The following is a 67,668-nucleotide window of genomic DNA, read 5'->3' as shown; positions in this document are numbered from 1 at the left end:
TGTACTTTGCTTCTCTGTGACTGCAACTTGACTTCTCCTTTCTTACATTAATTTATGGCTAAACGGCACAGACACTTGTGGGCAGTTTAAATTTGAGTAAGGAACAGTTCTTATAATTTAACAACGGAACAACCTCGCGAATCCGAAGGAAATTCATCTGTTTTTTATCTCCCTTAAAATTCCCTTAACTTTCTATGATAGTAGTTGACGCATTTATATAAAACAAAAGTCACCAACGATATAAATTAAATACCAAAAAAGGGGTAGAAATCTGGCAGCTTTTCTTAATATTAAATGAGTTGCCAGTTTGTGTCGTTGACTACTTGTTTTTCCCCAGTAATGACAGACACACAGACACAGGCAGATAGAGACTAACAGACAAACTGACAGGCAGAGCGCGACAGACACACAAACTGACAAACAGAAACAAAGATAGACACATTGACAAACAGGCAGTCAGGCACACAGGAAGATAGACTCCGACAGACAGAGAATAGCAGATATAGACAGATAGATATCCCAGCATGTATAGAACAGGTTCACATATACGGAGACAGTAACGTCGATAGATACGTAATATAATTACTACATTGAATATAAATTACATTAAATAGCCAAATAATCACACACACACACACACACAAGACGTGCCCCGAAGGCGCTCCCGGTTTTAGCAGCCAATCGAGTCTGTTTGGCCCTGCCACTACCCCTGCTATACCCCAACGCCCTACCAGCCTTACTACACCGGGATCTATTCAGCAAAACATTCTAGTTTATATGTCTTATTTGTGTCACTTATGTTACTTGTATATTATTTGTAATTCGTAACCCATTCCCCAAATATGTAACTGTATATTTTCAGCCTTCTGGCTGCCAAGCTCTTTCAATAAACCCTTGATGTTTGTGTTTACAGAGTCCCTTGAGGAAGTCACACTCCCCAAATTAGGCATGTACGCTATCATTTACCTACAGACTGTATTCTAAACCATGTACAGAGTGACAGTTTCCATTCACTTGTGTTATTGTTTATTAATGAATGTATCATGTGGTTGGCTGTGATGTTTTCTGTACACTTCTTTCAGTCAGTCTTAAGCCATAGTCGATCAGTCACTCAGTCAGTTAGTTAATGAGGTTGGAATTAGGTTAGTATCAGTTGTCTGGTAGTTATTTAGTCATTCAGAATTGGTGTCCACAGACCTGCTGAACCAGCGAAAATATTGTATTGTAAACTCTAAGTACTTTATTTTTATTATTATTATTATTATTATTAATAGTACCCGCAGCAGTAGTAGTAGTAGTAAATCCTTCCTTGTACTCACCTACTTCCCCCACTCACTGTTGGTAAGTACTGTACTGCACAGTTCCAGAATGTATCTGAACCTGCGCCGGTGTTGGTCAAATCTGGCCTTAAAATCACACTCGGTGCTGCCACAACACTCTGGCAGGTTATTCGACAGGACTTTACAAATCTCTCTCCCAAAAAATTCCTCTGATAATTTTTTTGCGCTTGTTTTCTTTAACTTGAGGCTGTGACCTATAGTGGAGCGGGCATCTGCTTACAGGAGAATCATCGCTAACAACAGGTTACAGGAGAATCATCATTAACATCAGGTTACAGTAGAATCATCGCTATCAACAACAGGTTAATATAATCATCGCTAACAATAACAAGTTACAGTAGAATCATCGCTAACAACAGGTTACAAGAGAATCATCATTAACAACAGGTTACAGAATAATCATCGCTAACAACAGGTTACCGGAGAAGCATCAATTTTCCCACTAATCTGTTCAAGGAAAGTGGTAAGTGTGATGGTGGTTAACATGCATTATTAATCATTCGATTATTTGTCCTACTTATTACAATAGTTTAATAACAAGTTTTGTGTCCGTAAAAACAATAAGTAATACTTTTATTTATGTACTGTAGTGAAGATTAATAATACATAGGGGACTCTAATGAATAATAGGGAATACTAAACAGACAACTTTTCCCGCGCTGTGGATCTGGGTTAATTTCCCCCCTCAGGGTTCAAGACGCTCCTATAGCATCCTGGTGTAGAGGCGAGAATCCTCCGTCTGCTCAGCCACGCGTAACAGAAAGCAGTCTTAGTTTTCGTTTCTTTTATATGCTGTTATATAGCAAGAGGGATGGTAGGAGTTTGAGGAAATAACATGTTACAAAACGTGAGAAGTTTTTACGATTGACAAGTGGATTTGTAAGGAGGCTGACTAAAATATCTTGTGTGTTATCGACGCGTGATGATCAGTTGTTACACCAGAAGGCTGACGGTGAGAGAAATTGGTTGTAATAATAAGTTTTCTTCAAGTTGAATGTTAACCTGTTAACCCTAATTGTTTACTCACTTGGTCATTCACTTATCCACACACACCGTGGGTGGCAGGTGTTGTGGGTGTAGAGAAAGTACGGCCTGAACTTCGCCGACCACTATAGCAGTAAAGTAAGCTGTAAAACCTATGCTGACCACACTAGAGAAAATAAAAGTGTGCGTTTGTATAATTAAATATTTTTGATAAAGTTCACAAAAATATATAACTAACACAGACCATGATATTTATCAAAGTATTTTTCTATTCCAATTACAAACTCGTATTATAGTCTGCGACACACTAAGAATTATCATATTTCTACTGTAAAAAGACTACAGATGATTCTACAGATAATACTTGTGGTGGGGGGGGGGATCTTCAGATTTTCTACAGATTCTGCAGTAAATCTAGAGATATTTCAATTTTCCAAACAGCAACACTGTGGGAGTGATAAATGCTTGCAAAGTAATGGGATGATCCATAAACGGGAGAGGGGGGTGGGGGGGTGGGGAGAAGTGTGATATACCAAGACAAGAACCAAGGCCTTTGTCCATGTTGGCGCCTAAAACCACGAGGCCCTCAGTTTCGAGGTAATAAGATGGTGCAGGAAATTTATCAGAACCCTGATAACTCAGACACTGATTGTATTTTGTAATTTAGGAATAAGGTATATAATCATAAAGCATGAAGTCAAAATACCTAAAAAAAAATGTGTTTTGGGGTCAGAATAGACACTGTGATTTGTATGAATTGGCAACGTAGGCCTAGGTTCCTCCTGCGCCCTGATGTCCCCATCTCGCATCACACTACCTGTTTTGATGCAGAGTCACGGACCTCAGCCGAGCTGACTCAGCCCTCAGTTATGGACGCGTTGACGGTCGGAATTTTTTTCGTAAGCTGGCAGGTCAATGGGTAAAGAAAACGCTTAAATTCAATATGGTAATGATATTTTGTTTATTAAATTGGGCCAAAAAGTTTCAAAAATAAGGGTTAAAGTTGCTAAAAAGTCACATGACTGCAAAAAGCGCTGTGATTGGTTGTGACGTCACTGGTTGAGGCGAGCCACAGAGCGTTTAATTGGACAACAAAGTATTGGAGACGACACGGTCTCACCATTCAATTCCGAAAATGTAAGAACCGTAACTTTATCAAGTGTCAGACACCCGAGGTCTATGAAACACTCAGTACTGTTGGATTTGACAGGGTTGTCCTTGTGCCTCCTCCTGCTAACGCAGTGGAATGTTGCCACATCCTAGTTAAACAGTTCCCCCTATACAGTGAAGTCGAAGATGCTCGTAACCTTAATCCAAGTATACTCAGTATACGTCGACACTACCGAAGGAAGACCCCACAAGCAGCTGTCATAGTTAAATGGAAGGGGAGGGAGTGCCCAACCACTGTTGATGCCCACCCAGTCCTCCCCTCAATGTATGCTGAAATCTATCACCCAGAACCTGCTTTTGTGTCATCTGCTCCCATTGGGGTCACACCTTCACCGCCTGCTGCCGACGTGATCGTCCCATATGTCGCTCCTGTTCACGTAACCATCACTCCTCCGTCTGTGCCCAAAAAAATCAAAGACCACCTTAATGGGGGTGGTGTGAGCTATGTTGTTGACCCCAGGTGTTGTAATTGTGGTGGCTGGCACAATGCTGACTCATGACAATGCCCCAAACATGCGTGTGTCCCGGGAGAAAAGCCTCCCCGAAGGCTGCGTCAATCTCAACCTCTCCCCCAGCCTACCGAGCCACATCCCTCTGCGTCCCCTCTGTCTCCAGCAACGCCTTCTTCAACAACACCTGCCCCTGCCTGGCCTCACCTGGCTGCAACACAGCAGTCCCAGCCATCTCCTAACTCAACTACTACTAGGCCTCCTCCCGGTCTCTACTCTGACGCTGTCAGGCCTTGTGCTCCCACCGGTGCCCCCCACAACCCCCCTCTGGTGACAAGACACAGATCACATCCCTCTTACACGAATTTACCAACCGTATTGAAAGACTCTTTGATACACTCTGTACCACAATCTCCAACCTACACAGACTACCCCTGCCTCCAGCTGCTACCCAGTTATCCCCTCTTCTAGTCTGACACAACCTGGTAGCCCCCGTGTGCCCCTCATGCTCACGGCCTACTCCACCGCCGCCTGGCACCACTGCTGGCGTCCACACTGAGCCTGCCCGCTGCCCTCATCCACCCACCGCGCGCTCATGAACCCTAGGACACCACCCCCGGCTCCCCGTCCCCCACCGGCATGCCAGCACCTGGGGCCCATCCACTCCAGTTCTCCATATCAATTGACCACCATGCAGACATGCTAGTGGACTATGTATCTATGCCAAGAAGGCCATTCCCTACCAACCTTTCGACGTCCCCCTTGAAGCCAACACTACCGACGTACACGCCATCACAATCACACTAAAAGGTATGTCCCCCAATATTGTCATAAATAGATAAATTGTACTGGAAATTTCCCCCCCACACACTCATCATTCTGTCACTTTATGTAACTTGCTGACAAAACCCATGACCCTTCAGGCTTTTACACCCTTAATGCACGAGTCATCAAGGCAAGCATGAACTCCGCATGCTCCCCAGATGGGCACTGTAAATGCTTCTGTGCTTCACCTTGCACAGGATGTAAGGGGGTGCCCAATAAACTAGCCCCCTCGGGGGCATTCTAAAAAAAATAAAATCTCTGTACTTGTAGTTGTCCAACCTTGGCTGATCGGCTCTGTAAATAAATATTGTTAAAGATAATTAATTGTGCTTTACTGTGCAACACAGTAATGCTATTTTGAATATATAACTATAATTAAGCACATAAACTAATTTAATGGACATTAGCTGCCCCTACAACAAATTTCATAGTATAAACATTACAAACAATATTGGTATTATTTTGGTTTTGGTCATCTAGGGAACCTTAAGATTCTAACTATGGGATTAAGTACTTTAAATAATAAGACATTATCTCTACAGGATGTCTGTCGCAAATATTTTTTTCGATCGCTTAAGAAAATACAGGTAGCTTAACATACATCAGTAAGGGGGGGAGGGGTAATAACTCAAAACTAGTGATTTCTGATAGAAATGAAGGTCAAAATCGTTCATAACACACTGCAAACCATCAGAAAAAACAGTCTGCATGTCTAAGCACAGGAATGACCAAAACTTAAAATTTACCGAATGTAACCGATCTCGAATCTAAACATCCAAATATTTATGGTAGTTAAAGTAAAATTTTCCCATTAATTAATATAAACGATGATATATCCCAGTGGTTCATTAGTGAATCATCAAAACAATAACAGCACTATGTTGTCATGTTTACCTAGCACCAGGCATTCTCAAAACAAAGTCCAGACAATGTCATTACTTCTAAATTTCTAAATTTACTTGTACACATCAGTCTAGTCCAAAAGAACATAATGGAGGAAACTGCAATGGGCCTATTGGCCCATACTGGGCAGTCTCATTTACACCCAACCCCTATCGCTCATTGTATATCCATCCAACCCATGTTTGAAGCTGCTCTTTACAGCACACTTCTTCACTTACGAAATGTCCACGACTTAGACCATAAAAAGACACCCTTAAGACTTACCTGAATGTGGCATTTGGGGTTTGAAGAGGCCATCCTTTCTACTACCTCCGACAGCAGCGGGGAGTTTGAAGGTAGTGACGTCATTGCAAATGACGGCCCAATTTCTAGAGAAATAAACTTATCTCGACAATTAAAGCAGGACTTTAAACTTTTATTACAAATTATATATTTCGTATCATTCTACGAATGTGCCAGAGTGTATTTCTTGTGTTTACCCAGAACCGTCAACTCGTCCACTCTTAAGGAATAGTTGGTGTTAAATCAAAGTAAGTCTATTTTATTTCTAAAGCTCCTACTGTTTGTATAGTAAACATTTAAACCTACCCTTCCCTGGTCCTGTTTTACCCCTAGTCCTGAGTAACCAATTTTACTCCCCAGGACCTTGTTTTTTTACTCCCACCTACCCCGACCTCTCTCTACTGGCGAAACCCCCCTTTTGGAGTGACAATTTCACGTTCCAGAGATGCAGACAACGTCTTTACCACTGTGTGAGACAAGTGTACTCCATCACGATTGTACATAGAATGGTTACCAGTTATCGATGAACGCCCAACCATTGCTTGCACAATGTTTTTCCAGTCAGCAATTTATAGCAATTGCCCTGGACAGCCATTCACCACCAACTCCTCTTCCAGGCAAGACACCACATACTAACAGGATCCCCTCCCCTATCTCTAACCTTCCTTAGTGCCTCCCTATACCTCTTGAAAAGTTCCTCACTCCTAACCACTCCTATGGCAATACCTCCTACACTAAGACACACTACTGGCTTGGTACCCTCCCCTGACAAAACCCTTTCTATCCTCTCAGCTACATGCCCTATCACAGCCCTAACACACCCTAGTCCTACATTTTCTATCTCTTGCACAAAAAGTCCTATCTAAGAACCTCACCTGGCTGTCCCCAACTACCACGACCTTACCACTGGGCAGGGTCTAAACAACTGCTCTTTTCTCTCCTGGCACCACACCGTCCTTCCTCTTCTCTTCCTCCAACACTTGGAAGGGGTTACTGCACTCCACACCCTCGTCAACTTTCCCGAGTCTGACCCTAGTCCCCTTGGAGACGACCACTCTCCACACCTGCTCCTTCTGACCCTCCTTCGCAGGACACCTACCTGAAGGAGTTCAGTTCCGAGAGCTTCGTTCTCCCCCTTTAAAACGTCTATCTCCTCAACAGCTCCAGCTGACTTAACAAAGCGGCCAGGGGGTTGTCTTTCCTCACACACCACCCCTCTTCTCCCACAACACAACGATCCACGGCGGCCATTTCCTATGGTCACTAAAACGAGCACTTAGGGGCACATCCTTCTCCAAGCTAGATCAGGTACAGTATACCTAATGCAGTCAGTTTTCCTTGCAACAAGGTGATTGCAGTTCATTCTTAATGGTTTTTAGTCTTGAGTGATCTTTAGCCATAACAGTTTGTGACCATAAGGCTCAAAAAGTCTTAGTATTGATTCAACATTTGGGAATGCCATCTGAATTTTATCTTTGATTATGACTTAATATAGGTCTTGGTGTTTAAAGTTAATTTTATTTATTTTTTAAAATTTTCAACTTGGAGAGGCCCCTCACCTGTGAGGCCAAAGCTATAGCTTTTCTAGCTTATACTTAAATCCAGCACCGCTCACATACCATTTTTTTTCAGGTGAGAATCATTACAGATTAACAAACATGGCATAGAAATTACCAATAGAGGAAAAAGTTAGTTTAGTATTCATGTATGGAATGACATGATCAGTGCTGGCAGGGGTGCTGAAGCCTATTCAAAAGTTTAAGTTTGGCAGTGTTAATTCCTCTGCCATCTTTCTTGATTTGTTTTCATTCCTATGGTGTGCAACTTATGAGACACCCAGTTCAGAACAACATAAAAAAAGGTATCAATCTTACCATTACTATTCCTACTTTTCTTTTACTCTCCTTGAATATTTTGCTCTTCAGTAAAAAAAGATCCTAGAATTTGAAAGGTGCAATGAAGGGGTTAGATAAAATGGCACATAACATTTATTAATAAAAAACTCAATTTTTTATTAAAATTACCAACACAATTTGATTTTACAAAATCTAATAAACAATTTATTATATCACAAAATCACATCAACTTAAGACTGAGATTCATATCGTTGTTAAACTTGAAATAAAACAGAGTTAGGAACTACATGTTATGACATGCTAAATACTCATTAAATCTAATATTCTGAATACTGCATTAGAGTAATTTGTAAGAAATACCTGATAACAAAGAAAAAAATCACACTAAAATTGAATATAAATTTATTATCAAGTGATATTCTTGCCTTTAACTGTCTATTATACACGCTTTTGACAACATGAATGCTATACTATAAAGAAATTATAAAGATTGTGAAATTATTGACAAATCTCGCAAAATAAGCTGCAATAAAAAATAATACATCAACAGGAATATTAAGTAAAAATAAAAAAGGATCTTTTGTAGCCGAGCACTGCTGTACTCACCCCCAACACTGCCTTACTATCAAAATCAAATTCAGTGATTTCTTCAGAACCTTTTTTTCCAATCTTTATTCGCTGAAAGTACATGATAATATGAACACTAACCATTTGACAACTATTAACTTATATCTTACCCATAACATTCATAGTATACAGAACATCAGCTACATTAAAAAGATTTTCATACATGTGGGAAATTCTTTTTGGGAATATCTACCCTTACTCTTGAAAAATACAATATGCCCTGGCCAATTCTCCACCACAACTGCAAATTCTAGACACAGTTGTAATAAAGTATGTGATGTGATCCACAAAATGGAAAGCCAATCTTAAAATTGAGTTAAAAGCACAAGCAAAAACAAGTAAAATAAAGCAAACCATCTCGATTTTTTTTTTACTTCTTTAGAGCTGCAATATGGCTGTTAAAGATCAAGGCTTATGACTTTTTTTTTTAGATCAGGTCACATATTATTTTGTTGTTACCATTACAAAGTAAGTTATTGATGGTGAAAATATAAACATTGTATTCTGGCATTTCCTTATGTAGAGTAAGGGTCCCTAACTGATGAAGAGTTACTAGTACATCTTGTACAAAATACTCAAAATTTTCTTTGCATATAATGAACAAAAATAAGTCTACAACTAAAGCATTATTAACATTAATACCGAGTTCCTAAAATGCATAAAAGCTAAACCACTAAGAGATACACAATGTCTATATATATTAATACAAGTATATCGCCTGGGACCAGCATCTTACTAATACAGTACTGTACTGAGTTGAGTCCTGATGTGAATATATTTCAGTACTCTAACCATGTCTAAATGCCATAAAGTTACTACAGAAATCTGAATCATAAAAAAATACCCTCTCTCCTTAATTCAACGAAGAACTTATTTTACAAGCATGGACTTTTGATTATCTTACCCTTCCCGTACCTTTGGCGACTTATTCCTACTGAAAAACTGCCCAGGAGTGCTCAGTGCTGCTCCTGACCACCTAAGGTTGTTCCCGAATGCCCAATGATGAATAGGAGTGCTTGCAGTCCCTCTTACCTCCCTCACTTTACCCGTGTCCCCCAAATATCCTTATGTGATGCCTCCTTTAGGTTCCCCTGTGTTCCATCATGTTTCTCACTCTTCCAATACAGTACTTTTCTTAGTGGAGCTTCATAATTACTTCCTCTTTTTCCTTCTCTTGATCTCTATTCTATGTTCCTCATCATCCTTCCATATTTTTGTATCTGCTCGTTTTCTTTTCAACTGCTGCAATTTCCTTTCAAAACATTAAATAATAAAAAATAGTTCAAGTGTTTTCTTTGCATAGTTTTAGTCATCAATGAAATCACATCTATGATGAAAGTATAAAACAAAGCAATCACTGAATAACCAACCAATTTTTGAAATCCACAGTGAACCTTGATGTACCCAGAAGTCTTACAATACACTTGTCATCTGCCTTGATAAAATGGTTGTAATCATTATCATTAACTAAACAGTTAAAAAAGATCTACAATATCAGATCTATCCACCTTACTTAAAGAATTTAGTCTGGTGGGCCCGTCCTAATAGACTCTAATCCTCTGGTCAGGTTGGGGCCTATTAGGACTGGAGGCTATTTGACTTGTAACCAGAAGTAAGGGGGCAGCAGGGGGCTCCAAGGTACTTTTCAACAGGACTCTGATACCTTAGCAAAGTTCATTCATCATGTCTGACATCCTCCCAAAACCTTATCCTTTAATTCTACTTATACAGTGGGGGTATGCTATAACGAACGGATCCTACTACGAATATTCCTATAACGAACGGTTTTACCTATAAAATTGAGAATGCTATAACGAACGAAACTCCTACAACGAACATTTAAAAAAAAAAAAAAATTGTTTTTTTTTACTAATTTATTGTTTTTTTATTACAAGTATTAATGATACTCTTTATTTCAGGGGTTTAGATGCATATTTATGCACTTTTTTACAATTTTTACAATTTTATATTATATTTTTCAGTGTTAAGTGGTTGTATTTGGGGGCCTGGAACGGATTAATCCTATAACGAACAAGGTTCTAGAACCAATTAGATTCGTTATAGCATACCCCACTGTACCATTTTTCTACAAGAATTTACAATGGCTCCTTCTGAACAAATGAATAAACTGTACAGTACTATGCATCACAAAAGAACTTTGCTATTATGGAACTTACTTTCTTACCGTTTATTCCTGACTGTTCTCGATACAAAAGGTGATATTCTTTCTTTGGATCAATTATGTGTTTATAGTGCTAAAGTATCTATAACAGCAGGTGACACAAACAGCCATAACCTGATCTAACACAGGATCATTAGGATAGTTGGTGGCGTTTTGTATTATCTGCTTCATAGGCGTTTTAGAGCCATAGTTTCCCGAAGGATGGTAAACTTACTGTGACACTAAATCTTTTCTCAGTCAGAAATAATATTCACCCATTTCATGTAAGCAGCCACCAAGTATACACAATAGTCAAAGTGCTTTTATGATTATTCACATCTTCAGGAAGTATCATACAAGAACCATAAAAAACCTTGGACATCAGTGTTACTATTTCCCAAAGTTATCTGCATATTATACAAATAATTTGTCATCACTGATTTTAAGTGCAATAGCCTAATTATCAGCAACATACATCAGATTCTTCTCTATTATGCTGGTGTTATTATATAAACAATTTTTATAACACCCACTTAAAAAAACTTTATACTGTACTGTAGTTCACAAATCTCTGTTACTCAAGACACGGCACAGTATATGGCACTAACCTACTTGTGGAAATTACTATCGGAAGTGTTGTACTACTCTTATGAGTCGCTGTAATATGTTTATTATCTTGTGCATCAATATCTTCACGCTACACGTTAAATAATACATCCACCTCACGACAGCTCAGATCATGCAAGTGAGATTCTAAATCTATTAACGTCTCCCTTACCCCATGGCCGAACTGGCATGTTTGTGCGTGACGGCAGACGTACACGTTAAATGGAGTTATCAGAGCATGGGGTAAGAAAAGGGTTAACAGCAATTAAAACTAATAAACTACATTTTATACAAAATACATTATGAGACACACGGCCCAATTATGCTCAACATCTTTGTTTACCTTAATGGCAGGAGGATCAGGGGAGGCTTTCAGGAAATGCCCTCAAGTTAACCCATATATTTCTACCAATGGATGCATGTCAGGGTTTTCACTTAAAGTTTGGTAAAGGACCTAAAGGAGATTTGAACCTTGAACCATTAAGACATGAAAAAAACCTACAATGCACTTAAGTAATGAGATGAACATGAGAATGTGTTCTTAGATTAACAAAGGCCAAGTTATTAATTTTCTCTTTATCAGAACCAAGTAAATTATGCCCATATGTCAAATGAATCCAGTATGCTTGGCCATAAGCCAGTTTAAAATGAAAACCCTGCACAATATATCCTTTACCTGGCCAATTCTGGTTATAGTCTCAGTCATTGCCTGAAAATATAGTTAATTTAAGTTAACACCTTAAGAATTTAGCATCAGTGCACAGCATAACCGGTACAGTTCTAATTGTAAGTTACATCTTTTTTGGTTTTAATTATGGTTATAGCCTTAGAGCTTTACTGAAGACACTCCACCATAATACATAGGAAAGGTCTATAGTACTCAGCAAGGACAATAAGAGGTCATAAACTATGTGCTACAGGTGAATGAATGAATACTTTTCTCACATCCCCTCCCATTCTTAATCTAATTTTGCCTCTTTATTACCCTTTAATTCCACTGAACCATCACTCTTAGTTGGTATCAGTCACATCTATATGATGATTTAGTGGAAGAAAAAAGCAAAATTACTGCAGTAGTTTCTTTTTTTATTGACATCACAATCAAACATTTCAGTTACAATATTTTGTGTAGTATTAGATGACATATATGTACAATCAAAGACAAAAGTTGTGTCACGGTTTTGTCCAGATTAAATATAACTCGTGAAACATTACGAGAGCCCCCTACCACAAGGCAGAGTGCACCAAAAGTTAAGCCCTTCGGCATATGTTTTCACCAAATTTCACGACACGACTTTCGTCTTTCATTGTAACCATAGTAAAAAAAAAAGTATTGCGCATGGGAGGTCTGTTGACTTCTGTAATGATACATACATCACCTGATGTGCCGGGAGGGTTGGTTATGCGTGTTCATATTCAGTTGTACAATCAACTATATATACGGCAGGATATGTCGTTAGCAACAGATAAGAGGACGCCCTCAAGCAAGGAAAGCAGGTCTACCACCATAATACAGGACCAACGCGCATATTCCACTATCCCTCGTCCGTGGTGTCATATTGTTTCACACATAATCTGTGCGGTATTTTTTTTACTGTGTGTACCATCATCATACATCAAAACAGTTATCAAGGCTTTCAAAATACTTCATCTCATGAAGCACTTGCTAGCAATCGGAAAGTTCTTCTTAAGAAAGTGGCTGGGGTCAGAATGCTAAGACCTCACATTTAATACCCAGCACCAGAGACAAGAGAAGTAAACGGCAGTAGAGCCAAGTTTAGGCAGAAAAGGTAAAGGATATCGATCAATTCTAAAAGCCTCGAGTAGTCAGGATAAACTCGAAACTGTATTTCAATTGCAACAGCTAAAACTGAAGTGTGATAGCACTTGTTTAACTCAAGTTCAGCTGTGTCACTTCCTGTAACCATAATCTATCACCACCACCAATTTAAACCAGAGTTACAGTATACAGGGTAACATTGAAAAGATACTGAACAGTATTAATATTCTCCTGTTCATCAACTGTTGGTTTCTTGTCTGCGTAACTTGCAAAATACCTTCACAAAACATTATCCTCATGAATTAGAAAAAATAAATACTAGTGCATCATTGTTAAAATATGGAAAATACTTCATATTTCCTACAACTTGTAAAAATGAACAATTTAAATACATTATTAATACCCAAACCAATTTTCCGTTGCTTATGCCCCACGATGGATATGTTTACTCTGTGGCGGCCTTTTTGACAAAAGCAGTAATTGCAGACATCTCCGAGGGTTCCGTGGCCAGTCTGCTAAACTCTATTTCCTCCCCAGTGCTGCTCTGTGTGTCTGTAACAAAAGTATCAAATTTACACATTTTATAAATTCCTTGTTCTTACTGATGTACGTTAGCTAATGCTAACATACAGAATCAAATATTATCAATGAACAGGCCAAGCAACCACAGGTTAAAGACTGCAAGCATTAGTAACACATTTGCTTGTCTGGCAACATAAGACACCTTTATGAATACTGTACTGTACAGTAATTTTGTTTACATCTCCACATAATCTACAACTTGCACTTATACACAGAACTTTTAGCTGTGGGAAATGAAGACCCAGGCCCTGAGTCATCATTCTCTGAGCACAGCCCTTGACCCTAAACAAGACCAAATTTTGTCTGGTACAAAGACTAATAGTATCAGCTTTATTTCAAGGGTAAAGAAGCCATTTTGGAGAAAGATAGAGAAATGGGCATAAAACCAACATAATACAACTTAGATGAAATAGTCACATTCATCCGAGCACCTCGAAGTAATGTATTTAGTACGTATTTATTTAAATATACAGTAAATTATTCCACTTCACACCTAAATGTTTAATTGGTCATAAAATTTCATTATAAAACATTGTAGAACACAAAGAATTTCTGCATACTACAAAACCAAAACAATATTGTACACCAATCAAAATAGAGCAACAATAAAAGGAAAGGAACCCTCTCTCCACCTAAGGGCTCCTGAGGACTCGAAACCATGGCCTTCTCAGCTTTTCACACAGCCTACCACCTCTCCCAAGACCAGTAACAGTACTTGTAGTGCCTACATGAATGACTGGCAGCAACAACACCCTGGCCTCAGTGAGTGTCTACAGCCCAGTCCCCAAAGCCACATTAAGATGCTTGTTCTACCCAACAGCTGCGATAAATGTGAAAAATTTTCTTGGACAAGATGAGGTAGGAACTGTAACTTTGTTAATTGTCTGAATCAGGAGACCCAGACACTGAGCACACTGAGCACAGAGGTGTTTGAAGGTGTTATTCTCAAGTCATCACCAGCTGATGCAGCTGAATGTTGCCACATTATGTTTAATCAATTTCCAGTGATGACTGACATCAGCAATGCTAGGGAACTAACCCAAACATTATCAGTATCTGTCGCCACCATCGGGGCAACACTCCACAAGTTGCTGTCATTATCAAACATGGGGAAGGAGTGTCCAGCTGAGCTGGTAATTCTCAAGACCTGTCCTCTGTGTTATCTGTTCACACCAGGGACACCAAGACTGCCTATTACCAATATGAATTACCCACGGTGCAGGTCTTGCTCCATACATTACACCATTGCTCTGGCCTCTGCGCCCAGAAAATCAGAGACCATTGTCACGGTCGTCAGAATAATGCTGACTCGTGGTACTGTCCTAAATGCCCATCTGTTCCTAGTGAATAACACCCTCCTCCTACAACCAACACTTTCACTGCCCTCCACCAGGCCACCCTACTCAGCTGACCTCACTAACCCCCGCTCTACCAGTTGCCAAGTCAGCACCTGCTGCTCCCCCATCATGGCCACAGCTAGATGTCACCAGTTGCTTTGTACTCTGATGCTACTGCCAAGTCATCAGGTTCTCCCTCCCCCCCTCCTCATTGAGACAGGTTTCCTGTCCCTCCTTCACATCTCAAGTGACACATGGTGGAGAAGAGACATCGGTTTGCATACCTAATGCAAGCTTCCCTACAACCATCAACAAACTCTAGCAAACAATGGTGACCTTTGCCACCACTCACTAACTCACTACCCTGTCCTGGCTCTTATCAGGCTGGTTATTCCCCTGTGAATTATGCTTCCCCATTGCCGTCCAACATTGCAGACGCAGCTCCCGGCCGGCCTTGCCCACTTTGTGCCTTTACACTTGCCCGACTTGTTCACTCTTGGCCAACCAAACTTGCTCTGGCCTCTGATTGACATAGGTTTGCTGTCCCAGCTGCCATGCACACCTCCAGCACCCTGCCTATTGGAACCTCCATGGACACTCCTGATGCCTACACGTCACAAATACTGTACACTAAAAGTATGCTCTCCAGTACAGTAGTGTCAGTGTGCCTCCCTCCACCCCCACTGTGCCCATCCTGCCACGTCACATCTCTTCCTGACCAAATGTCTCTCCACCTAGTGACAGTCCTGGCACAGTACAGTATTATATTAGAGATCTACCACACTGCTATAAACAGATGAAGTGTACAGGGAATCCTCCTTATATACTCAACTCTTACTTCACCACATGTAACTTGCCAGCAAAATTAATGGCCCCCTGAGGCACTCTCGTCCACCCAGCATATAAGTCTAAGAAGGCAAGCATGAAATCTGTGTGCTTCCCTGTTGGGTACTTTAATACTAATATGCTTTGCCTTACACAGGATATAAGGGGGTGCCTAATGAACAAGTCCCTGCACTGCTTGGGGGCAAATCTGAAATATGATACAAGCAAGTTAATTTCTGGAATGCAAATTATTTATAGGCAACTAAGAATGCATTCGTCTTGATTGAAACTGGTACCAGATTTAAAAGGGGATGTATTGTTCTATGGATCTGAGTTTTGGGAAAAGGGTCATTAGCCAATGGTGGCTGTCAAGGTAGGTCAGTTTTAAAAGGCACTCCAGTCAGTCAGAAGGACAACCACAGGTGCACTATAAATATTACAATTTCCTCACCAATCAAAACATTAAGAAGAATCTATGAAGTTGTACACAGGTTAAGGATCCCTGCAATAATCAGCCCATGACCTACCTTTAAGGAACAATGCCTGGCCACCATTTTAATGCTACACCAAAAAAATGACCCAGGAAAAAATAATCACCATTATTTTAGTGAATATATCACTAAATGTTGTATAATATAATCTAATGCATAATTTTCCCCACAAAGCTTGGGTGATACTGCCATCAAGTGTTGAAACATTATCCCCTTCTAATGATGCACCACAAACACAAGGTTGACAGGGAGAGCATGACATGCCCGGAAGCTCAGGGATGTCCGGAGATATTATTTCCACAAAGTTCCAGTTCCTGTATCTCATGTCTAGGCTATTTAAATGGCTACCAGTGCCTGTAGTTACAGCTTTAAGATAAGTTTGAAGCCACTCGGTTAATGTTTAACGACACAACAAACTGCCGAGAATGAGATGGTGCAGCAACTCGCATTAACACGAGTAAGATGGGGCCTTTAAAAATTCCCACACACATCCAACTTATAGGTATCATATCTAGTCCAAAATCCATGGTTACAGTACCCATTCTAATACTGTACATAAGATAATTTATATTTCTCAGATGTTAACCTCTTCACTCCTAGAGAGCAATTTGACCTTATTGTGCTTATTGTTTTATTGTCCCATTTTCATTTCTTATTTCTCAGTGAATATTTACAATACAAAACTATTTAGCTACAATACCAATGACTATCATGGGATAAAATGTGGATAAGGGAGCTTTTTTTTTTTTTTTTTAATTTCTGGTTCCCTTTCTAAAATAATTGATTTTGTATCAAAACTAGAGAAAACATACCTTAAGAAACCCCAAGTTTCTCATTTTAGTGAGATTTCCTTCCTATTTTTGGTGCATAAATATTCAGTCACATACTCACGAACACATTATTATTCACATTACAGTATTACCACTTTCACAAGTCACTCCCACACACGCACACCATCATAATCACCCCTCTCACCATAACAATAATCATCATAAACACCACCACCATAGTTACCCGCCACACCACCTACAATGTAGGATATCAGAGCATTCTACTGAAGCAGGTACATCCTCTGGTGCATTGCTTGGTGTTCAAAGATGTACAAGGTGTCTTTTGGCTTTAAGGGTTAATATGGTTGGTGGCTTGTTTTTGAGGAAACCTTCGTAAGTCACAAACTTTATATGAGACTGTACAGTGTAGATGACTTTTCCCATTTTTATAATATGCATATCACTATATACAATTCCCCCCAAAAAATATAGTTAGCTATGGGGTCGATTTGATTCAAGGCTTTCTGAGCAATGTTACTCAATCTGTTTCTGAATGGTTGGTAGTTCAACATCCACAACCTTTGAGCAAAGATGAGTATACAGTATACGTTTTTGAATGATCATACATTCATACAGCTTAATGGATTTCTCGTTATATTGAAGTATGTAGTATGCCACACAAGGACGACTCCCTCCCCTAATCCTACTCCTATCTCTCGCTGTTGCAGATATGGCCAGCAGGAATACAACTTATGATGAGGCACTGGGGATCATATCTAAGCATTTGAAATTGTAGAGATGGAAAATCTAATGATACCTTTGTTGGGGACTGTACAACTGAGAGAGAGAGAGAGAGAGAGAGAGAGAGAGAGAGAGAGAGAGAGAGAGACCTTTGTTTGCAATTATGCACAAGACACAGGTCAAATACTACAAGCAACCAGGAATTTTCCAAATTTTGTATTTTTGGAGCTACAGTCATTTCTGCTACAACGCGTGTTTTGTCAATGCGAGTTGGCTATAACGCGATTGATGAATAGAAGAACGATATTTGTAAAATGCGAACGCGTGTTAGCTGTAATGCGATTCCACTTGAACGTTTAAAGTGTACTGTCGCTTGGTGCGGGGTTATGCAGTGTTTACAGTTCACATTCGACATCACATGTTCAATTGATTCATGTGTTTTGTTTGACAGGGATACTATAAATTTAATCCTTTTATTGCCAATTTAGCTGTTCCCATAAATACTGTATGCAAAAAATAAATAAAAATAATGTTTCGCAGTGCGGACTAATAGCGTTTTACACCCGCGCTCTCTGTTCCCATCACACGATCAGATGAAACACGTGGGTTGTTTTGAAGCGTCCTCAGTGATTTTTGCTTACCCGGTACTATATCTTCAATTTTGTGGTATTAACTGTGTTACATTTACTGTATGATTTCATTATTAGATATGAATGTAACATTTATTTAGACCATGCTATCCTTTGTGTTAGGCTAACTACTAATTTTTTTTTTCGATTTCAAGTAATCTGCACCTAACCCTACAACGTGAGGTTTTTCAAGAACACAACTATAGCATTGTAGCAGAACTGACTGTACTTCTGAAAACTCCAAGTAAAAAATCCCAGCCCTGAACTTTCCTGTTTGTCACAACCTTCACCACACAATGATTCTGTCTGTCAGTAATCCTTATCAATAGTATTATTTCCAAAAGCAAGACCAACCTTACTAAAATGAACCAAGACTACCAATGCAGGTCATGTATGTCCTAGCTAAAATTTCTAAATCAGACAGGAACCATAACTCTGATAAAGGAGGATGGAACACACTGAATATCATCTTCATTCTATACTTTCTTAAAAAGAAGCAGCAAACCAAATATAATTACTAACACAAAAGAACCATCATCAACAAGGACTCTCTGTGAAAGAAGCTGAATCAAGAAATACCTAAAGTAGTGACTAAGTGGTCATAATCAACTTCAATTTGAGTTCCTAAAAACGTTTGTTGGTCCATTACAGAGCAAGTCAATCGGGACTGGTGTTGACAGAGCCGACTGCTGCAACAGACAAGAGGAATGTATTAACAGAACCAGTTGCCTCAATAAGAACAAGCAGAAAGCATGGGAAAACCAAGGCTAGAGGTAAAGCAAGAGCACAAGATCAAGAAAAGCAGCAACACTTGATGGTTTGTGTGGAAGACTAACCTGGACTAGGTACTTCCGAACATATCGTAGTACTGTATCCATATTTTCATTTACATCATTACCCAAGATACCTGAAACAAGATTAATGATTCTCATGAAACCAACATCACATTTAACCATTATTAACCTTGAAATAAGAAAGGGGTCAAGAATGTTGGCCATTAGCTGCCGAGTTATGGTCCAAATTGAACAAAAATCCATGATCGTCAATATGGTCACAGAATGGGTTATTTTTAAGCTTTTCTCCACCCAGTACTCAGACATCCTCCTCAGCTTCAAGTAAGCTCCTCATACACAATTTGTGTCCCATTTTTTGGAATCAGGTTATTTATGTTAATCACAAAATTACTGGCCAAAAAGATAAATATATTGAGATACTAGAGAGATCCTCAAATGTACAGCCCATTTGTTTCTAATTAAAAGCAATAAACCTCAGGCAACTTTTATCTGACCATTTGTAAGACCATCAGCAGGATACACTCAACTTCCACTCTTACAAGCGTTGTAAAAGAGGAGTACTGTCTTAAGAAACAATGTAACTTCAATGTTTAAATGAAGCTAAGGATGTCAAATATAAGTTCTGTTGGACTTCAAATAAGGCAAATTCAATATTAAGTAACAAGAAACTTCTAGCTAATAAGTAAGCCCTTGACAGATTCATTTACATATAAAGTAGTATAGTCTGGGTTTACGCGGCTAATTTAACCCAGGGAGGTCGGCGTATAACAAAAAAACGCGTAAATAAAATAACAGAACATATAGGATTAATTGAAATAGAAACTGGGCCGACTGCCAGACTACCCCTTTTCCGACACAATACGTACGTTGTAGTAAATATAGCATCTTAATTTTATGATGGTATGCACACACAATTAATATTTAAGAGAAATATCAATAATATTAGGTTTTTTAACACTTACGTTAGTAGAAGAGATGGCTGGGCACACGGGGATGGGGGGTTGGTTCCGAGGCAGAGGACAGATTATTGGCCCTCACCTGTATCACTTGTATCACCTGTATCACTATCCACCACAGAGGCTAGCAGGGCCTCCTTGTCAAACCCCTCAAAGTCCATATCTTCACTATTACTATCACTGACTTGGGCTGGCCGTGGTGGGTGAAGAACTCTGTAATGTTTTGTTGACGGGAGACAATGGGACTGACGCAGTCAAGGTCATCGACTCATCGCCCCTGGTGGCAGGGCAAGCAAAGTTAAGTTGACCAATCACAGCTCGCGGCGGAGTGGGTGCATGGGTGCTAAGGATACGTGGCCCAATCACAGTCCGCGACGTCAGCGACCAGCAGCTTGCCACGTAAATTAAGGAATGTACTGCGTAACTAATAATTGGCGCGTCTGGATAGGTGCCGCGTAAATGGCCAAACGCGTATAAAATATCCGCGTAAACCCAGACTATACTGTAGTAAAAAAATAAATAATAAGAATCTCGGTTAAAGGACCGACCCACATACAGTACTGCACAGAGGTATTCAGAACTGTGTAGGTGAAACCAATAAGCACTGATGGAATGACAGACCATGCGAGATGTTTGACGCTGGGGTACTGAAAGGCAGAAAAGGCCACTGGAAATGGTACACCCCCTTAATAAAAATTGGATACAACTCTAAAATTAACTTAACTACTAACATACCTAACAATCCCAAGCAAGAACCTGCCTTAATACACCTTCACTCCACAACTGAAAGCAAACCCCTGAGAAGTTCCTGAGCAAACACCAAACCTGTCATGGGAGAACATCACTCCTATGCCCTCCAGAACTTTGGGATCAGGGGATAAAAGAGCAAAAACCTCTAAGAAAAATACTCAATTCTCCATTTCTCTGTAGGTATACACAATATAGCATCTATAAACACAGAACAAATACACTGCCAGATCATATGGATGAACCACTTCATCCACACTAACTGAATATATCAGATGACTTCGCCATACATGGTTTGCCTAGTTACTCCTGAGAAGCATTTTCTCAATTTCATGGTAGTTTTGATCTTTCTCTCTCTCTCTCTCGTGTAACATATATATACACACACATTACTTTTATGTATCTATATTTACATCTATAAGACATGTAATAACATATACAATCCCCATGGTAGACCATAACTAGAACACATCGTTCCAGTGACTCTAAACCTTTTGTCAACTGTGAAACTATTTGCCTCGTGGGCAAGACCTTCGTACAGCCCAACTCAAACAACAGAACTGTATTATGAACAACAGTATTATGAGATATACATAGTAATGTATTTCTGAAACATGAATAAAAAAGTAATACCTTTTTATGCTTAACATGCCTTACCTGTGGTTACTGGGTCAAGTGGCCCCCCAGTTATAATAGACTCCAACCTAAGCATTGGGAGTAAGCCCCAAAACATATGGTTACATTAGCTTAGGTTGGGACTAATCGGGATTGGGACCCATCTGACCAGTCAACTCATCAGTATATCAAAATACAACTGAAATTATAGTAAATTAAATTTAATCTCCTGGGATGAAATCCTCATATCCCAAAACATTCACAAAACTACAAGTAAAAGTTTGTTAAACTCAAGTAACAAAGCACTGGGCTGTCATCACCACACTAATACCTATATTAGGTGGCCTGATAATACCTCACAGCACTGACCTTTACATAAGCATATGGGAAGCATATAAGAACTTGTTAATCCATAGGAGCATTAAGAAAATAAAGGCATCCATGAAAGACACCTGTAAAAAGCTACGTACAGTATAGTAGTTACGTCTTACCTCGTGCCAAGAGTGCTCCGTGAATTGATGCTAGACCTATAAGTGCCAGGAGTGCAGAGGTTAGTGGACTAATAAACTGTACAAGGAATTAAATATATAAGCTAGGATAAAGCAGGTGTCTAGATCAAGCAAATCTGCATCATAAATATATGTGAGCTCAAAGTCAAGAAAAATATCTTGAGGGAATAACATTCTTGGCAACTACAGTCCATGCCACTCCAATTATTTCAGGGTAAGTCATTACTCAAAAAGCAGAAAATTCTGCATATGATCTGTTATTATCAAGGACAGACTATCTACCTCAATAAACTTGTAATTGCAATGTATGTTATATCCTCATTGCTTTTGTTTTTTTCATTGTGACTGATGGTGCAATGAATCAAAGATGAATTTATATAACTGCTGAGACAATAAAATAAGTGCCTTTATGAGAAAATTGTGCTCCAACTGAAGAGATCAAATTCCTCAAAAGACAAGATAAAAAAGAGTACAACATTCTTAACCCCTTCACTAATATGCAGGACCAATAGCACATTAAATCCCTATCGAGTACATAGATACAGTACACTTGTTATATCCAAAATACTAAACACGCACTGTAAAAATTTTCACGCAATTACAGTACAACCATTATTGGATACTTTGCAGAGTTTTTATGTGATATTCATGTCTGTGGTCCTGGAGAAATTTAGGTTCAACCCACCAACTGTCTTCAGCCAGCCAGAAACTTTATCCCTTTACTATTACACAACAGTCTCTCCTCGACTTACGACGGCCATGGTTGTATAAAATATTTTTCACATTAAGTATTTTCGAGTCCCGACCTTTGGTTGTAATGTGACGCCGTATGATAGCTTGGGCTAGGCCGCCTCGTGGTGTACAGCATCCACGTCGTAGCCCGCTCAGTTGGTGTTTGGCCATCGTTGTTGTTAGCGATTGCGCTGTGTACCGACAAAATTTTCGTTTGTAAATTCCCTTTAAAGTGGCTGGCAAGCTTAAAAGTGAGAGGTCTCGTGGTGCCGAGAAGAAAAAACGACAGTCTATGTATTATTTTCGCCTTTTCGACTTACGGCCTGGTCGTCGGGATGGAACCCCGTCATAAGTCGAGGAGAATGTCTACATAAATTTCTTAAAAGAGTTATATAAGCTTCTCGAAAAGACATACAAGTTTCACCATAGGAAATATATAGTACAATACTCCATGACTTACAAGAGTAAAATATCGATATGCAAATTCAATATATTGTACTGTACTGATATCATTATGCAAATTTGTCAAGACACAGCAAAGGGGTTAAAAACCTAAGCCTCTATGAACAAACAGAAGTGTAGCTATAAATATTAGTGCTAAAAGTCTTGTAAACTGCTGGATAATGTGTGGAAAAAAATTAAAGTAGTAAGCGAGTTACAAGGATTAATACAACCCTTGATAGGTAAGACGCTCAGGCATGTTGAGAGAGGACTAACACACCTCACACAGGAAGAAGTGATACATAAGCAGCAAGTCTGAGTTATTTTATAGCGTGAAGTGAAGCACGACTTAAGTTGCTCTGGCATCATGCTCCCCAGAACACATTTTAGAGTAAAACCTCAAAAACATAAACCTCTGAGGCTTCTGGATGAATTGAAAATAAAAATAAAGTCTGTGCAAGGAATATTCAGTTAAAGCAAGACTTAATAAAGTACAGTAGCTGGAATCCCTCATACCTGGAACTCTCTGATAGCCGGAATTGAAATTCTCAGAAAATCATTCCCAAAGCCGGAAATTTCCGGAAAATTCCGAGAAAATTTTCCCAATACCCAGGAAATTCTGGGAATTGGAGACTTTTTTCTGGGTTTGAGAGATGATGTAATGGGCAATTTCTGGAACTTCTCAGAAAAATTTTCCGTGACCCAGAAAATTTCGAGGTTGAGGGATCTTTTTTCCGGCTTTGAGAGTCGTCTCGTTACGCGGAAATCTCTTCATTCCCGGAAGTGCTCTGCACCAATTGTTCAGGCTAACAGGGAATTCACTATACTGTACTTTAAAAGTTCTGCAACAACAAAAAGCATCCATATTTTCTGCCAGGTGTCAAATTTCAAGGTCAGGAGGATGAAAGGTAATTTAATAAGCAATGAGTTGAGCAACGGTAGATAAGCGCACTTAAAATACGTCTTCTCAATAAAGGTACAGAAACAAGAAAGAGAACACAGAAAATACATAATGAAAATGTACATAGAAAATAGATGTATGAACTGAGTACAGAAGATGGACACAGTAGTTAGGTTCACAAGAAAAATTAAAAAAAAATCTATGAGAAAGGAAAGTAGTAAAGATAAGTTAGTACAGTATCATCTAGACTGACCAAGAGCTTAGTGAAGTAAGAGTAAGACTATTGAGCGAGTACAGTGTAGTACATATAGTGGTAGAGTGATAAGAGATCACTGTACATTATCATCAAGAATAGTACAAAAACAGAATGATTTGTAAGACTTAACCAGAAGATATGGTTGCTGGTCACACAGGTCCTAGCTCTAATAGTCCCTAACCTTTCCTAACCATCAGGACTGGGGCAGTGTAGACCATTAGGATTGGGCCCCAAATCTTAAAAGTTACGGTAAAGACTATGAGGACTTGGGCCCATGTGACCAGTTAACCACAAACATGGCTGGCTTCACATTATTTTTGAACCAACAGATGATGAATATAAACCGAATGTGTCAAAGTGATGCCGGAACTGTAAGTCATAAAAAATAGCACTAGGTACTGTACCCAGTTATTCATGAAGTTAATATACGCTAAAAAAATTTAGTGTGTTCGTACTCTTACCTGTCCTTCAATCATTAGGTACACCTAGACTGAACATACATGTAAATGGCTTATCATTCATAGATCTGAATTGGATACTTTAACTGAAAAGACATAATTAATCCATCTTTAGAAATTGTGCTTAAGTTCTGAATACCTGAGGATGCTTTATAATAACCTTAGTTCTTCAAAAGTATGTACACAGAGGTTTGCATCTTACCTCATTTGCCATCAATTCCCTTTTCTTCTAAAACAAACAACCATTTTAAAATATTTCATGGTATTTCTACTACATTACTGTATTACAATGCTTTAAACATCATCTTACTTTATACATTACATTAATATCTACCACAACTTCCTTCAGCTAGACCAGCACTTAAGTAAATCAATCCTAACCAATCTCAGTTTAAAAGAAGCAAACTAACCCTTACCAAATCTAACCAAAAATAACCTACCCAAGTCTAAATCTAGCCTATCCTAAATAAACCAAACCTATTCTAACAAAATGAACATTGCTTATCCTAACCTAACCAACCTCCACTAGGTTCAAATTTATATAGGGTGGTCTTGGTTCATTAACCCCTTCATTAAGTATGACCTACACATCTCCATGAGCTAAAACACCAACCATACTGCACAACACAGCCTTACACAACACAACAGGGTTTAAAAGCTACTCAATATAACCATTTAAAATGCACTATCAACAAGATTTTTTTGTACTAATACTAATGCATTTATAAAAAAAAAGACATTCAGAATTTGTTTTACTAAAATATCTTTTAAACAAATTATTGTATAAGAATAAAATACACAAATTAAATTACTGTACTGTACTTAGCTTCTACAAAATTATAGGACATTTTGCAGAGGTGCAGAAAGGGCTTTTGTTTTCACTCTTATTTTATACCCTCATATACGTACTAACAATTCAACATAAGAGATGTCATCATCTGTGGAGCTTTATCTCTTCACTAAATCACCAGATCCACCTAATAAGACAAACATATACTGTACTCACTGTCTGAGTTATTAAGCAGTTATTAAACTATTGCCTCAACTTAACATGGACTACTACCAAAGTAATTTTATCTGTACTGTATTATGTACAAGAAAGTTGTTTATGTCAACCTGAAAATCAATATCATGGCCTAATAAAATTATATATTGCACAGTACAAGTTTGCACTCACCTGGTGTTAGTATCACTGTGTTAGCAATATTTCACAGATTTCTCTTACATTCTTTCAAGTTTCAAACCATACTACACAAAAAGCTGACAATAATGTCCCAGAGACTGTTTTAATATGACTGATAAATAAATTATATAGTTCATGTGGTATAGGAGGATAGAAGAGGTTAATCCTCATCAATCATTCATGTTTATCTTCAACCCCCCACCCCCTTCAGTGTGAAAAATCCAATCAAATAAATGAATAAAATATTTCAGGCATTTTCACTTTGTTGAAAAAGTTATCCTGTGAGACAGCTACCTCATAATACTTGCACTTCACTGTGTCTTCCCTGCCTCTACAGCTCTTCAGCCTTACACTAGTGTTGTTAAACAAAAACAATGAAGTACCTGGGCACTTTGGCACATTCACCAACTTGAAAATTTTCACTGCTGGAGTTATCTGGATTAAAAATATAAAGATATCATAAGAAGACTCAGGTAGAAACTGTTTAAGTGCTGGTAGGAAAAGTATGCTAAACTATGTAAGAGAAAGACATTGAAAAACATATGACGTGTGTGTAGTAATAACAAAAACTAGGAAAAATTGGCAACCTTACTTAAGCATGTACTAGCGTAGTAACTTCTGGGTGATAATCAAAGTAAGATTAATCCCCCCAAAAGCCTTAAAGTAAAACACGGATTTACCATTAGGGACAATTTGGGTTAATGGTCGTGTTAATTTTGGGGACTCTTACAGCAAACAATTTTTTTCAGGGCCTAAGGATGACACATGCAGAGCATTATCTGAATAAAATATTTAAGAATATGCCAAATAAACAAAGAAGAGTTGTCAGTTGTTCCATTCAAACAACAACAAAAATCTTACAGAACACCTCATTGTTGGTGTCAAGAAACTAATTATAAAACATGATATAAAAGATCTAACATACAAAAGAAAAAAGTTTATTGTAGGGCAATTCCACATAGGAATATACAAATGGAACTTTGCATTTGTACAAGAAAACTTCATTAAGTGGCACATTGGAAAAATATTTCTGTAGAATTCATCATTTTGAACTGTCTGTCATGTAGTAAGCAGTGTGCAATATCAGTGTGCCTCATTATTGGGCTACCTTAAGAGCAAAATTCCTTTACCGAACTCTCAACCACAACAATCATTCTTTCAGACCTTCCCAAGACCTGAAAGCTTAAAAATATTCTACAAGAAATATTGCAGATAAACCCCAATTGACTTATTTCTATATTTACACAAGATTTATTCAGGAAAGGCAAACATAATGTTAAACAGTTAGTAGTTCTATTAACTGTGGCCGTGGAATTGCCCATTACTAAACTGTCATCAAAATTATGTGAAGCAGATTAGAGACCATCCTCACAAGAAGCAACTCCCCACATGTAGGACTTGGGGAGATACAGGGTGGGTGTGATATTATTAATACACAAGGGTTTTGTTTGAAGGCATAACTTAAAATAATTCAACACCAAAATATGTCATGATCAAAGTTGAGAACTGTATAATAAAAAGCACAAATTATTATTATTTGTTTTAAATTAATGTAAATGAGAGTAAGGGACTTTATAAAGAAATACATGATGTTCATGGTATTCTCAGGTCATCTTGTTTTTATGCATAAATTAATAAAATAGGTCAACATCAGAACATCTCAAGATCAAAGTTAATTATAATAAAAAGCATAAATTAGGAATTCTCAAAACTAATACAAGTGAATGTTAGCACAAGAACAAGGACACACTAAGACATGAATGACTAACTGGAAACGTACCGCAGTTGTCTGATACCGCCCAGTCTGAAGTGAAAATTAATTGTGATTAGTAGTTTTTTTTTTACTGAATAGTCTTTATGGGACAAAAAAAAAAGGGAAGCTTCAGTATTATTAGGTTACACCTGAGAGATGTCCCACCTGACATGATCATACAAGAAGTCAACTCCTGAGAGATGTCTGATAATCATATTCACAATAATCCAGTATTCTCACTATCTCACATGATATTACAAGTTGAAGTTAAAATGTAAGGGACCAGATCATGGCACAAGTAACACGACAAACTTTATTACAATTCCAACAACAATTGTTCCTGCTTTGTTTGAGAATGGAGACAGGAACCAGAAGAGTTTACACAGTAGAGAACTGAAGTATCATCATGAGATATGAGGATCAACTAAAATAGTCAAAGTTAAGGTCATTTAATATAAAAACCTTCAATAAATTCATAATTTCTCTTCATAAAAGCCTTACTGAATCACATGGTGAGTAATGCAAAACATGTCAATTTCAAATTCCAGCAATAACTACATTCATATTACAGCTAAATGATATAGAAGACAGGGGAGGAAGGGTGTGGTTTGATGACTATGAGCTTTATGATAACAACTCACAAAAATACTCTGTGAAATTAGCTAACAAGGGTTTATGGATCCAGGGGTTGGTATTTTCAGGGATCAAATGATTGGTGTTTTCAGGGGTTAGGTGACTTGGTAGTTTCAAGGATTCAAAGACTTGTATGTACAGGGATCAGTGACTTGGGTGTTTACATACTATACTAGTCAGAGCCTGAAATGTTAAAAAAAAGGTACTTCTGCCACCCAAAAGGAGTGTGGAAGTATACTGGAAATATGAATAAGTCATCAAGAGTGCATAAACAAAATATACAGGTATAATACATTATGAATGGTGTAGCAATGATACAGTATGTGAACCGAAAACATCATAAAAGAGACAAGGACATACAGTAACTGTTGCCAGAAAGAGATATAGTAATGATGTCCAACTTGAGGAGAATAATGTCTGATCTTAACTAAAAAGTGAGAGAACCTGAAGTCATATCTATCTATTTATCTCTCCCTTGTCTTTACCTACAGCTCCTGAGTCTATGGGTTGGTTCAAGGATAAGCAAGATAAGTGTAGAAAGCAACAGAAAGGGGCTACGACAATATGTAGAGATTCAGTATATACTTTACACACACACACACACACACTTGTACAAAAAGACAATGCACATAAAAGAAAAGTGATAATATGAGGGATGGAATCAGAGTGTGAAATGTGGTTATGTGGGAACTTGACAGGTGGTTAAAATATTACTTATGATCAGTGTGGGATCCAGCCCCCCCCCCCAGTCAACTAAAACCAGAACAGAGAGAGACCCCCTATCCTGACAGTGAACAGTGATTTCCAGAACTGTAACCACCAGAAAAACACACTTTTTTAATGGGGAAAAACGGTTCCTTAGTGTCTGTTAAACTGACACTTACTAAAAAAAAAAGTCAGATTTATCATTAGAAGTTTATTAACACCCCCCTTAAAAAAAATCCTGGACCTGCCCCTTATGACAACATATTCAGGAAGGGTTTTGATATGGACACTGCAAAGAGAATGAATGATGAAGGTCAGATAATGGATGATGCAAATGTGCATTACATGAATGTGTTAACACAGAACAGCTCATCCTGGGACAATACACAAGAAGAATGGATTAAAAGAAAAAGGCATAAAATTGGTGTGTAAAAGTGGGGTTACAAAAATAGTATAAGAAAAATACACCAACTACCTGAGAAGCTGTGAGTAATGCTGTAAAAAGCTGATACAGTAACTACAGTATTTTTGATGCACTGTTCCTAGCATGAATTGTGAAGCAGCCACAAGTAGAAATCTTCAAAAATTAAAACACTGTATCTATAAGAAGTCAAGGATACAGCCATATTTGTTCAGGCAGTGTAGACTTAATATTGTTATCTGGTTTGGCTGACTGAACAAGTCTTCATTACAAGTTAGGAAGAGGCACAGAAATTATATAGAGATGTTGGGGATTAGAGGTCCATCACTTGTGTAAGGTAAATCATTAAACAAACAAGAAACACTGCAGTGATCCCAAGTTATGAAATGAACACTAAGGTATTTAGAGATTAGCTAAGTTAGCTTTGTAAGTTTCCTGCCATCAGATAAATGAGTTCTTTATACCAGACACAATTCACTCTCCCATACATCAGTTCAACTGTTCACAATGGCTGACGACACTTGTACAGGATAGTCACTTGGTCATGTTAAATCTCACAACTTATTGTTATCTGGCATGATATACTGTACTTACAGCGGGTCACTTAGGTCTTAACACATACCAAAGCTATGATCAACCTCCTTACATTAGAGGAAGTCACCCCAATAAAGGTGAAAGACCATAATCAAATATTTCATCTATCTTTAAAAACAAAAATAAAAATATACAAATCTGTAAAATAAATAATCTAGAGGGATGATTCAGAGAAATAGTTGGCCTCTATCTAGTGTACTCGTATACTGTATATCCAAGCTGAAAAAAGGCATACATTTGTTGGGTAAATATTTTACAAAATTCACCGAGAGAAACTTGATTTCCATTGTTCTTACTTTGATCCTTAGGCCAGCGTTTGTGTGATGGTGCATATAAGCAGATGAGGGCGAAAGTGTAGATGTTCCACATGCCATATACTCCTGTGAAGAATGCACTTGTGTACTCCAACTTTATGTTCTCGTCCCAGCTCCACTGACCCTCTGACACCTGCAACAGTAACAATAATGGTTTGTTAATAAGAAAAGTGGTTTTTTTTATTAAATCCCCACTACCATTACCTCTAAAGGTCATTCTTTAAGCTTTAATTTCGTTAACCGAACCGTTTGTTAACCGAGGGACCACTGTATATATATATATATATATATATATTGGTAATACATGTAAAGGACTTTTCACTGTATCTGTCCCATGATAAAACCAATTTTACAGTCATGGTGACCAACTTGAATTCTGTTACTGTACCTGTCCCAGGATAAAGCCAATCACAGTCATGGCAGCACACAGCAGAGTAGCCAACATCAGCACTTTGAAGCGGTAAATAATACCCTCGTAGTGGAGGCGCCGAGCAGAAGACATTGCCGACAGTGACTGACGCTTACTGCTGATATTAATAAACACCTGAAAATGACCAAAATGGTTTTAGATGAAGTTAAACAATCATTTTAGTGTCATTGTTATGTCTATCCACGAAGAGAACAATGAAGAAAAACATAAATTTGGTTCACTATAAAAAAATAACCTCAGTAAGTATGAAAGTACAGTACTGTACAGTACAATTTGGAAACCGTAAACTGTACAGAGGTATCTCCATTAGTCGGAACAATCGGTACAGAGCTCTTTCGGGGACGAGAGATTTCCGGGTAACGAAACGACTCTCCGCTCAAAATTGTCCTGGATTTTCCTGTTTATCTAAATTTATGGTTAAATAAATGTACCTTTAATTTTAAAAATGGAGCTGTGTGTCACAAACAAGACAGTGAAATTTTCCACCCCATACTGGAGAAAGTTTTTCTTAAAAGTTTAAATATGCATCTCGTAAGGACAGACACAAGCTGTATTTATTTATGCAAACACCACTGTACACGTATAATATACAATAAAGCCTCGAATGACGACGATAATGTGTCCTCAACATTGCAGAGTAAGGTGAATCATCGTATCATGAATCATAAATTACCATTAAAATAAAGCAATAATAATGAGATGCGATCCCCAGTGTGACCTTTTCATATCGCTTGTGTGGCTTTTTACCCTCTTTTCCCCCAAAACAATACAATTAATGAAAAATGCAAACTATATTCTTTAAATATTGTTTTTGAATGCACCTAATACAATATAAATGAATAATAAAATGGTTGCAAAAGAGGAGATGGAATGCCATTGTTTTTGTTAGTACAGTACAGTTAATAAATGGAACAATAAAAGTAGCTAACCACTAATGGTAAAGAAATAAAGTGAGATGGTTTGGGAACGCCAACACATACGAGCGCATTTAAGGAAACGGATTCATTTTTATCTTAAGAATATGTACAAAAGATTCATTATTGTTTATTACTGAATATGTATTTGATTGAATTAATGTTCATATATGCGAAATGAACAATGCAATTCATTAATAATACGTAGAATGTTAAAACACACACGAGGAGGCAAGACGGCTTTGTTTTCGTGAGTGACGATGGTTCTACATAAGAAACTGAAGAAAATAAGACCCTGGTTGTAGCTGTAGTAAACTTATTGTAAAAAATTAATGCCTGTATGTAAGTGTTAAGTAATATTCAATGTTAATAAATGGAACGATAGAAGTAGCTAACCACTAATGGTAAAGCAATAAAGCGAGACGATTGAGAACGCCAATGTATGTAAGTGTGTACATGTGAAAACATATCGACATTTCTCTACACAAGAATATGAAAGCAACAATTATTTACTGTTCATATATGTTTTTAATAATACTTACAAATGTAAAACAACATTCTACTCACCAACGGTGGTAAAAGTAAAAAACATAAGGACAGCCAATGATGTCGTGTGAGTTTTATTCAGATGACCAAGTCATCGGGTTAAACTCTGGCTGAATAATAAACCTATCAAAAGAACATTGCACAGCTGCTTTCTTTTCTCATTATACATCTTTATGTGGAGGTCATTGGCATTTTTCATGTCTTAGTTTTTGTGCTTCGTTCTGTTAATGGATCCACTTCAGAAAATATGTTCATTGCTAGCTCCATATAATATCCACAGACCTCTCGTCCTTCTCATATCGTTTTAACACATCTAGTTTCTGGGCTAAGCTTATACACTTTTTTTAGCTTTCAAACCAGCACTACCATCACTTGCTCTCTTGCTCATGTTGAATAAGGATGCAAAAAATGCGGTAAGACACCTGAGAATGTTTTTCTCTCTTCCCTGTTCAGATGCTGTGACTGTTTATACTGGCGTCACTACTCACAAGCCCAGCAGCCTCTGTGCACAATGTAGTTTTTTTTTTAAATACATATCAGGATTTAGTTATTATTTATATGAAAATGTAATTTTACTTTAGTTTTATAACATTTTCATCATAAATACGAAGAAAATAATATTGTAAATTGAATTGGGTCCTAAATTAAACAGGGTCTTAAATATGAATCATCCTTCGTAGAATCGTTGTTATCGGAGGCTTTCCTGCATTGTAAATAAACAAAATAATGTATACTACTACTGTACTGTATATACTGTACTCACCAGCAGATGCTGCCATCATGAGCCTACAGTAAGCATACACTCTGCTAAACGTAATACATAACTGTAATCACTTTTTATGCTTTAACACTTGCAGTGGAGGTGTGGTAGGCGATCAGTGGGTCTCATGTCACTGACCTGACTTGACCTGACCTGACGCAATGTCATGTCACGCATTGCATATACTGTAAGCTCTTCTGTCATTAGCAGTGGTGGGGAGTGGGGGATTAGTGGTCTCATACTACTAACCTTCTGATGCATTTTCAGGACAACCACTGTCTTGAATAAAGACAAAAGCTAAGGTGCTCTAGTGTTTCCCACTTAATGAATGAAAGTAGTTACAGAATACATAACAGTAATCACTTTTTATGTATTGACACTGCTTTAACACTGTATTCTTGGCTGATTGTGTCCTGGTACAGTAATGAACAGTTCTGCACAACACAAATTGTATGCCAAACAGCAGCAAGTGAGGAAACCACCTTCTACAATGGCAGCAGAATGAGCTAATCAATCCAAGCAGCTAGGCCACCCACGCACTTGGCACGTGGGGATGCACCTGATTTCCAGTGGAGAGTTCCGGGGATCAGGGATTCCAGCTAACAGGGAGATTACATTATGTTCTCTGCTGACGTAACCATTTGTACCTTATTATTCCCACTTCTGGTGTCAAGTCCGCCTTGTCTTCTGCCAACTTGTTTGAGACAATAAATATCCTTTCCCCTTGATAAAGATATCACATTTATAAGACATTTATCAAACTATCAAGTCTTACCTTCCATATCATGTAAGAGAGGAAACAGAAGTAAAGACCAGCACAGATTCCAGCAAGAATGATGAATGCCAGGGCCAGGTTGGTGCCCACTTCCGTCACCCAGATCGAGTAGAATGGATTGCGGAGCTGTACCCCACGTTCACACATATCAAAGATGAAGAGACAAAGGCAGCCTCCCAGCACAGCACTAAGGTGACGCCAGTACACACGAAGTCTGTTACGCTCAATGTCATCCTGCAAAATATCATCAGCATTTACAGACACAAGCATGCTACACTAGACAGAAGTGTTTAAGAACATAGGCTTTTTATTTCAGGACATGGTATTAAATTTTTACAAGTACACTGTACATATACCGGTATACGGTATAGTCTAATGATCTTTACTTTTGTATAGACTGTTTCATGTGAACCAAATCCTCAAAGAAAAGGGGGCAGACACAATAAGGAAGACAAGAGTAGAAGGAAAAACACAAAGGATGAAGCAACTACCTAGTATAAATACTCCCTACACAACTTGAACACATCCTCAACTTGCTTAAACATTAAACAAAGTGAATCCTTAGCCTCCACAATGATTGACAAAGCTTCTTATCAATTAGGCATTCTTACAGGCTCACACTTTTTTGCATCTTCTTCATTCATTTAATTCTCCTCCCCCTACTATACAGGGCCTTGCGATAATGGGTCCCAATTCTAATAGGCCCTGATCCTACTGGTTATGTTCAGATAGATTATTGACCCTTTATGAAACGTAACTCACAAGTCAGTTTTCCTCATCCACAATTGTACAGTATACTTATAAGACATAGAAAATGCCTAACCTAATACTGTATTTAACTACTGGTATCTACAGAAGGTGTACATTTTACCACTGGAATGTACACACCCTGAAATGTATACATTCTTTACTACATATCTATGGAATTGAGAGAGGGCAAAACTTCTAAAAGGGGTCAAATCTCTATACTGTACTAGAAAACTAATCCAGATGTGATTTTTCCATAGAGAAAACTGATAAAGGATTTTTTTTCATGGAGTCCAATTTCTATATAACAGAGTCCATCAAGTCTGGGGCAAATTTATTCACTAGCAATATGAAAGCAGTAGGTCCCATTGGCAAGACTGCCCCTTACAGATAGTGTGGATAAAGCTCAGTGTGTGCTTAGCCTTCAGTATGCAAGGAGTAAGGATGGCTGGCACTGCACTAGACTGCCTTAACTTCCCTAATTTGTAAAGTCAGGTACAGTACCTATTTATAGCTGGGTGGACCGAGAGCACAATATACACACAGCCACCACAATACTGTACCATTAGCAATATACCAAAAATTAAAAACAAATATTTCTTACCGCAATCTGCCAAGTCATCATTGTGCAGCATGGGAGAAAGACAAATATTATATGATGAAGTTTATCAAGGACACAAGAGTTAATGAGTCACATGTACAAAATATGACAGAATATTAATCTTTAACAAACACAATTAGTTTAGCTCCAGGGGTGTCAGAATTAGTTAGGTAAAGGATAAACCGACCAGGTGAAGTACCTATATGCTTAGTGCCCAACTACAGTGTGCTGTTGTATAGGCACACTTTAAAAATTCCTGATTTCGATACAGTTCTGCCTCCTAGGGTCACATCCCCCGGGCTCATAACTAGTGCTTGCTCTACCACTTTCTCGTAATCTCTACAGTAAAAACACATATCACAGAAAAGGCTGAGACCAAGCACATTCTCTTACTTGTTTTTCCCAAGAATCAATTAATTAACACTCGTGCACCGCCTAATTTATAACAAGTATCCCTCTAACGCAGGGGCTAGTTGTGACCTTGCACAGAAGAGCCACGCCGAATCCATTTTTTCTTCAGATAGATTTTTTGGAAACCATTTTTTTTCTTTAAACCAACTAAAGTAATATCTCCTTTAGCCAGAATTCCTCAAACCCGAGACTCTCCGATAGCCAGAATTTAAATTTTCTCAGAAAATGGTTCCTAAAGCCAGAATTTTCCGGAAAATTCCGGTTTTGGGAACCATTTTCTGAGGGGCACATTTTTCCGGATAATTCTGAGGAAATTTTTGCTGATACCCGGAAAATTCCGGGGATGGGGGAATTTTTTCCGGGTTTGAGAGATGAAAATCGGGCACATTTTCTGTAAATTCCGAGAAAAGTTTTCCATTACCCGGAAAATTCCGGGGGACGAGGGTTTTTTCCGACTTTGAGAGAGTCAGGCTCATTACCCAGAAATCTCTCATTCCCAGAAGTGCTCTGCACCAATTATTCCGGCTAACGGAGATATCACTGTAAACACTTTATAAACACTCAAATGTAAACTAGCAAAACATTTCACAATACTTTTCATCATTTTTTCAGATAGTTTAGATGCTTATCGTATAGTATTATCTACAGAAGGGCATTACGGCACATTTTACACACAACGGTTACAAATTTGAATACTGTACGTAAAATATAAAAAAATAAGTAAAATTAATTTATGCTTTGTAAACACTTATAAGCACTTTACAGGCCATTATTACTGCATACTGGATGGCACAAGTATGTGGGGTGGATATAAAGATAAAATTTAAAGGGCTCACTCACTCAACTGTCTACCTTCACTGCCGGGACAACACTGATGTCTCATGGTCAGCGTGCTATGGACTGTTGTCAAGTAAACAATTGGCGATGGATTACCACAAGAGAGGAGGCCTACCAGAATGATACGCCCAAATCTCAAGCCTCAGACGGAATTATGCGAGTTTTCCTGAACTTTGTTCTCTTGAATGACACGTTGGGGCATCAGTACCAATTGGACGAGATTATCACTGACGCTCATGTGTGTCACGGTGCGCGAGTGTTAAAAGAGGTAACTATATTTTGCCTTTCTTTTGCATAATAATCTTTTAACAAATAATATTGCTGTAAATTCTGCAGAAACAATATATACAGTGTATACCGAATGTCTTAAAAAAATTAGAGCACTGTAATAACACCTATAGTATATGACACATTTTGGTTAAATTTCTCCTTACACAGAAGCAATGATATTTATGCATTAAACCAATTGTTGTTCAAAAACAAGAACTGAAATAAAATGCCAAGATGCTGATTTAAGATATATCCACTGTGGGAATGGTGATTTGTTTAGTATCCCAAGTTCGATGTGATGTCAATGGAAAGAATAAAAAGTTATTAGTAAGTGGAGAAGTTTAACAACATTTCAAATACAATACTGTAGACTTATTGTTGGCGTGTCACTAGAAAATTAAAACCCTATGTCTAGGCTGGGCCTCACACTGCAACATAACCAGTGGCACAGTTTCTCATTAACTTGTGTGTCCTCCACTGCATGTATTTAACTTAAGTTTACTATTGAATTATAATTATTGTGTACACCAAAATTTTTATAGCATTCCAAGACACATGGTATTTGGGAAGCGGTTTCTTTTTGTAGGAATGCATTTCAACTTTTATAATGGGATTCCATGGGAAATACGATGCGATTTTTGAAAGGTTTTCAAGAACGGAACCCTTTCGTACACCGGGAATGCCTCTAGTTCTAGATAATTCATTTTATCTCCTCTTACAAGTAATCTCATACTTAAATGCTGTGTGATCAGGCAACTACCGATTCCCTGGTTATTAATGTTCAGCAGACACTGGGTAACCCGAGCAGGATACTAGTCCATTGAAGGGTTGTTCCACCACTGGCTGTGTCCTCACTTTAATGGTAATGTGAGAGGAGAGAACCCAGTCCTCCACTACAACTAGAAGTCCAACCCAGTACCATACATATAAGAGGAAAATGATACAGTACCATGAGAATACTTAATGAGTTATGTACAATAAGCCATTACCCACCATGAGATGTTCTCCAGTAAAGATCAACCAGAAGGAGAGAAGTGATGCATAGAAGAGACCTTGTCGGATATCACTAACAACAGTCATCCAGGGACAGTCAAATGCCAGGGTCAGGTACTCCAGTGGGCCTAGGGAGAAAAAGACATAAAATAGTGGTAGTGTTCATCTCAAGGTTCAGACTTCCCTAGATTACTAAATAGTGGTAGTGTTCATCTCAAGGTTCAGACTCCCTAGATTACTACAACATTAAAACATCTTTAGCAGTAAAACACACAAACAAAAATAACTTTATATAACCAATTAAAACTACTTACAAATAGTCTAAGATCACCAGGTAAGGTTGTCTGTTTCTGTTATCTCCTGTCATGCACCCAAAGTCAATGGAATAGAATATGAGCAATAACAACCAAACTGACACCAGTAATAACGGGTATACATTTACACTTTTTCTATGATGTTTCAACATTATTAAGCATGACAGGATGGTCAATAGTTTTTATTGACTGTACCTAATATTTTAAGTTCATGGGCCCAAGTTTCATTGTATCCATTTTTTAAGTCACTATATTGAAAATTCTCACATTCACTACACTGCCAGTACCAGAGGCATGCAAACTAGAGAGAGCACATTGTACAAACATTACCAACATGTCAAGTATTCTTTTCTATTTATCTATTTATCAGGTAAGCACTATATACACTTCCCCATAGATCAAGTAGGGAGTATATAGATATTCCTATGTATCAAGTTGGCAGTACAGTAATGTATCTATACTCTGCCATATAGCAAAAAAGCAGTTTCACACTTCTCTTTCCCTGTAAATCAAATGGGTTATAATAAACTCTCCCATATATCACATAGGCAGTTCACACAACTTCAAGGACACACAACACTTTAAATAGTCACATATACACTGTTTACTGTCTTGCTTATACATGTTGGCCACACGCAAAAGCAAATAAATACACATTCTCCCTCCATACACTTGTCATTTTAGTCATTCTTATTGCTGTAACAGTTGTGTTCTGCTCAGGCACATACAAACATACAGAAAATGGAAATTTTTTCTTCAAAAACACCATCTGTTTACTTATTACAAATTGTGAACATAGAAGCAGCCCAAAATACAGTGCAAGAGAAAGACCAGATACAGTAGAGTACTATATTAAGAAATATCTGGCAGAAGCAAACTGGCAGTTTGTTTTTAACTACATATAACATGAAATAGTGCATTCTTTTACCTTAGCCTTATACAAAACACTGACTAATATTATTGCATAACAGAGATATTAATTGCATTTTCTTTACCTTTAAACTAAGAGCATATGTAAGGTAAATTGTATAGATAAATGATATGGTTGGAATATAAATAATTTTCTGATGACTGATGTAAACTGAATCAAAGTACCAGATGAGGTTAAAACAGAGGGTCCCTGTAACTACATCCTTTCTCTTGCCATTATGATCAGAGCTAGACATAGACCACTAACAGGACTTCTAAACAAACCATTCATTATTTTTAAAAGCAGAAAACCCAAATTAAAGCAAATAATCTTATAGAAGTTTTGGTTAGCTTAAGAAAAAATTTTTAGTTCACGTTTCCATAAAATTAATATTGTGGTCTTGCATAAAGTAATTCCATAACAGTAGCTCCCCCCTCAAATGTTAGCACCACCTCAGTTGGTTACATACCTAAGTTATAATTCTCAATGGCATCTTTGGACTCTACTAGAACTCTGTCCTAAATGGGGACCCTTCGGTTTACACATGACCTCTCAGGGAATATGTAGGGACCATTTGATCTGGCAAGGAGAACACTCGGGTACTGTATAGGTAGGAACTCAATGGTCCAAGGAGAAAGATTTTGGTCTAGGTCAAACTTACAGTTAAGCATGGTCAGGGCAGCCCCCAGGATCATGAGCATATACTCCAAAAGGGCTGGAGGCCTTGAGAGCTGCGAGATCCGACGCCAGAACCAGACCATGATTGCAACGATGGTTGGGAAGAATATTGTCTTAAGAGACACCCAGACTTTAGTGAATCCTCCATTCTGGTGAATGAACTGTAAATAAAAATTAATGCAAATAAGAGGTGAAGGACTTTATGAAACAAAGAGATGGATGAAATAAATGGGTGAAGGGCTACACAAGAACAAAGGTGGAAAGACAGATTATTGTCATATGGGTGTCAAGACTTGGTGAACAAGCAGTTATATGGGAACTATGGATGGAAGACTATGAACAAAGTCTGCTTTAAACATAAGAATACAAGAAGAAAGCCATCTATTTTCCCTCTCAACTAACTTGCCTATGGAAATAATACTGAAATCATGGTACGGTAACCTTCTTTAGTCATAAACAAATATTTTTCCTTAGGTTAATTTGTATGAAAGTTTTATAAAAGAGCTTTGATATGGTTTTTTGAGTTTTATTACTCAAATAAAACCCAGATTGAAGTATATTCAACTACACCAAGCAGGGGGATGAATATTTGTTTACAAGGAAAAAGATATATACCGGTATTTAATACTCTCGGGATGGCCTGAAATTTATTTAATGAGCCCGTCACTTGCTCTGTTTGGAGCCCACAGAATGACCAGAAATAGCAGAGAAGTTTTTTCCCGGGCCGTATTTGTGGCTAAGATATTGTTAAATATTTATTCAAATGATGTCTTCCGACAAAAAAATAGCTGGGAAATCACACAAACCCTCAAAAAATTAAATAAATAAATAAATAAAAGCCATTTGGTAAGTATAAGTGAGAGTTTACTGTCGATTACTCTTAGTGCTGTACCCACATCATTGCATCAGTCAGTATAAATTTCACAAAGCAAGAAAGCAAAAATAATAAGGAAGACAATGGTGTAATCAGAAAAAAATGATAATGTAAAAAGTAATAGATTACAAAATAAAATTAAAATAAGTGGTGGTTAGTCACACAGTTGCCAAAATGTTTATACAAATTTTTTCCTTGCTAGTTTTTTGTTGAAATCGTTTGAAAGTATTTTCTTTATGACGGATTATTACTGTACACATACTAAGGAAGAGAAATAGACCAGTTGGAAGCTTGTGACAAAAACTGAAATTTTGGCAATAATATTTCCACTTACCACTCAGATGAGGTAAGCCTGGCATATGCACGACAATGGCGATGACATTATGAATACTGTACATATTAAATAAGCACAATACATTCATTAAAATTCACATTATTCATATGCATGCCTCAACTGCACTACATTTCACTATGCTGTAACTTATTATTTTTCCAAGCTAGTCCTATTATGACATGCTTTTGTGTGGCCTATGCGACTGTATTGTGAGTAGCCATTTCACCAACATCTCATAAATTAAAAAATATTTCATTTCATTATAAAATTTCAATACACATCACTATTACTTCATAAGAATAAGTATCGAGGTTGTAAGAGATAAATGTCTTGAGATAGCGGGGCAAAAGTGGCATTTGTGCTGCTCTCTCAAGATATTGTGAGTGACCACTTTTAAATCGTGCCAGCGACCGAGACACTCGCTGCTTACTGAGGCAGAAGCATTACTGCCATTAGTTGTCTGTTACCTCGTGGTCTACAGCACATAGATGAATTGCCACCTAGCCTTAAGACTTGGTTCTGCACAAGAGTGGCGTGACAAAAGTGGCATTAAAATTTTAAGTAATTCGACCAAAAGGTTCATTTATATCAAATCAAAACAGCACTCATGCGTGTATGATCCCAAAAGTGTTAAAATGTATGGATAGTGTTAAAAAAGATATAGAACAACACATTTATTTCTAAAGACATAAGCAAAAATCCAACAAAGTTTTCTCAACGGAGGAAAAAAAAGCTATAAGATAACTCACCGCCACCCACATGTCTGCCAAGTATCCCAGATCTTCATTAATGTTCTTCTCCTGTGGCTCCTCCAGGGTGTGAACAGGTAAGCGAACATTCAAGAGGTAAAAATCATGGTGGAGAGACCCCAGTTCAAACAGTGGCACAGAAGAACAATTATACATATATTCTTCCTTCTTGTGCATTGGGTCTATCGAGCAGTCCAGGCGCCTTTCTTCTACAGATGATGCATACTCGGTCCACTTATCCTCTGGGTCCCACTTATTTCTGTAGCCCAGTCGAGCCTCAAGTGTCATCAGAGCGTGGGGGTCTGTGTAGGTGGGAATAACATTTGAGTGTTGGAAAAGTTTATACTGTGAACAAAGCCTCTAAACTACATACTAGTACTTATATTCACTAATAATAGACACAAACCAAACTCAATCTAGCAATAAACTGAGTGCATAGTATATGATACGGACTCAAAGTAGTACCTTCAGCTGTGTATTATTATATTACTCTTATATCACTCCATTAATTATGTACAGTAAAGTATTACAGAACATGTATCAATTCTATGTAATATTCCATTTATTGTGCACCATATTATGTATATAAATTATCATATTTACATTGTATGTATTCAGCTTGTGAATGCTGGCATCTGTACATCCCAGCGTGCAGTAATACATAGATAGAGAGAGAGTGAAGACAGAGTCTTTGTGGTGTGGAAGCGAGCTCCTGGGCCCCTCTGTATATATATGTATCTCCCGTACGAGAATAGAACCTACTTTTAAGATAACAAGTGTTTGTGTATACCCTCAGTAGTATAGAACATTTTGTGGGTATTCAAGACGAACGTCAGACATAGTATAGAATTTTGGTTGATTTGTGTCTGCCAACTACAGGTACCTTGAAAAGTAAACCAAGTGCTGTAGAAGTATTTAATTTATTAATACAGTACTGTACTGTATTGCAATTAATAATTTCATATATATATATATATATATATATATATATATATATATATATATATATATATATATATATATATATATATATATATATATATATATATATATATATATATACTGTATATATATCAACCTAGAGATACAAATAGGTTGTAACAGCACCTTAGCTTTATATAAATATTCACCCAAATGAATAACACCAAGTTATTCATGACTCTAGATACTGTAACTTGGCTTGCATTTCTCTCAAAGGATGAGCCAGGGTCAGCCAATTCAGTAAACAATGCTCGCTCGCTATCACACTCTCTCACTGCCCTGAGAAGACCAGTCCATTCTTTCTCACGAAACAGGAAGTTCACACTGAAGTGTTACCTCAAGGTGTCATTCACAACACTTTCCTTGAGAGAATTATAATTTAATTGCTCAGCAATAAACAGAAAATGCCACACATTAGTGTGATAACAAAACAGCTATCACGAGGAAAAAAAAAATAAGCATTTGTTAGGTGATTTTTCGTGTCTCTATAGAAACACGTACAGGAAAAATAGGGTCCGGTTCCCCAATGACAAAAACATCCCAATATCATACCCCAGAAACACGAAATTGGTTCACAAACAGGAAAAATATCTACCTAACTAATGATAAATAGTAAATTACACAGCTACTGTAATTTACTACCTAACACTAAAAACATTAATAAAGTACTGTACTATCTAGATGAAATTATGACTAAAATTATTAATTAAGTCAAAGAAGTGTATATTCCTTTCAAGTTTTTGACCTTATTATAGTTATTTCTTTTACCTTTTTGCACATTATGTATGTAGGATTGTGCGTTCATATAACGTATTAAAAAAAAATGAAAAAGGTTACCCGGTACCATGTTTATCTTGATGAAACTACGAGTTGAAAAATAATCATAACATTAATTCTCTCAGCTAATCCTGTTAACTGTCGCTGGTGCATGAAGAAATGTTTATTCCCTTTATGTTTTTTACCTTATGACAATTTTTTTTGCACATTCTGTATGCAGGATTATGTGTGAATGTAACTGAAAGAAAAAAAATACAAAGAAAATTACTATGTTTATATACCAGAAATTACTAGGATAAAAATAACTACTATAGCATAACTCCAACCTCAGCCTGATAGATAGAGCGTGCTAGAGGGATGTGGCTGCTCCAGCTGACTCCCGGAGGAACTCAATTTGCATTTTTGCTGGAACCTAAATTCATTTAGGCGAGGAAAGCTTTCGTAACACAAAATATAAGCGCAATGGTGTCAATTTTGGAATACGTATAAATGAATTTTTGTATCACGAACGTTCATATCTCAAGGGATATACTAAATATATACTGTATACCGGTATGTAGAAAATATGTAATACACTGTACTTCATGCATAAAACGAAAATCTCACTGTAGGAGAAAAGCACAGAAAAACAAGTGCACTATGTTTTGACTAATTTTTTTCCCTCATCAGCAGAACCTTATTCATAATTAATAAATGACAACTTTCAGAATTCAGATTTGCCCCCAGACAGTGCAGAGACTTGTTCATTAGGCACCCCCTAATATCCTGTGTAAGGCAAAGCATATAAGTATTAAAGTACCCAACAGGGAAGCACACAGAGTTCATGCTTGCCTTCTTAGACTTATATGATGGGTGGACGAGAGTGCCTGAGGGGGCCATTAATTTTGTTGGTAAATTACATGTGGTGAAGTAAGAGTTGAGTATATAAGGAGGATTCCCTGCCATCTGTTTATGGCAGTGTGGTAGATCTCTAATATAATACTGTACTGTGCCAGGACTGTCACTAGGTGGAGAGACATTTGGTCAGGAAGAGATGTGACATGGCAGGATGGGCACAGTGGGGGTGGAGGAAGGCACACTTGGACAATACTGTACAAGCAACTGGTGACATCTAGCTGTGGCCAAGATGGGGGAGCAGCAGGTGCTGACTTAGCAAGACCTGCACCGTGGGTAAATCATATTGGTAATAGGCAGTCTTGGTGTCCCTGGTGTGAACAGATAACACAGAGGACAGGTCTTGAGAAATACCAGCTCAGCTGGACACTCCTTCCCCATGTTTGATAATGACAGCAACTTGTGGAGTGTTGCCACGATGGTGGCGACAGATACTGATAATGTTTGGGTTAGTTCCCTAGCGTTGCTGATGTCAGTCATCACTGGAAATTGCTTAAACACAATGTGGCAACATTCAGCTGCATCAGCTGGTGATGACTTGAGAATAACACCTTCAAACACCTCTGTGCTCAGTCTGCTGAGAGTGTCATGGGTCTCTTGATTCAGACACTTAACAAAGTTACAGTTCCTACCTCGGAGGAATTGTACGGTTACCTCATCTTCTCCAAGAAAATTTTTCACATTTATCGCAGCTATTGGGTAGAGCGAGCATCCTCAAGTGGCTCTGGGGACTAGGCAAATGAGGGGGGGGGGAGGGACCTCGGCTGTAGACCCCCACAAGGCCAGGGTGTTGTTGCTGCCAATCAACCATGTAGGCATTACTGTCACTGTGGTTTTGGAAGAGCTAGTAGGCTGTGTGAAGAGCTGAAAAGGCCACAGTTTTGAGACCTCAGGAGCCCTTGAAAGGATAAAGGGCTTACTTTGATTGTCTGTTCTTATTGCCACCCCCATGCTGGCTAAACCAACACAGTGGCTGACAACATTCAAAGAAAACACAAGTTTATATAACCTCTGAGGGCATCCCATTGCTGGTAGGCTATAAATGTTGCTGTGTGATTGCTCTCAACCTTCTGACTCTGCCAGGCCAACCAGGTAGAAGAAGTTCCGGAATATCAACTATTTTTATGAAATACCTCTAGATCAAACTAATGGGCCACACAGTATATAACAGTACTCACCAAACCGTGCATTCTCATCATAGAGGATGTCAAGGTGCATCATAGCTATCAGGTTCTGATGCCAGCGTGAATAATCAAGAATAACTTTGTCCTTGGGGGATGGTATCTGAAAGTTTATGAAGTGTTAGTATACAGTAATACCAAATGTGGCTACATCTTAATACAGTAAATCAGCAAAATTTTCATATCTAAAATTTGTTTAGGACACAAAAGCAAAAACATCACCCTTATTACAAAAATGGATTAAAGTGAGGATAGGAACCCAATGGTAATGCAAGCTCTGCATTACCTTTACCATCCCAAACTTTCAAGCTACAGTAGAGTACTGTACAGTACAGTACAATATATACAGTAGATATATGTTGCACATTTCCATACAATGTCTTAGGATTAGAGTTGGTCCCTGATGACATTTATATACTGTACTGGTACCCAGACTGTACAATGTGGGGGTGGCAGATCTACCCACATCTACCCATGAACAGCTTGCTTGCCAGATATCAAATATCAGTTTTCAAAGCAGAGTTTTTTGCCTATATAGGGGGCCCTTCAAGCTCGCTGGGGCTAGGTTCTCAAAATGGCCGCGATTCGCCAAATCCGCGAATAACATTGGCTGACACCCCCCCCCCCCACCCAGGGTCATTTTTACTTGTGTACAAAGAAATATATATTCCCTTCATGTGTTTGGCCTTAGGACAATTATTTCTTTTACCTGTATTGTATACAGTATATGTGTGTGTAGACACATACTCACAAATAAATAATAATGGGAAAATCCTCTCACAAATAATCAGAAACAAATTTATTAAAAATGTGATTATTTGTGAGAGGATTTTCCCATAATTATTTATTTGTGTGTTTTGTGTGTGTGTGTGAGTCTACACACACACACATATATATATATATACAATACAGGTAAATGAAATTATTTTCTCTAGAACGAATGGCTCCCTGTCCTGGCCGTGTAAATGCCGGCAACTTTAAAAGTACCCTCTGACATTCTTGGGTACATCCAGGGTGACATCCACGAATAATAGAGGACCGCGAAATAAAGATCTGTGAATTATCCGGGCGTACTGTACAAGAATACAAAATTTATTTCATGTAGTATATGCAGCAAGCTTTCTAAATGTTTCCTTATGTTAACATAGGGATAACTAAGCCTAAGGCAAGCAAGGCCTGTGAAGATCTGAAGAAGAGTTCAGTAGCTATTACTTTTAAATCTAATGTGACGGTCAGGAGTGACAGATGAAGGTGTAAAATGGCTTTCTCAGCTTCAATGTGAAACTCCACTACCTTCCTTGGAATACTGTACAGTAATCTCTGATTATTACATTAGATACCAGAATAAAGAATAATTACTGCATAAGGCAAAATCAAGTGATATAGTTTCTTAATCTTTAGTTCTAAAACATGCAACAAGCAAGGTTACAAGGGCGGCTATGACCTGCCTTGTGTAAGGCCTGCATTTTCGCAGCCTATTTCAAAGTTTTGTGCCAAGCTTTTTCCTATATTTAGTATCTTATGCAGTGTATTATAGTCAGCCTCCTTGCACCTCCCCACACTCAATATAATGTAAATAAGCAATAGGAAATAATATAAAAAAACAGACTGGTCTTCCTCCTCTACCAGGTGGTCGGCACCAGCAGGAGCTGACCTCAATTCCACCACGACAAAACAAAGATACTTAAGTTATTTAAATCTTCACTTTACATTCTAAGCATTTATACTGTATGTTTCATTTTATAAGAATAAAATATATTTTCAAGAACGTTCACTTCTTGGTGTTTTTGTACATATAACGATCGCCTGTAAAACCCATTACCACAAACAATGGGTAAGTGATGCTCCCACGATGAATTATTGTATGATGCAAATGATTGTTGTGTTATAAAGTGAAGAAATAAAATATTGCATTGAATGGTGTACAGTAGTCTAATACAGTTCTGTACAGTACACATTTTCTATAAATAATTACCTTCATTCTTCCACTTTCCACTAATCTCTCACAATTGTTCTATTTTTTTTACTATATCATTAAAAATATACATACTGTACAGTGTTTAGTAAACAGTGTTAACTCCATATAGTATTAGTGGGGATTTCAAGCATTTTTGTTATTGACATGAATGAGACTACTGCATGCTTGTAGGATCTTTAGCTTTTCAAGAGAAACAACTATTCACCTCAGAGGTCAAAGAAAGTGTGAAGACTACTGCATACAGTAAGCCTAAAATATGAATGACAAACCTGGAAGGTGAAGATTATGTTGTTGGCATTAATCTGTTGTTCATGAACTGCTGGGTCTTGGAGATGAATGATGCTCACACATTTGCCTTTGCCACGGGTCCAGTACCATTTGTCCTTCTTGTACTCCTTGTCGATACACTTGGTCCCCAGGGTGGACATGACCGATGATGGAGCTGGAGCTGTGGACACACACAGTGAGAAAAGAAAACAGTTCAGAAGTCCTAAAAGTTATTCTAACTACTGTACTGTATTCAATGTGATTGTTATCAACACAAAAAGGTAATGATATACCATATGGATATAGTGAATGTTTAGGCAGATGACCCATGAGGATTTATAGAGTAGTGACCAAGGAGGCCATGGCTTAAACCTTATGGTGACCAAGGAGGATATGGCTTAAACCTTGTTACTACACAAACAGAAAAAACTGCTGTATACCGTGACCTAAATTACGATTTCTGTACTTTGCTCAGGAGTATTCTGAATCAGCAAAAGCTTTAGATGAATCAGTCAATTTGGCTGGCAACTGATTCAAAAAGCAAACCCTGTGAGAGGTATCATAAGGTCAGTGCAGTACTGTATAAAATTATAGTAAAGTGGTCCCTCGGTTAACGAGCGGTTCGATTAACGAATCACCTCCCATAAGGATCTTCAATTTGGTTAACAAGCAAAACTTCGATTAACGAAATCCTTACAAACAACACGTTTTGTTGTGAGCATCAGGTGATCAGCTGATGGGCTAGTCTGCCAATTCAGTAATCTGTTCTATGTTTACATTCGTTTCCAGTGGAGTAATTATCAAGAAAGTTATGCTCTTTAATATTTTTGCATTTTTTATATTAAAATTATTAGCAATTTTAAAATTTAGTTAACATTTTGATAATATATGCGGTACGGAGAACTAGCTTTTTGTGCGCCCATCAGCCGCTTGACTCGGCCACCAGGCGTCAGTTTGGCTTTGTTAACAGTAGAGTGAACATCGATTTTGTTGGTGTCTTGAATACAGATATTTTTGCATTTTTACATTGAAATTATTGGTCATTCTGAAATTTAGTTAACATATTGATAATATAAAGTGCATTGCAGTGTTGATTTAAATAAAATAATCTTGAATTACACTTAGTGAACTTAAAATTTTATTGGTGAAATGACTGCATCAAGCTTGGGTCCCCTGAAAGGTGATATCTCCTCCATCCCCACTTTCTTCTCTTCTCCCTTCTCCTCCACCCCAACTTCTAATTCCCATCATCATCATCAACCAGGAACCTTCTACATACACACCTCAAAGTAAGTGTACTTTACTGCTATATACGAGTACATACAGTGATTAATTAATTGAAATTTTTTTTCAGTTCCAAAAAAATCTAAATTATAATACAGGTACAGGCATACCCCGCGTTACGGAAGGGTTCCGTTCCCGGAAAATTGACCATATCGCGAAATTCCGTAACGCGGAACCTATTTACCCATTGACTTCCATTACAAAACTGGAGAAGCATTCTTAAGGAATTGTTTTGGCCCCAAAAAAGTAATTCAAGCACTTTTATTAATGAAAATAAACATTTATAAACACATACAATACAGTACATTAAATAATTTATGATATACCTTCTTAAAACACCAATTTAGGGGTTAATATTGCATTATACAGCTATGTGTATGTTTATTTGAGTTCCCCATCATAGGAGTCCGTTTTCTCTCATTTCAGCACTCCTGAGTCATCCGTTTTCTCTTAACCTTAGAGTACACCAGATACTTTGTTATTTTTTAGTAGTGACACAGAATTTGATATTGCAACTGGGGTTGTAATTGTTGAGGCAACTTAGGTATGTCTGATTGCAGTTGGAATATTCAAGATCCATTGTGAGTGATGTTTAAAGCTTCAACTGTCTTTATGGTTGGTAAAACTTGTCAAGTCTGTCAGTCTGAATGGCATGTGTGAGGCCTTGTGTTTGTTAAAATTTACCCCAATTTACGTAAGGGCGGATTTACTGGCCGTAACGCGAAATTAATGGTCATAATTTACAAATTCCGAAAGAGCGAAATTCCGTAACCCGGGCTTCCGTAACGCGGGGGATGCCTGTATTCTATTTCAAAATTACGAGCTGAAGAGCACTAGATATTTTACAACTACAGTGTATCCTCTTATAATGTCGGCCCGCTTAACATTGTTTCGGCACTACGTCGCTAAACTTTAGAGACCAAAAATTCGTTTAACGTCCCGAAGATCCGATACTACTGTACGTCGTTTTACGTCGTCACGGACTACTTTCTATGGTGCATCACCCGCTCTTGTCTGGCCGCACTACGCTCTCTCGGCTCGGTGTGCTCTCTCCTCACTCGCAGAACGTCACAGCGCCCCCAAGCCAGTCTCTGTACGACTTCACACAATTCGTGTGTGCTTAAGTGCTTTTGCTCTAAAACTGTTCTGTAACCATTCGAAATAGCTTCCAAGCGCCCATCAAGTGCTACTGGTGCTAGTGCAGTGAAGAGGCAACGTAAGACCATTACCCTTGCTACGAAAATGGATATATTAAGCCAATTTGAAAAAGGGAAACGGGCTGTGGACATAGCCGCTATGCTTGGCCTAACCCCCACAACGATGCGTACTACCCAGACAAGATTAAGGTAAGTGCTACTACAGGTTGTACCTCTCTAGTCTGGCATTCTGTGGTCCGGAAACTCCCATGGTCCGGAACGACTTTAGTTTGTCCAATAGGTAGATAGGCAGCTTTTCTTTTTTTTTCTGAATTATTATTATTCCAGGAGTATTAAATTTTTGCCCCTCAGGCCCCAATGTGGGTCAGTGACCTATGCCCGGGAGGGCTAATCCCTGTAAAAAAAAAAACAACAAAGCCGCGGGAAATTAAGGTTTGTTTACATCCGGCAGTTCGGCTGCGCTCTCTCTCTGCTTGTCTATACAGAGTACAACATTTAACCCTTCAATATATATGAGCAGTAAATAAGTGTTGCTTTCATATTCTTATGTAGAGTAATGACGATATGTTTTCACATGTGCGCACTTACATACGCGCAGTCTCACTTTTTTTTTACCATTAATGGTTAGCTACTTATATTGTTCCATTTATTAACATTAAATAACATTACAGGTACTTCAAGCAACCATATTAATTTTTTTACATTAATTTTACTGCAGCTACAATCAGGGTCTTATTTTCTTCAGTTTTATATGTAGAACCAATCAGTCACTGGTTTTGTAAGCTTTAACATAAACAAAGCCGGCAGCCGTCTCGTCCTCGTGTGTTTTAATATTCCACTTATTATTAATAAATTGTATTGTTAATTTTGCACACACAAACATTAATTCAATAAAAACAAATTCAGAAACATTAATTAAAATATATAAGAACAGTAAATAAGTGTTGCTTTCAAATTCTTATGTAAAGTAATGACGATATGTTTTCACATGTGCGCATGCGCACTTACATATGCGATCTCTTTTTTCTTTACCATTATCGTTAGCTACTTCTATTGTTCCATTTATTAACATTAAATAACATTACAGTGAGTTCTGCTATAACACGTGTTTTAATAACGCGAATTTGCTCTAACGCGATTTATGAATTAGGAACGATATTTGTATAACGCGAACGCTTGTTTGCTATAACGCGATTTTTGCTTACTATTTCTCCAATTTTGTGGTAATTAACTGTGAATATAGTAAAGAAGAATATCAACAAGAAGCGTTCTGGTGATAGAATTCCCGGTGATGATCGTAAAAGAAAGGATATAACATTTGAAGAGAAGCTCCCCCATCAAATAAAGTGTTACATTTACTGTATGATTTCATTATTAGATATGAATGTAACATTTATTTAGACTGTGCTATCCTTTGTGTTAGGCTAACTACTAAATTTTTTCGATTTCGAGTAATCTGCACCTAACCCTATTTTCTCCATAAGCCCTGTTATTTCTATTACGCGATTTTCTATAACACGATATTTTACAAGAACACAATTGTCGCGTTATAGCAGAACTACCTGTACTTAAAACAACCATATTAATTTTACTACAGCTACAACCAAGGTCTTATTTTCTTCAGTTTTATATGTAGAACCAGTCAGTCACTGGTTTTGTAATCAACGAAAACAATGCTGTGTCATTTCCTCGTGTGTTTTAATATTCTACGTATTATTAATGAATTGTATTGCTCATTTTGCACACAGACATTAATTCAATAAAAAAGACATTCAGTAATAAACAATAATGAATCTTTTGTACATAAGAGAAATGACGCTGTTTACACGATTATGCACGTTGTCTGCACATTGGCGTGCAGTTCAAACCCGTCAAAATTCAAGTTTCCGCCGTCAAAATTTTTAGTTATTTATTTTTTTGGTGTTCCAATAAAATGCGTTAAGAATTAAAAACTCGCGAAATTTGAGAAGCTACTATACGACATTTAACCCTTCAATATGTCATCAAAGAGACCATGATGCAGAGAAAGTGGTGCGAGTGCTTCCAAGCATAAGCACAAGTCACTATCTATCCAGGAAAAGGGTGAATTTCCATGGTCCGGCACCGGTCAGGTCCCGAGGTTGTGTTGTCAATGGTAAGAGAAACAATTGAGACCCTGCAATTGTGTGTAAATGAGGCAGAAAGTCAGATCAGCAACCTGGGACTTGGTTACAATTTCCGCGATGCCATATGGCAGCAGGGTCCACCATTATGCTTCCAATATCTTCCCAGGCGGTAGTACCTCCGTTTGGTAGCTGCCTACTACCCAATTTATTAAATTGTTATACATATGCAGAGTACGTAAGCAGGCTGGTATACTATTTATACATGTACGCCCTCAAGTGAAATAGATATACGTCTTGGAGATCACAGGATGTGTCTTGTCAACTGATCAGTGATATTTTTAAGATTTATTTTATAGTAGCAAAAATATGCTTTATTTTTTGTCACAATGCCTGAATTAATCAACCAATCATAAGTATTGCTCCTTGATACTGTATGTATATACCTATATACCTGTTATCCGGGTACTAGTTGAGGCAAGAAGACACCGGACGTTTTTGTTTATACTGTACCGCCAGCAATGTAAACATCCCCCTCCCACACACTGCTTTGTATACATGTTCTCTCTCTCTCTCTCTCTCTCACAATTAAAAACGGACGGTAATTCCAAACAAGCATTTCAACTTTATTAAATTATTAAACATTAAAATTAATTACTGAGATTACCGTACATAGGGTAACCTCTGCCTACCCTTCCCCCTGCTGAAGGATTTTTTAGTTGTCAGCTCCCAGCACGTCTTTGAATATATATATATAAAAAAAATCCTATGCATCATTGTGACAAACTGTACATGGCACTTCCTGATTATGGCATTTTTGAAAAGTGAATCGCATTTTTTTCGCACTGGCTATTCAGCCGTCACCGGTTGCATAGCCTGGTAGTCTACCCTTGTGGCCCCGAATTAGCAGAACCTGCCTACAGACGTGTTACGATACAATTTTATTTTTTATAGTTGCGTGTGTTTGCTTGTGTTGGTACACACGATATAAACAAAGATTTCGTTCCGAAAGCTTTTAAGCGTAGGGTACAGGCGCTGGTCACTGTTGGCGGTGGGTCGGCGCCACATGACCTGACTTCGCACTTTGAGAGGTCTAAGCTATATCAACTAAAAAAATACATGAACTATCAGGTACCACAACAAACAAAATATGCACAGTCGCAGAAATGTGTTCCTACATCCCCTGTGGTAATCTACGTGTCTCCAAACGGCACCGTCGCAGTAGTAGTATCAGTTAATTTTATGAATGAATGTGTATTGGTCGTGTAACGACGAGCGTGATTGGTGGATAGGTTTGCTACAGGTCATAAAATTTGGCCGTTTGGAGACACGGGTTACCACAGAGGGTGTAGGATTACATTTCAGTAACTGCAGAAGAAAACACAACTACCTACACACAAACGCGACTATAAAAAATTTGATTTGTATCATAACCTCAACTTTAGTTAGTTCATACACAAAGGAATAGATCTTATTCATTAACAGTATATATAGGTCAGAGTCATGTGGGTGATGTCACTGTTCACTGCCATGCAGGACAGTGGTTCATATACATTGGACGTCATATTCTAATTGAAGACCAATCAGTGTGGGCTAGCAAATTTTGGATAAACAGCAAGAATATCCTCAAGCACTCCTGATTCAATGTAGTAATTACAAAGTCAACAGGCAGGTTCTGCTAATTCAGTGCCACATGGGTCTAGTTACAGATATACAGTCGTTAATATGCTTATGAGTTCACGGCTGAATAGCCTGGCTGTCTGCAGCCGTCCCGGTTTTGTCGACTACCAGGCTAGCCTATTCAAGCCACTTTTTTGTTTGTTTTTCGTACATGAAAAGACAAACGCCATTGGATGAAAAAAAAATTATTGTTTTAATTTAAAATGGGTGTGAGTGTCAAGTGTGAAATGATTACTGAAGTGTATGTGTGCGCGCGTGTGAAAAGTTTGGTTCTAAGAAAACTGATTTTGAAAAGGAACCCGGAAGGTCGGGATTAAAATTCTTTTATAAACGAAGCATACTGGGTACACCCCTTTAAGTATTTTTTCTCATTTGGTAAACTAAAAATATTCGAAGTAATTTGAATTTACATGACTGGATATACAGGTACTATGAAAATTCTTTGCCCTCCGTCTAATGTGTCGCCTGCATAATTATTAAATAGATGAAACTTTTCTAAAAATACGGTTCAATACGACTGTTCCAAAACACGTCATTATGTACCGGTACTGAATAATTGTATTTCAAACCCGACCAAAAATTACTGTAAATGAGGGAAATTAAAATTTTATGGTAAATGCGAATTAAGATGTATTTTCTGAAAGCAATAATACCAAGTGTGCTGCGGGTTTTTTTTAGAGCACGGCGATGTCTGAGAAACACTTTTTTCTTCAAAATATATCTAAGCTTGATATTTTTAGTGACAATAGAGGTGTTAAGAATTTCACATGATATGTGTGTGTTGAGCCTAAAATCATAACATACTTATGTGTCAGTGGGTGTTCACCAAAGGGAGAAATAATTACTTAAGTGTTTGTGTTAAAATGATATTACTTGTGCAAGTGTTAAATGTGATATGTTTATAGTACAGTACTAGCACGCTCGTGTGTGTGTGTAAAACGTAAAAGGGGCTCAGATCGTGAATATTAGGCACTCCAGCTTATTACGCCTTCAAATTAAAACACCGCACCTGTGAATGTTAGGTTAGGTTTAGGGTGGTTAATCTTAAAGTAAAATAGGTCGGGTTGCCTATCTTCATGTGATCCGAATTATTCATCACCACCGAGTTATAAAACAAAAGATCTACCACAACAACACAAAACCCAGCGAGGAAAACAAATTAATATGGTACACGCAGTGTTAACAACTACCTAACCTAATTTACCCAAGGAAAGAAATATACAGTTAACCCTCACTTTACGCGGTCCCACATTCCACGTTTACGCGGTGCCCTGCCGGAACCCAGGATGCTCACATTCCGCGGTGCGTGTACCCCTTTACGCGGAGAGCGGCTAGCGAGCCGCGCCATTTTTGGATCCAAACCTCCCGCCATCCGCCATGTTGTGTAAGCGGCGCGAACATGGTGCGCACAAGGTCGCCCAGTCATCAAAACAGTACCAGTTCTTCACCCACCACAGCCGGCCCAAGTCAGTGACAGTGATAATTATGGTGAGGATATGGACTTATATGGACTTTGGGGAGTTTGACAAAGAGGCCCTGCAAGCCTCTGTGGTGGATAGTGATACAATTGATACAAGTGACACAGGTGAGGGCCAATAATCTGCCCTCTGCCTCGGAACCAACCGCCCATCCCCGTGTGCCCAGCCATTTTTTCTACTAATGTAAGTGTTAAAAAACCTAATATTATTGATATTTCTCTTAATTATTAATTGTGTGTGCATACCATCATAAAGTTAAGATAATATTTTTACTACAACATAGTTGTGTGTCGTCAAAAAGTGGAGTTTGGGGATCGGCCCGGACTCCATTTCAATTAATCCCATATGTTATGTTATTCACTTTACGCGTTTCTCACTTTACGCGGGACCCTCCGGGTTACATTAACCGCGTAAAGTGAGGGTTAACTGTATTCATAATTTTTTTTAATAATCCTAAAATAGCCAAATACGAAAATCTTGCAGCAGCCATTAATGAATATTAACTGCACTGTACAAAATATGAACAATACCATAATATAAATGCATTCTGGTACTGTCTCCTCCACCCTTGCCCCGCTCACAAAGCGGAAAACTGAACTCGATCAAACTGAATCTAACCAAAACTACTCTTTAAGACTTGTTAGGTTGTGGGTTAGATGCGGTTGGTTACTGGTACAGTACTGTACTTATTGGTCAGTACAATCTCCAACAACATGGACACTGATAACCGAGTAAAAAACTAAATTTATGGGCCTAAAACACCGATTTTGACATACAAGGTAATCTTAGAATACAATTTAGTTAAATTCTATCTGGTTCAGTCAAATTTCGTTGGTTGGTGTTAATCTTTTACCATGTAGGAATCAGTTCCCAGACTGTCCTGATCTGATTAAAGAAGTAATTTTCATATACTTTTTTCTTCAAGCTTCCCCCACCAAATTTACATTATATTCATTAAAACAAACTTGATAATGAAAGTAAAGTACTATCAAAATTTATCCTGAAAGTGTTAAGACCTGCTGTGAACGGTAAAATTTTAGTTTCGATCATCCATGTAGAGATAATTAAGATATATAAACTAACCTAACCAACCTAACATTCCCCAGATGACCGAAACTAAAATAATACCCTGTCAACATCTAACAAATTCTTGGTATGTTAAGCAGACCTAGTATACAAATAAACTGTGGGATATGCATGTAAAAGAGAAGGAACCTCAATACAGTGATCACTAATACAGACCCCAAGTCCTGCCAGTCTGAAATTCTAAACCCAAACAACATCACAGTCGACCAAAATGCATTAGGACAAAGCTGAACCTTATAAATACAAAATTAACTACCATTGGCACTATGAAGGCATCAAAACAGGCCACAAGGTTTAGAGCTACATCAACTACCACCAAATTTACCTCAACTAAGACGTAAAACTAATATCATATATCGCCTAAACAAGAGAAATATGTACAGGGCTTCATATGGTAGACTACAAAGGCATGACAGTGTAAACTTGTGGTAAAATAAGGTAAAAATGTTAAGGTGGTGTCGGTGATGTCTTTGTTATAGGGGCCACAAGTTTCCACCTACCGATCAATGCACCGACCAGGAAGCACACCACCTGGCAGATCATTAAGAAGACGATTAAAACTCCTAACTTCCGTCCACTTAAGTTCTCAATAATAGCTCCCGCCATTATTCTTTATTATTTTAAAGCTCTTGGACTTTTTTTTCTCTAAGAACGAGTCAAGGGAAGTCTAGAGATCGATATCCACACTCTTCTCACCAACACTCACCAATGAAAACTGACTGTCTGACGCGTTGTTGGGTTTTCAGGGAACATGTTGTACATATCCCTTCATCACTTATCTTGTATAATCCTCTAACAGGTTCAATATAGTCAAATAAACGGGAACTTATTTAGTATTTGATAATGTCAAGAGCATATTTCCGTTTGCAAATAATGCATAATACATTTAATGTTTGTCTCAAACTCGTACGTCTGGTAGATATGTACTAAAAGCTTTTCCTGAAGACGTTGTTAACAGTCCCTATGACCTCCTCCTATAGGTCCCCAGCCGTTACCAACACCTCTTCCCTCCCAGACCAGATATCCCTCCTCCTAGTCACAGGCCTGCCATTTGACATTATTAGGGACCTGCCACTCTTTGCCATAAACAGATAAAATGTACCGGGAACTTTCCCCCCACACACTCATCATTCTCTCACTTTATGTAACTTGACAGAACCTATGACCCTTCAGGCTTTTACGCCCTTAATGTACGAGTCATAAAGGCAAGTATAAACTTTTCATACTTCCCTGTTGGGCGCTGTAAACGCTTCTGCGCTTCACCTTGCACAGGATGTAAGGGGGTGCCCAATAAACTAGCCCCCTCGGGGGCAAATCTGAATCTGTTGTTAACAGTGTTGCAACACATATAGTTGAACAAAGCATACGTGGGGGGGAGGGGGTTACTGAGGATTTCCGGCGCCGTGACAAGTATTATTTCTATCCCTTTCCATTACAAAATATTTGTGAATATAATTGCAACTTCGAATTGTTAATAGCCATAAGTGCTTGCTTGTTCGGTACACCCACAGGCGATTGTCCACCTCCCTACGATTACTACAGTGTACTCCACTGTAATGTACTAAATGATAGCCTTTAACAGAACTTTATAATTGAAGGAATCAAATATCACACAAGCGCATTGACGTACAATTTGTTGTGACTGAAGGCGGGGAAAACCGGGGATGTATGCTTGACGTGATCATTAATGTGAATATGGGCGAAGGTGAATGCTTTTGCCAGAGACATATATTAGTTAAATAAGAATACAAGCTGTAATGTACAGGTGACATTAAACAAAAATTTATGAAGAGACTAATAACATGACCCTGAACACGAAAATGGTAGCGATAGTGCATAGAACCTAACAGAACCTGATCTAACCTTACCTAACTTACTTAACCTCACCCAACTTCCATTTTCGTGTTAAGGATCATGATATTAATCTTTCCACAAATTTTCTTTAAATTATTTTTTTCTGGTGTGCATTATATACTGTACAAAGGACCCCGAGTATGGGGAACCTCTGACTGAATGTGCCACCAGCAAGGATGACAGGTTAGCCAATTACAAGCCAAGGCAAGAGAAAGGAGGCGGGGCTATTTGACATTGACACAATGAACAGACGATGGGTTTATATTAAATGATTCGCGGCATTATTTGTTTCAAGAAGATTAAACACCATTAACTTTACAGCATATTGGGTACACATTCTATGTAATGGGAGATAAACTCACCATTTAATAAGTGTACAGTTTATTAGTTATTGTACATACCTCTCATATAACCTTAACAAAGGCTGACTTTTGGTAGTATATTACATCATCATGAGAATACAACAGAGAGCAGGGGCGGGTCCAGGAATATCAAAAGGAGGTCCAGGAAGTTGTGGGTGGGGACATGCAAGCCTACCCAGCGCGCCGGGGGGGTGGAGGGGGGTGGCTTGCAGCCCACCTCTCCTGGATTTTTTTTTAAATTTGACCAAAATGATGGACATTTTCAGGCCAGTTTGAAGCCATGTGCACTTGATATTTTTTATATAGTTTATTTAAAATTTTACAATTTACATATATACATAAATATTACACATTACTATATTTGTCCGTGAAATATTTGGATGACTTTTCATTTATTATAATAAATCCTGCCTTTAATAAAGGCTATAGTCTCCTTAACATTTTAATTTTCCTTCCTACTTAACTACGTACAGTAAATATAATCTGAAATTAGCATTGTATTCTTATAATTATTATTACTACAGTTAATATTAAACATTAAAAGGTGCAGGAATAATTTACTATTGACATTGCAGACTGTATTTAGGAAATTTTTAAATCATTTAATAATCTCTCTGTTATGGAAGCAGAAGTAAAATACATGTAATGGGTATTCTACCTCACCACATCTTACACAACTATCACCTTGTTTTCTGTTTAACATTTTTAGTCTCTGATTTCTTGGTAGAGTTTCATGAATATACTTATATATGAAGCCTCTCTGGTGAGGATCCATTTATCTACATGTAATATTTTCCCCAATAAAAAACCATTTAAACAGCGGATACTTTTCTTCAACTGCTGGTTTAGTCCATGTCATTAACATATTGTATACGTCTTTATTCCCGATATTGGGAAAGCTATCATACCTTGCTATCTTTCTTGGGTATTGATTGCATTACTATAATAAGGTGGAGACAGGTAGGAAACAGTATTTTCGTCGATGAACTCTCTCTCAGGGGTACCTAGTGACAGCACTAGGATCCCGCTTCCTCTATCAAGGAATAAACAATTGAAATTGAATTGATGAACTCTCTCCTCGAACTTTTTTTTTTTGTGCTTATCTGAGTCCAAATGAGTTTGCAAGTCAAGAACGCCTTTATTTGCCACCGAGACGCAAGTACCAGGTTTACATACCAAACACTCAGCTTCTCAATCTTCTCTGCCACTTCGAAAACATGGGAATTTACTTTTCAGTTCTGCCGTGAATTTCCACTTTCGTTTTGGCATTGTGCTTGAGGATTAAAATTGAGAAATAAAATAAACAACTTTGAAAGGAATGCCTCTGTACACAGTATCGTCTGAAAAGACACTGAGTCACTGACTGAACATTTGGCGCATAATTTCATACCAGAGTTGATAATATCTAATGTTAATAGATTTGATCAGAAAAATTTATAAAATATCGGTATGATCTACATCCTCCAGAAAATCATTCTAGTTAAATTAGAATATCAGTCAAACTGGATAAATATATGACGTTTATAGACTAGTATTTGCTATGTAAGTGAATATCGCTACATTAGTCACAAAACTGCTAAAATGGTGCTGGACACGATCACACTCGTCCAAGACGAAAACTGGACTAATGACGTAACGAACAAGACAAGTCTCGTAATCGAAATCCCGTGTCTGATGTCATTTACTCTCTTATAAAATATTAATTCTTCTCTAGGAAGATAATACATTTTTTAGATATTTGAACATTCCCCCCAGACGGAGATTTAAGGACCAAAATGGAGGACAGGTCCGAGAAAATCCGGACGTATGGTAACCCTATTTCCTGCACACAATTTTCTGAACCATCTGGGTGTGTGGTATGATCTGGATCTACAGCAGTACTTCTTCCCCTTCTACCCCATACCGGGCTGTTGCTGGAACCCGAGTCACTTTGGCACTCTCTTCTCCTTCCTTAACAAGTGCCCTTGAACTTTGCATGTATAGCCGGGAAGTCTTCCTCATTAAAGATGCTCACCTTATATATTTCCTCGGTGTGACAATTAATTGTCAAATGACCTTCATGTCCGCATTTATAACAAGGTTTCCTCTGTCCAGCAAAAAGAAAAGTTAAACTATGGCCACCTACTGTTACTGATGATGGAATGTTGTTCTTTATATTTACATTGAAGGTTCTTGTCCCATTCAACAGTCCAGTCGCTGGTCCCTTTGTGTTCTTGTTCACCTCATTCCTTCCACCTTATCATATTTACTTATGATGTTCATTATAATTTCATTTCCCATTTCAAAGGGAGCATCTTTAACTGATACACAAGTTAAAGTTTTACTAAAATTCATCACTTTAACAGTCTCTTCACTGTTAGGAATTCTTATAATTTTGTCTTCATATTCCTCACAAAATTTGTCAAAAACAGTGTTTTCCCCAAATTTCACCTCCACTTGATATTAGATATTCTGAGGTCAATAGTAACAACTTTTTACTATACAAAAACGCCTGAGTACAATACTACAGTACATTAAAAAAGTATTGGAATTATCTGATGAAAAGGAGGGGTCCGGACCCCCAGGACCACCCTGGATCTGCCCCTGGAGGGTGTATAACCGTAAATAGGTCAAAAAGAGCCAACAAGCTCCAAACACTGCAACCTTATTGCTTTAGCCACCTTTAACGACTGTTCTGCGATTCCCATTTTTGTTTCAATTTCAACAGTTTATTCCATATTATAGGAAACGGGATCCTTGAACTGTACAGTGTTACCAGAAGCATCTGGTAGGAGTCTCAAGTACATATAAATTAAATAATACAAAGGGGTCTACTGAAGCCACAGTTTAACCCAAAGAACCCTATACTATGACAGGCTTGGCCGTGTTGTGGCCACATTAATCTCCCTTAATGGTAAGTGGCTGCACTGCATGATGACAACCTTCACACTTATATCTATTCAAGTAGACGGCCTTGACGTTGGCGCTACACATGGCAGGACGGATTTTTAGCTGAAGGTTTTGGACGGTCTGGAAGTCCTTGTTGTAACAAGAGATATTGAAGCCACCCGAGGCGTTGAGTGAGGTGGTGGGGTTGAAGTGTTGACAGTTGTAGTACCACCAGCCGCCGCCATGTTGCAGTGCACAGTTATCTGCCATCAAAAGCACGCTCATAAGAGAAACATTATAAGCTTATAGAAAATTTCGGTAAGACTAAATCAAAGATTTATAAACTAGACTAGGCTGGTGCAACCCCCTTTTTTCTTTTACTGTAATTGTCGGTAACTTTCCGTAAAATTACACCAAATGACCTTAATAATCCTGTAACTCTTTTTTGCAGAAACTCTTTCATCATGTTAAAAATTCAACTCGCTGTAGCGGTGAACAAACACTCAAACTGCTGGACCTCATGGTGGCAAGTTGGAACATGTAGCCGTTGGCACAAGCCATGACGTGATGTCCTTCGGATTAAACTGTTACTTTGTACTATACATGATGAGAGCATGCCAAGGTTCAAGTATTAAAATGGTGACTACAACAGGGTGAGGGAGGAAATAAGGGGTATTCAGTGACCTGACTCGTTGAGAAATAAGAGTTTGGATACTACCCTGAACATTATAGTCATTAAAGTGAACTAACCATATGACTACTGGCAGACCGTTACATATGAACCATGCATAATTTTAAGAGATGCGTTACGACCAATGATGAGCAGGTCAGAAGGGTGTAAGCTACTGTAGGTCAGGGAATCAAGCCACGGCAGAGTGTAGAAGGGCTGAAAAAGAGTTCCAGAAGCGGATAGCAAACGAGACAAAATCGAAATCAAAGACATATTTGGGCGTATCAGATTTGAAACTGATAGTAGTTACGCGAACTCACATCAGGACAAGGTAAAGGCGCTAAATATTATTTCCTTCAGTGTTCACAAGAGAGGATGTGAACAACCTCTTGCTTTTAGGAACAGCAGTGATGCAGAACACTGACGCACATCGAGTTCTCAGAAGAGTTTAAAAGAATCAAATTGCCAAAGCTCAAGGTTCATAAGAGCCCTGGCCTTACCAATGTGCATCCCAGTGTTAAGTGAACTGGACCATGACCTCACTGAGCCCCTTAAAAATACTGTTCTGCAGATGCAAGGACGAGCAAAAGGGGCCCCAGGGACTGGAAAATGGTAAATGTGAATCCTTTATTCAAACGGGGTGATCGCCACTGTACGATTAATTATAGGCAGGTATGTTTGACCAGCATAGTGTGTAAAGTACTTCAGATCATTATACGAGATGCCATGATGTGACATCTACTACGAAACAACCTGGTAAAAAAATACCAACACGGTTTTATGACTGAACGCTCCCGCCTGACGCAATTACTGCTAGATGTGTGGACACAGATTCTGAAGTGTAGTGCCAATGTTGATGATATAGACTTTGCCAAGATTTTAGACAGCATGCCCCACGAAAGACTGAAAATTAAATTGGAAAGGTACGGAATTCGGGGGGAGAGTCCTAGCATGGATCCAAGACTTTTTCGTGACCACAAGCAATGGTGCGAAATCATCATGTGTACTCGTGACAAGTGGGGTACCAAAGGGCAGTGTACTGGGACCGCTGTTATTTGTTTGTTTAATAAATGACATGCCAGAAGCTATACACTCCTTCATACAAATGTTTGCTGACGACACAAAGTTATTCAGGGAAATTAAGAACCAAACGGATTGCGAAGCGCTACAGGAAGGTCTTTGTCGGCCTCAGAATGTTCAAGGGAATGGCTGTTAAGATCCTACGTTACGAAATGCATTTACTGAGACCAGATGTGGGGACACTACATGGTAAACTACACATCACTAACGCTAGAGAAACTCTTCCAGGTACACACGGGGTTTCTGGGCAACTCAGCTAGTAGGTTTTATAAGAGGGGGCTCGCATACCTATAGATGGTTTCTCCCTTATAACACTTCAAAGGTAAAGTGCTTCCCAGTCTGGAGTGCTGTCGTCCCGTCTAGTCCCTAGATATGCTTGAGACTAATCATTGAGAATATCCAAAAGAGGTCCGAAATCAAACTAGCGTCTGTACTACGGCACTTCTGGTACCCAGAGAGATTAAAACACCTGCAGTTGCCTAGCTTATACGTCTTACATTATTCAGTAGAGTGTTTATACAATTATTTTTTCCAATTTGCCCCGCGAGGGAGCTAGTTTATTGGGCACCCCCTTGCATCTTGTGCAACGTGAAGCGCAAAAGCGTTAACAGCGCCCAACAGGGAAGCAAGCAGAGTTTATGCTTGCCTTCCGGGAGTAGCCCAAGTCCGCCCCACTGAAGGTCACATCCTCAAATTGAAGAAGACACAAGTCCAAAAAATTGTAAGAGTAATTTTTTGGGGGAGTGCGAGCTGTGATCTCTTGAAATAACCTGCCAGAGAGGCTGATGGCACTGAGTGTGAGATCATGTAAGACTTGGCCAACACTGGGCAGGTAGAGATGCAATATGGAGCCAGTACATATCCAGTAATTGCCATCAGTGCATAACAGAGACGTGACCGACCGTCCAAGTGGCTAGTAACCCGATCAATGGCGAAGAGAATAAGTATAAAATATCTAGTAATACCGTACGAGACCTAGCCGGAGGGGCTTCTTTCCTTAGTTAGTTGCGTCCATGACCGATTTCCCTAAAAATTCCCTGCTAATATTCATACTACTCATATGATACTTCTTGTTGGCCCTGACAGAATTTCTCTTCCTCGTCAACAGCTCGAGCACTGACAAAGCGGCGATAAACAGACAAAACACAGCAGTGAGCAACAAAAAACACCGGTGAGAAACAAAACAGCATTGAACAACAAAACACAACAGTGAGAAACAAAACAGCATTGAGCAACAAAACACAACAGTGAGAAACAAAACAGCATTGAGCAACAAAACACAACAGTGAGAAACAACACAACAGTGAGAAACAAAACAGCATTGAGCAACAAAACACAACAGTGAGAAACAAAACACAACAGTGAGAAAAAAACCCACAGCAGTGAGAAACAAAACACGACAATAAGAAACACACAAATAAACATATTACCGAGTACAGAGTCTTGGTCCCGATCGTAGGTTGAGAAGAAGCGGCCATTAGAATGAGCCAGACAGTTCCTGGAAATTCAAAATAAAACGTAAACATTAGTTGAGTGAATAAAGTGACCCCTTACTGTATGGTGTTCTAAGTATAGGTCATTTTACCTATTAGAAAAACAGACCTAACCTAACCTAACCTAACCTAACCTACCCTGTCACTTTTTACCTCAACACCAACAACCACTACAATTACTACAACACCAACAACTACCATTACTACAACACCAACAACCACTATTACTACCACACCAACAACCACTATTACTACAACACCAACAAACACTATTACTACAACACCAACAACCACTATTACTACAACACCAACAACCACTATTACTACAACACCAACAACCACTATTACTACCACACCAACAACCACTATTACTACAACACCAACAAACACTAACTACCACACCAACAACCACTATTACTAAACACCAACAACCTGTATTACTGACAACACCATTACCATATGCCGCCCAAACATACACACACGCACACACTCTCTCTCTCTCTCTCTCTCTCTCTCTCACATGCACACACACATAATATTAGTCTTCTGTACATACACACACAATATAAACGTCTCTTATACACACAGACACATACACCTTACTCTTGTATATCATTGTTATATCTGGACTCGTTAGTGTGTTGTGTATTCAGGCAGTTTAATACGAGTGTTGGCTGTTTTGTGGGGAATTTATAGTCTATGCTGGTAGGCGGTCAGTAGGTCTTGGATTTTTTAACATAATTACCCAGACCAAAGCCGGATTTTTAGGCCTGTGGAGGACCTGTGTAGTAATAATACCCACAAGCCGTTGTGTTATAAAAGTGAAACGCCATAAAATCATTGATTACCCTAAGCCAAGAATATGGGAAACTTATTTTTACTTTTAACCTCTTGAGTAAACGACGGCGTATCCATGCTTATATTACCCCCCCTCCACAAGGTTGTCAACGATATACAACAGCGGAGAAACTAACTAGTCAATGACATACTAATAATAAGCCTCAAGAAGCTAGCTTTTATATTTTCTTTTCTATATTTAAAGTTGGGTGCCCTGTTCGGCCGTGCGCCCTCAACACTCCTCCGGCACTGATGCAGACCCAACTGTTGTCTAAATATGTCACAAGATTTCACACAAGTTGGATAACCAATAATTTTTTTCCAATGCTCCTTAGACTTGACTGTGCTGGGATAAGGTAATGTGGGCCACCTGAGGCGACAAACAGTAAGTGTTACATATATCAATTTGCACTTACCAACATGATGGTCCTCACAACCAGGCAGCTGGCAGGAACCAACCTTTCAACTTCGTCGTCCACCTTGAAGTTCGCCCAGATGGACTGTTGCCAGGTACCAGCTTGGAGGTCGAGCCTTAGTGCGTAGTCCCGGTTGGAGGTTATGGTGTGCAGGTACTCCGTCCCTGAGAAAGTTGTTGTACCTCAGTCCTCTGGTAAACATAAATTGATGTGGAAATTTGTGTTTACTGACGTTGATAGTTGCGTATATGTATGTGTGTATTGGTCTTACCCAGCCAGTATTCGCCAGAGGGGTTACCGAACCCGTCCTTATATTCACTCCAGGATCTGTTAAAGTTGAGGAGCTTATCTTCTTGACGCTTCAAGAACACTGTCCACCCACCCCCGTCTGTCTCCATGTCGCAATACACCTGCACACCCTCGGTACACCTGCACCTGTGGGATTATAGGCACCTTCACCTGTCTGCTGCTGTCCGTCATGGATGGAAAACTAGTTATACTCATAGGGACAGCTGAGGGGTACAGAGGGTAATACTCACTGGGACAAGCATCTAGTGGGCAATATTCACAGAACCAAAGATCTATGTGTAATACTCACACCAATAGGGAACTGGAACAGTTCTGTCAGAATAGTACTCACGTGAAAGGGTAGATCTTGTAGACGCCACTCTGGTTGGAGCCCAGCACCAGGTAGTCAGCACAATCGACGGGCCTGAAACAGTCGAGGCTCCTGTTCCTGCAAGGGACATACCTAGACCCTCACGACCAGGTGTGGCTGTGCGGTCACGCCACACACTGGAACCAAAACTCTACATAGCAGGTCTGACGCAAATAACCTGACTGGCCTTACGTTAAGTTGACGTCAGGGAAATTTTTATCCTCGTAACATCCTCCTCCTCTAAAAATTAAAGTAAATATAATTTTCCGAGATATAATTTTTCCTCGGAGTGACGTGGTAGTGAACATGATTCTGATGAACGCTGATCACATTGTAAGTTCTGCAACTGACTGAGCCTGTTGTTTCTAGACTTAAACTGTCATTTTGTAGTATCTAGACTTAAGGGGAGGATACGAGGCTAAGGCTTTTTTGATGAGCAAATAAAATATAGCTGCCATTACCAAAGTTAAAATGGATCAAGCTGGGTTAGTTAAACATGGCGTGGTGTCATAGCCGGATATGCAGTCGAATTCTTGTAAATTAAGATTTAAGAATGCACCTGACTGGTTGACTTACGATAAAACACACAGAAATAACAAAAATAAGGCATTACAATTATACTGAGACTAACCTAACTAGAAACGTTTGGTTAATTCCAGTTATGGGATTAGGAGGAAATTGTCAAGCAGAATTTTGTGGAAATAATTTTGTAAGATTTTGTCCAATGATACGTGTCTGGTTATGTAAGACTCACTACTATAATTTTGATAATTTGATGATGGTATTTTCGTGTTTTAACTTAGGTATCCCTGTAACTCTGAATCATTTCATCCTTGTAACCCCGAATTACTGTATCCCTGTATCTGTAGAACTAGGGAACACTGCATCCCGGTATCATTGTGTCACAGTAGCCTTGAATCATTTGCATCTCTGTATCCCCGAATCATTGCATCCCTGCTGTAACCCGGATCTTGTATCTCTGTAACCCTATGATGAGGTGCAGATACAGGAGTAGAGCCTTGGTCCAGAATAAAACCGTGTTAAGAATGAGA

The 67,668-nt window shown here is 38.4% G+C and overlaps 2 protein-coding genes across 7 annotated transcripts; both read right to left on the bottom strand.

Annotated features, from left to right (window-relative positions):
* Positions 1-12,268: 12,268 nt before the first annotated feature.
* On the bottom strand, positions 12,269-57,107 carry LOC121880169 (protein wntless-like). Of its 6 annotated transcripts, XM_042387284.1 has the most exons (13): positions 56,879-57,107; positions 47,594-47,772; positions 45,344-45,449; positions 41,514-41,815; positions 39,540-39,717; positions 37,655-37,782; positions 35,147-35,152; positions 33,796-34,029; positions 30,759-30,914; positions 30,353-30,503; positions 27,731-27,754; positions 21,962-21,997; positions 12,269-13,535 (listed from the first exon to the last, which is right to left on the bottom strand). In XM_042387284.1, exons 1-13 carry the CDS (start codon positions 56,982-56,984, stop codon positions 13,429-13,431), a joined length of 1,713 nt encoding a protein of 570 aa, XP_042243218.1. In that variant the 5' UTR covers positions 56,985-57,107; the 3' UTR covers positions 12,269-13,428. The 6 variants fall into 6 exon arrangements, with proteins under 6 accessions (XP_042243218.1, XP_042243221.1, XP_042243220.1 ...); XM_042387287.1 differs by lacking the exon at positions 21,962-21,997; XM_042387286.1 differs by lacking the exon at positions 27,731-27,754.
* Positions 57,108-61,471: 4,364 nt separating this feature from the next.
* On the bottom strand, positions 61,472-66,356 carry LOC121880085 (ficolin-1-like). The gene is made up of 4 exons (XM_042387142.1): positions 66,230-66,356; positions 66,002-66,122; positions 64,643-64,710; positions 61,472-61,725 (listed from the first exon to the last, which is right to left on the bottom strand). Exons 1-4 carry the CDS (start codon positions 66,354-66,356, stop codon positions 61,472-61,474), a joined length of 570 nt encoding a protein of 189 aa, XP_042243076.1.
* Between the last annotated feature and the right edge of the window lie 1,312 nt (positions 66,357-67,668).

This window comes from Homarus americanus, unplaced genomic scaffold (assembly GCF_018991925.1).
Source record: "Homarus americanus isolate GMGI-L3 unplaced genomic scaffold, GMGI_Hamer_2.0 scaffold30108, whole genome shotgun sequence".
Taxonomy (NCBI): Eukaryota; Metazoa; Arthropoda; class Malacostraca; order Decapoda; family Nephropidae; genus Homarus; species Homarus americanus.
The sequence above is the reverse complement of the archived record's forward strand: the minus strand, read 5'-3'. Positions and strand labels throughout refer to the sequence as shown.

Coding starts and splice junctions, on each gene's coding strand:
- LOC121880085 (XM_042387142.1), bottom strand. CDS start 66,356: ATGGAGACAGACGGGGGTGGGTGGACAGTGTTCTTGAAGCGTCAAGAA. Junction 64,711..66,001: donor GTGGACGACGAAGTTGAAAG/GTTGGTTCCTGC, acceptor TTGAATTTCCAG/GAACTGTCTGGCTCATTCTA. Junction 61,726..64,642: donor GGACCAAGACTCTGTACTCG/GTAATATGTTTA, acceptor TTTTGATGGCAG/ATAACTGTGCACTGCAACAT.
- LOC121880169 (XM_042387284.1), bottom strand. CDS start 56,984: ATGGCGGGAGCTATTATTGAGAACTTAAGTGGACGGAAGTTAGGAGTT. Junction 30,915..33,795: donor TCTCTTACATGATATGGAAG/GTAAGACTTGAT, acceptor GGTCATTTTCAG/GTGTTTATTAATATCAGCAG. Junction 21,998..27,730: donor GGCGGTATCAGACAACTGCG/GTACGTTTCCAG, acceptor TGGCACTTATAG/GTCTAGCATCAATTCACGGA.